Source organism: Gallinula chloropus, assembly GCF_964237585.1.
Source record: "Gallinula chloropus genome assembly, chromosome: 1".
NCBI classification, from domain to species: Eukaryota; Metazoa; Chordata; class Aves; order Gruiformes; family Rallidae; genus Gallinula; species Gallinula chloropus.
The window spans coordinates 16,107,817-16,170,920 of NC_140085.1; the positions used below are offsets into that span (position 1 = coordinate 16,107,817).

The following is a 63,104-nucleotide window of genomic DNA, read 5'->3' on the forward strand; positions in this document are numbered from 1 at the left end:
GCAGATCACTAGCAATAGGAACGGCTGCAAGTTGCGCCAGGGGAACTTCAGGTTAATGAGGAAAAATTCCTTCTTAGAAACAGAGTGGTTGGGCATTGGAGCGGGTTGCCCAGGGAGGTGGGTGGGGTCACCATCCCTCGGGGTGTTCAAGGAAAGATTGGATGAGGAACACGGTTTAGTCAGTAATGTAAGTGGTAGGGGGGCGGTTGGACTAGATGAAGTTGGAGGTCTGTTCCAGCCTTGATGGTTCTATGATTCTGAAAAAGAAAAAAAAATAATTTGCTTTCTCCCTGTGTTCCCAACAGCTGAATTTTCATTTTGTGTGTTTAATCTGTACTGTGTATTTCCATCCACTGGATGTGTTCCTGTGAGCTCCCCCTGACGGGAGCGCCGGCTCCAGCGCCAGGCAGGGCCCCGCCCCGCGGCGCAGATCCATCCGCCCGCCAGCGCCGCCGCCTCGAGTCTCATCTGCACGGCCCCGCCCCGAGCGCCGCGCTCCGTGCTGTACCTCCGCCAGGGGGCCCTGCTCGCTCCTCCCGCCGCCGCTCCCCCTCGCTCCGCGGCTCATTGCGCCTGCGCGAGTCCGCGGAGTCCTTGGAGCGGCGGTTGAGGGGCGCAGGCCGAGAGCAGCGGACATGCAGCGTTGGGGACGCGTTTCCTGCGCGCTCGCTCGGGTACGGCGCCGGCATGGCACGGCACCGCCGCAGGGTGGGCGGGCAGGCCTGGGTAGCTGAGCCGTGTCGCGCTTGGCAGCTCGGGCCTGGGCTTTCCTCACGCCCGCCGTGCCGTTGTCCCCCTTCCCCCCCGCAGCTCGCCGGGAGCGGGCGAGAGGGCGGGCGGAGCCGGAGCAGGCGCTTTGGGGCGGGCGCGGGGGCTGGCGGCTGCGGGGCTTGGCTGCTCTTTCCTCGCTTCTCTGCTTTCGCCTCCTCCGCGGGAGAAGGGCAGTCGCTTCTCGCCCAGCGCGGCCTCGGCTCGGCTGAGGTGACACGCTGCCCGCGAAGTCGCCTGGCCCCAGCGGGAGTCACGCCACTCCAGGAGGGGTGGGCTCGGTGTCTTGTACCTGCTGGCGTGTAATTTGTTGGCTGTCGGCCCTCCTGGGAGCGGAGGAGGGGTGTCCCGGCCCGCAGCAGGCTTCAGCCGGAGAGAGCGGCCGGGCGGAGTCGGGGAGGAGGGCGGACACCAGTGTGGCTGTGGAAACCGCCGGCTGTCAGGGCCGATTCCCGCCTTTTGGAAAGCACTGGGAGCTTCAGCAATGATTTCAGGAGCATCCTCCGCGCCAGTCACACGATGGTCTTCCCGTGAGATGCTTGAAGCAGCTGTGCTGTGCTGTACGACTAAAATTTTAAAAAAAAATGCCCTCCAGAACCGCCCCTTCACAGGAAGTGGCCAAAGGGGATGGTTGTGGAACAGGACTCCATAAACTCCTGTGGCCGTCTAATTTATGTCATTATGTGTTTTGATAGCCCCATGTAAAGGGTTGAAAGTGCATAGCTAGAGGCGTCCTTAGGCAAGGCTGATAGGAAAACAGTCAGCTGAAGTTGTTGAGCAGGTAAAATGATTGAGCGACTTCTACCACTTCTTCCAGTCAGTGCCCTCATGTTTGCTTCAGTAATGATTCTGTTTTGGTTAGCTGGTGACTGTAACTGTGTATTTGTGTGTGGTTGAATGCTTATTTTTCTTTAAGGGTAGCTTCAACTTTTAAAATGAAGCTTTTTTTCTTTTCTAGAGAAGCCATTTTGATCGAATTCATCATGGTCTCCAGGGAATTTGTGCAGTGTCACAAAGGACCTATGCTGATCAAGGTAATTAATTGTCAAGAAGTTCTTTGGTGGAAAAAGTCCAACCCAAAACTCAAAATACCCTCAAAAACCAAGCAATGCTTCAGACTCAGAAATCAGCCTTTTAGATGATGGGGCAGTCCATATTAGCATAGGTGCAAAAATAGTGGTTTGTTTGCCCTATTTAATATTTAGATAAAGCTATAAATAGAAGTTGAACTTTGTATAATGTAAGAACTGCAATGGCAATTAATATTCCAAAGGAGTTTATAGGTACAAGTTGTGAATTAGGTACAAAGTTCATAGCTTCTACTGCTTTCATAATCAATAGAGGTTGCATAGATACCTATTTCAGCTGCTTTTATGTCATTCAGAGAGCATTTATCTTTTGTACTGAACATCAATAGAAGCTTGAAATGTGGGAAAAATATTCAGATAAAGTATCTAGACATCTTGAGTTAAGTTCTTAAAGGATTTCTAGCAAGAGGGATGGGTCCTAGAGAATTAAGTTTCTTCACTTAATTTGACATTATTTTCCCTGTAAAACTTAAGACTGGCTGGTTTTTATTGCGTAGCAAATACCTTCAGGCAACTTTTACCTTTGTCCAGAAAATGACATTCAGATGTGAGGTGCAATTTACTTACCTAGACCTATTTTATTTTTGCATAATTTCAATAGCTATTTTGCATCTCTAAAAAATACACTTTCAAACAGGTATTTCTGCAATAAAACTTTAATTGCCAAAACAAAACCAACTCCAATGTTCTGTGTTTCAGTTGACGCTGATGTCACAGTTATTGGCTCTGGGCCTGGAGGGTATGTTGCTGCTATCAAAGCAGCTCAGCTGGGATTCAAGGTAAGATGAGACCTCCCTCCGATAGCAGAATATACATGCAGGTGAACTTGAAAGGTGTTTGTGTCATACTGTAAGCCTGAATTTTTGTCATATCTGGGGCTCCCAGGTGCTGTTGACATGTTAATCTTTCCTTAACTGTGCTTACCTAGATTATATAGAAGTTGATGTATAATGGAGACATTATAGCTGCTCTTGCTACTGACAAAGCTGCTCAGGGCAGCTTGCTTTTGATGGGAAGTAATAATTGAGGTGGGCCTGATTCTTGTGGAAGTAAAGGTGGGAAAAGAATGCTAAGAAGGAATTTTTCTTCCAACAAAGAGTTAAAAAAAACCCCAACAACCCCCCTGAAAAAAACAAACAAGATGGTGACAAAAAGGTCACTGAAAAACTGTCCTGAAGAACAGACTGAGGGAACTGAAAAGAGGACAAAGCAATATTCAGCTGAAGTGCTTTTTGAATGTGAGTAGAGGAATTCCATTGCCATGTGAGAATTTTAGAGGTGAAAAGATGTCCCAGTGCTTCTGCATTACGATGTCTGGATTTCATGACAAAAATGAGTTGATCAGATCACCTGGTAAGTGCAGGAACTCCTATTGATGAATGGAGTTCCAGTGAAACAGTGGAATGGGGGCCCAGATGGCATGCAGTCTTCACCCTTGGATATTTTCAGAATTTGTCTATTTTTTTGTGGCTATATACCTACTTCAATTGGAGGAGCACTGTCCTCAGATCCTGCATATCTGTGATTAACAATAGGATACTGTACCCAAGGAGGTTTAAAAGTGTCTGGGGTTCTGGTTTTTTATCATGGCAAAAAATAATTTTGTTATACTGCTTTACAGCTAGTTGAAGTGGGCAAAATATTCATACATGCTTGCATATGTCACCTGCAGTGCTAAATAAATGTGAAGAGTGTTTTTGCTGCCCTTGAGCAATGTAGGGAGATGTTTTTGTGAGACAGGCAAAAAGATTGATTCTGTCTTGACACCATTCATGGTAGAACCTGACTCCAATGAACTTTAACCTTCAATTTTAGTGCTGCATGTGCTAGCACAACTGTTGAGTTTAAAGCCCTAGAGTGGTGGGGGTTTGTGTGTGTGTGTGTGTGTGTGTGTGTGTTCCTGTGCTTAAATCAGGAGGAAGGGTAGATGGGGGTTCAACATTTGTCAGTGTGTTTGTGTGATTTGATACAAAGAATCCTGCTCTTCATGTTACCACCACCTCTACTTTAGCACAAACCCAGCAATTTACAAGAGGCAATGAAAGGCTTTCTCCTGGGTGGTCATTTCTATCAGCAGGTTGAACCTCTTAGAGTATAAAGCCAGGAACTATTATTCTGAACATGTGTGTACCTTCCAAAGGAGGAGATGACAATTCTGCTATAAAAAGGTTCTTCCCCTGCCCCCAAGTGATTCGCTTTTATTTGAAGTTTTGTCACTTTTTTTTTATCTCTTTGCACACTTTGATGCTGGAAAGTTGATGAGGAGATGAAATATTTTCCATCCTTGTTGGTATTAACTTAATTTTTTTTACTTTGCTTTGCTTGATTTTTATTCCTTCCTTCTTTATAGATTTTGACAGAACTTTGATGCAAAGGGTTTTGCAGGATAGTGTGTTTAGAGAGGGAAATGTTTGTGGTTTGGGGCTTTTCTTTCTGTTAAAGATTACTTCATATGCTTTTAACATGCATTGGTTCATTCTGTTGTTTGCTTCTGACTTTTTTAGGAATCTTTTCTATGATAGACGTTTCTTGCTTTTTGCAGGGTTTGGTTTATTTTTTTGTAGTTGCAAGGGGAACATCTTTCAGAGAACCGTGTGTTGTATTTAATTGGGACAAGGTTTTGTATTGTTGAAGAAGTACAACACAAACTTGTATGAAAGTGTAAATAGTGCAGTGGAGAATGTGGTTCTCTTCTGGTAGATAATTTTGTTGCAAAAAGCTATATTGTGGTTTTTAATGGAAAAAAAGAGGGAGGGGAAATCTGAGACACAAAATAAATCCAGGAATGAAATTAATGAGACACTTGTAGAGTTGATGGGTTTTTGTCATCAATCCTAACTTGTCAGATGCCTTGTAAAGAAATGGTGCATAGTATTGCTAAAAAGCTCCTTTTCCCCCCCCCTCTTTTTTTCTCAGACTGTCTGTGTAGAGAAGAATGAAACCTTAGGTGGAACCTGTTTGAATGTTGGATGCATTCCGTCCAAGGTAAGTGTATGTAGTTTGTCATAACTTCATTAAAACCAACAGATAATACATGTGGCACTTGAGAAACTCCTCCTTAGTCTTTATCCAATTGACATGCTTTCTTTAAAAAGGGAAGTTGCAATGCAAATAAGCCAAGGATCCAAATAATACAAAGGGTCAGACTTTTATTTGCTTGGTAGAGATGCATGGTTTGCAAACTGTTGTATGGACTTTCCCAAATGAGAGAGAATGAAAACCAGAGGTGCATACAGATGTATTTTCTCAGCTGACAAGCTGTTGAATCTGTGTTGTAACCAGTAACTCATTACAGTGTTAACTGTTTCAGATGGTTTCATCACTTGTAGTCTATCATGTGAAGTTCTTGATCCTCTCATATCAGGTTGTTCAAAATAAATCTGTAGTTTCTTTCAAGATGATGTTGTGTTAAGTGTGCTGAACTGAACCCTAACCCCCAAAGCCTCTAGGGGTAGAGGAAGTAAGTCTAAATTAGAAGGAAAGGGCCAGCCCTGAAAAATCTGGACTCTGGTTTTGGTTGCATGTCCTGTGCTCTGAGGAGAGCAGTCTCTCTTCATTCACTGTAGAAAGAGCCTAGTTGATGACCTCTTTAAATACCAGTCTAAGCTAAAATAGTGGTCTCTCTGCCCCAAGAGGTGACCTGGAGAGTGTGGTTGGTAGTGCTTGTGTGGCATGGTGCAGGTGGGGAGAGGAAAAGGAGAGTCCAAGGCACACACTCTGAAAGAAAGAAGTAAGAAGAAATTTAGAAGAAACTAAGATTTGATGTTGTTGGTCCATTTTTAAGTAATTCACAACCAGGGCTTTGTAACAGCAGTGGTATTGCTAAGACAGCCTTATTAGACTAGTCTATCTGCTAATGAGTCTGCCTCATTAGCACCAGGTAGGTGAAGGAAGACACTGCTAATGCCAAGTTTGTTACTGTTGTAGTGACCGATGTAATGTTCTTACCAAGATCCCTTCTGAACTATTCTAACTGGAGTACAGTTTCAGAGGTTCTGCTTTCCAAACTGCTGATCTATGAACATCACTATTCTAACTGTAATTTTGAATTCTAAATATCCACTGACCTGTCCCAGCTCTAAGCCATCTAGCTTCAGCTCAACTAGCTGTGTTGTAGTAACTAACCACAATTCCTCAGGTACAAAACTTTAATTCATGTGTGTCCACATGGGCTAAAACTTTAACGGGGATTTCTGTACGGATTTTCTTAATCCACTTTTTGTTTCCTCTTTGTTGATCAGCAGTCTCTTTGAAGTAATAAGGAAATTCTCTTTTGAGTCAGAATCATCTTTCTTTCATCTTAGTTTATTCCCCCACCTCTTTTTTTTTTTTTTTTTTTGTCCTCATGGAGTCATTCCCAGTTTCTGTGGTGAAATGAGCAAAAAGGATAGGTATGAATTGAATAGGTATTTTCTATTTTTTTGTCAAATTTGTAACTTCAGTAACAGCCACTGTGTATGACTTCTGTGTTTGAAATACACCTTTTTAAATATATGTCAGACTCTTAACAGTGAGAATATTTGGCAAATATAACATTAGATTAATTTTTTTTCTGCTAATGTAAGTAATTAAATTGTGAATGCATGTCCAATTCACATTTCTGTGTGTGTATTTCAGGCCTTGCTGAACAACTCACATCTGTATCACTTGGCACATGGAAAAGATTTTGCTAATAGAGGAATTGAAAGTAAGTGTGAAGGGCAACTTGTCAGTGCCTGTTAACATAAATGGTTTCCATCAACAAGCAAATTTAGTCATTCAAATCTGACTACTGTAGCTTTCTGTTCAGAAAACTCTTTAGATTTCTAAATAATGTCATTCATCTGTCAGTTGGGGGGGTTAGGGACATGTGTCTGCTCCTTGAACCCTGAATCATGGGTAGGTAAGCTATATTTGAGAAGTGTAATACTGCTTTTTAATGTAGCAATTGTTGACTGCGACCTTTAGCATTTAGTGGGGCCATTCAGCAGAGCTGTTAATGGTGCTCAGGTCCTTTAAATAAAAACACTGCAGTGCTTCACTTTTTGTTAACCTTAGTTACAGGAATCCGATTGAATCTAGAGAAGATGATGGAACAGAAGAGCGGTGCAGTGAAGGCCTTGACAGGTGGAATTGCTCATTTATTTAAACAAAACAAGGTTAGTTTGGATTATATGCTGAGTTATATGAATTTTTTTTTTATCTGAATTCCTTTTAGTATTTTCATATTCTTGCTACATAAATTAATTCAGGTGACTGACTCTGCAAGTGCAGAGTTTGAATGCTTTTCTTCTAGGAAATTTTTAAACGAACAGTTCATTCATTCTTAATCTACTTAGAAGAATAGTATGCAATTACTTTGTGATTTGTACCAGATAGTGATGTGAAGGTGTGTGTTAGTAGCTTCTCTAAAGCATTACTGAGATTCAAAGTGAATGTAGCATAACTTACATAAGTAATCTGAATTTACTGTGCTCTGATTGCTGAAGGTTGTACACGTATCTGGGTTTGGAAAAATAACTGGCAAAAACCAAGTCACTGCAACCAAAGAAGATGGCAGCACACAAGTTATCAACACAAAGAATATACTTATAGCCACAGGCTCAGAAGTTGCTCCTTTCCCTGGAATTACTGTACGTATTTGAAATCTCAGTGTACCATGTTTCAATGTGTACTATCCATGTAATTTAATGTGTAACAATTTTTATCTGAGTGCATATAATGCATAAAAGAGATTGTAAACCTACCTTTGTGGATTTTTTTTTGGTCATTAGATTGATGAAGATAATATTGTGTCATCCACTGGTGCACTGTCACTGAAAAAAGTTCCTGAAAAGATGGTTGTCATTGGTGCTGGAGTCATTGGTGTGGAACTGGTGAGAGGATATTTAAACTGCTTGGCCTTTAATTTATAAAGCAGTAGGGTGGTGTTATTTGTGTTATATTTGATTGTGTTGCTGTGATTTAACAGGTGTTTGGTTACATGAGTTCAGACTTCATAGCCTGCTAGCTGCCTCTTCTACTGGGAGAGCTGGGATAGGTGTTTGTAGGATCAGTATTCCTGCAGCTAGTTACCTAGGCAGAGAAATGAGTGAGGAATTGTTGTGACTTAACCTGGCAGGCAGCTACAAAACCCATGCAGCCATTCACTCACTCCTGTCCGCTCCAAGTGTGTTGGGGGAAGGAATTGAAAATGGGAAGAAAAAAAATGTAAACCTCTTGGGCTGAGCTCAAGACATTCAGTAGAACAGAAAATGAAGATAATGGTAAAAAAAGTACAATATAAGTGTTGAACAGCACAATTTATCACTAGCTGAAGCTGATGTGCAGCTAATTACTGAGCTGCCCTGCTTCCTGGCCACCCCCCAGTTATATCTGGAATGTGATGTCCAAAGGGATATCCCATACTGTATGACAGTTTGGACCAGCTGTTCTGGCCATGTTCCCTCGCAGGTTCTTGGGTGCCACCCGCCATCATGTTGTCAGAAGCTGAAAAGTCCTTGACTGCTTGGCAACAGTTGAAAACATCAGTGTGTTATCAGCACTGCTCTTGTCCTAAATTCAGAGCACAGCACTGCACCAGCTTCTAGGAGGAAAATTAGCTGCTGTCCCTGTTGAAGCCAGAACAGGAACGTATAGGACCTCACATAGAGGGGTTTTTGGGGGTTAACTTTTCTGAGCTTTGTACCTGCTCTATATACAGATGAGAGAACTTCCTTTGTAATGGCAGTTCATTTTAAGCCAGGATAAATTTTCATATGTAGCAGTTAATCCCAAGATTTTTTATTGTGATATGATTGCACACATTCTATCGAATAACCAAAGGAGCAGAGACCTTGTCATTCATCTTGGTCTGAGTCCTCTTGCCTTGTACATGTATGGTTCAAGAAGAATATATATTTCCTGGTCTTGCAACTGTTTTGAAACTTGTACATCTGCTTAGTGTTTGCTTAGCCTGCTGACCACTAAGTAGGGAAAGAGTAATCAAAGTGAAATACTGTGTTACATGGCTGTGGGTACCTTGAGGTAAATAGGGTGGGTGCATGTTGGTTTTGTTGGGGAAGCTGGTGATAGTGTTTATGGTTATAAATACATACATAAACAGCAGTGATTCCATTTTATTGCATAAAACTTCCATCATGTGGTATTGTTTTGATTTAATTTGCAGTCATATTAGAACACTACAACTTTATTTGAATTTTCTGAGTTACACTCAAGACTAGTTGATTTTGAGTTTTTCTGTACCTATAACGTAAAATATAACTAATTTATACTTAATTATTTTGTTAACTGTTTCTTTAAAAGATCAATTCTGCAGATTCAGTCACTGAAGTTCTGGGTATGCAAACAACCACTTACAAATCAATTTTTTTTGTGGGAAGGCTGGGACAGGGGGCAGGCATGTTTTATGCTACACTGTAATGTTTGTTTTAAAAAATAATCATTTTTCTCTTACCTGTTGTCCTGCTTTTGAAAAGTTTACAATCAAAGTGATGAATATTCCAGTAAAGAAATCTAAAGTTTTCCTTTCAAAAACTTAGGTGTGTTGTTGTGTCTGCAGGGTTCAGTTTGGCAGCGCCTGGGCGCAGATGTGACTGCGGTTGAGTTCATGGGCCATGTCGGTGGAATGGGAATTGACATGGAGATCTCGAAGAACTTCCAACGTATTCTTCAGAAACAGGGATTTAAGTTTAAGCTGAACACCAAAGTTACTGGTGCTACCAAGAAACCAGATGGAAAAATCGATGTAGCGTAAGTGTTTAACGTAAAACTAAAGGAATGCCATATGTATGCTTCCACCCAATCCTTCAACCCTATTTAAAATAGTTTGATACTGTTCTTTGAATAGGAAAAAAAAAATATTAGGATGAAACTTAATTTTTTAGTGAATTTTTTGCCTTGTGTAGTAACTTAGTTCATAATGTTTAGGTTTATCGAGTCCTAAGTTGCTTATACAGGAAAGGTACCATTGACTTGAGTTGAAAACCAGCGTTGTTGCAGTGAGATCAGTAATAAATCCAGAACTCTAAATCCTTCTTTTCATGGAAGATCTTTGCTCCTCACATAATTAATGTAAATGTCATGGCTGTTCATACAGTCATTTTCACACCATTAATTCTTGGCTGCTTACTGAGGGGGGGTTATTTTGTCCATACATCCCTTTGTCTCCAAATAACCGTGGCAGAGATGTGGTTGCATTTGAGTAGAAACAAATGAAGCTCCCCCAGTGTCTTTTAATGGTGGCTCTCAAGCCATTTGAAGACTTACAGATGAAGAGTGTATTGAAACCTGGAAAGCAAATTTGCTTTGCAAAAACGCGTAAGTATACACCACTAGTTCTTGTTCATGTATTCTCTATGCAGTCTGTACGTTGAGTTTTAAGAAAATGTTACTTAAGAAAAGTAAGCTTAAATGTTTGGGGCTTTTTCCTTGGAATCCCAGTAATATGGTGACTTGTATCTGCTGTTTTGCCAACCTCAGAATAGTCTGTCCTCCACCATTGTAAAGATCCCAGATTACACACTATGCTGATGGCATCTCTTCTGCTCCACAGTTGTTGTAAGGAGGGAGTGTGTGGTAAGCTGAATGCAAGTGTCCTGAGCCAGACCTATCCAAACTGTCCAAAAACTGTCCAAACTTGAATGCAAGTGTTTTGAGCCAGACCTATCCAAACTGTCAGACCCAGCCAGTAGGTCACCGTTTGAATTGATATTTACTAGTCAGAGAAATACAACACTGAAAGTTCACAGGTTAGGTATTTGCTAATTATTTTTTTCCGTAGTGTGGAAGCTGCTGCTGGTGGCAAGGCAGAAGTAATAACTTGTGATGTGCTGCTTGTGTGCATCGGTAGACGTCCTTTTACAAAGAATCTAGGTCTTGAAGATATTGGAATTGAACTTGATAAGAGGGGAAGAATCCCAGTCAATAACAGATTCCAAACCAAAATTCCAAAGTAAGTAATGCTAAATATATTTTTTTACTCTCTTTAAATCAGAACCCTTATTTTTAAAAGTTTAACCTACTAATTCACTTTTTTGTCTTTAATTACAGAATATAGCTTTGTTTTGAAAGGAAGACTCAAAATTTATGTTTATTTCAGAAACTAAAGATTTGTAGTCATCTTTTGAAGTTTTCTAATTTAGAACGTTCTGTGTGTATTTCATGTCAGTGGCACTTCCAGCAATGTGGTCATTCTGTGGAAAGTGTTCTTTAATACTTTGTTTCTTCTGAAACTTAATATTTTCACCTGTTTTGATTAGAGTTTTCAGTAATGTGTTTTAACCTGACTTTTATATAAGGTAAACCTAGGTGTGCTAGGATGTTTTTAAACAGTGTCTTATTCTGTTTCATTGATCTGATAGCATCTATGCTATTGGTGATGTAGTTGCTGGACCTATGTTGGCCCACAAAGCTGAGGACGAAGGCATCCTTTGTGTGGAAGGGATGGCTGGGGGAGCAGTTCACATTGACTATAACTGCGTACCCTCTGTGATATACACTCACCCTGAAGTGGCCTGGGTTGGCAAATCAGAAGAACAGCTGAAAGAAGAGGTACTCTTTATTTTCTTCTCAGACAAAACTCTTTTAGGTGTAGTTTCATTGTTTGGTAGTTTATCTAGCTACTTCTCCTGGGAGAATTTCTGCATCTGGATTTATTGTTTAGGGTGTATGATTGAACGATCCCCTGCTGTACACCCCTCTCCCAAGGATCACAGTTATCCTTGTAACTTCACAGAATAGAAGTCACTTATTGTTCATTTGCTAATTAATCTTTTTTTTTTTAATACCCCCTATATGCCTTTTGGTGGTCTCATGCATTGCTCTGTGGGTCTTGCGTATCTTTCATTTTTGTATTGCTTCTGGTTCTTGTACTTGTTAAATTGTCTGGTTACATTGTTCTTGTTGGTCATTACCTCAGTGACACAGGTCTGTTTTGTAGGGTGTAGAATACAAAATTGGGAAATTCCCATTTGCTGCGAACAGCAGAGCGAAGACAAACGCTGACACAGATGGCATGGTGAAGATTCTTAGTCACAAATCAACAGACAGGATGTTGGGTGCTCATATTTTAGGCGCAGTAAGTACTTGGCCTTGTAAAGGTCTTTTATTTAGTGTTGCACAGTTACATAGTAGCTGTGAAGTTAGGTGAGGTGGTGCTTGTAAAAAGAAGTAAGATTTGACTCTACCATGGTAATGTTTATTTACGTTTCTTTTCCACAGCCCTGCCTTTTTTTCTGCTTTTCGGTTACTTTGGTGTTAGACCTCGCTTTCTCCCCCCAGCCCCCGGAATTGCCAGGGTTAACTGGTGTCTCTGACAAAGTGGGGTTTTGCTGAATATTGCCAAATACTTGAGAGAACAGCAGAAATTGTTTTCTGGAGAGTTTTTTCACCCTCTCTCAGCTACAGACTTCACCAAAGCTGGTAATCTTACTCCATAGTCACCACATCTGTGACTTAGGGAACTTTGATTAAAAAGATGAGAAATCAGAAAATTCTGTTTAGGAAAAGTATCTTCCCCACATGCATTATGAAGTTACACCCTGATCTCTCTGTGTTTTGTTTCTTAGCTTTAGGGGGGGAAAAAAGAAGAGAGAAAATAATTTAAAGATGTATGTAGAAACCTTTCCATGCATCTTTGTGTACAACTCTCTCTAAGAGAAACACTGTTCTCTCTTTTCCTGGAAAAGAAACTTCATTCCTGTGAACAGAAATACTGTCAGCACAAGTGTCTGGGCTTTTTGTTTCTGAATCTGACTCTGATGATCTCTGATAGAAGTACAGTTATTTTCTGTCACGATGCCAGTTGTTTAAAAATGAATGTAAGCACAACTGAGGTTTATCAGTGTGAGACAGGCTAATTTTCTTCATTGGTAAAGGTCTGGGGAAAATTGTGGATCTTAAAGCAAAAAATATACCAGGAGATTTCACTGGTTTTGACTCAGAAGTGTTCTCCAAGTAAATACAATTGACCAATAAGAATGAGGGTACAGATGTGGTAACACACTTCGGTTTATCTAGTTACCTGTTTAACTTTGCAGAAGGGTGTTGGAAGTTTTGGGGAGGTTGCAGCAGTGATAATGTATGCTACAGCTTTGAGAATACGGGTGCTATCTGACCTCAGTACCTTGTGGTGGAAAAATGCCCAGATGGCCTGCATCTCTCAGTACTGAGGACAGATACTCTGATGATGTTTAGATTTACACTAGGCTTGAGCAGAGTCACTTAACAGATTACATACTTAGAATTTGTATTAGAACACAGCTGAAGTGCTAGCTGTAATACAACTTATTTACAAGCTGTTAGCGATTTAGGAGAACCTGGACAACTGCTAATTACAAATACCATTTAATTACAGGGTGCTGGCGAAATGGTTAATGAAGCTGCCCTTGCTATGGAATACGGAGCTTCATGTGAAGACGTAGCCAGAGTTTGCCATGCCCATCCAGTAAGTGTGGTCTAAAAGGACTGTTCAATACCAGGGTTACACATAATCACACCTAACTGTTAATGACTTGTATCTTTTTGTGTTTGTTCCCTACAGACAGTATCAGAAGCCTTCAGGGAAGCAAACCTAGCAGCATCTTTTGGCAAAGCTATCAACTTCTAAAATAAAAGAGCAGATCTCTGTATGTGTATAGTGCATCTCTGACAATGGACTGTGGGCCCTTATAGAAGGCTGGGTCTGAGGATTTTAGAATGGAATTAAGTGAATCTCCTTATTTTAAACATCATGTATTTAAACAAGTAGAGTTTGGAGCAAGTGGGATTATCCAGTCTCTGTAAATTAAATAATTATATTTGTTTACCTGATGAATGATGCAGAAAAACAGCCTGGTGGAACTCCGCTCTTATTCAAAACCAAACGTGTTGCTGCTGCATGGGATTATCAGGTGTGCTGGTCAAAACTCTGAGTAAGTGTCCAGCATACCTGGTGTTTTCTTATTTGAAGTAGTGATAGACTAAACCAGTTGAATGCTGGCAGTTACCGTGCCGCTGGCACTTAAAATGCCACTGTCACTTCCGCACAAAAACATGTTTCCTTCTGAAAGGCTTAACTTTAGTATTTAACCTACTTCTCACGTACAAGTACCAAAATTTGTTTTGACCTAGTAGTGTTAGTATGTTGGGAGAAGAGGGGCTTGTAGAGATCCATTAAAACTATATTGATTTTCTTAAAGAGAAAATTACTCTCTTGTGCATGATTCTCCACACATTGTGTTTTCATATTGAAAACTTGTCTGGGAAAAATCAAGTGCTGATGGAGAAATGAAAGATTGAAGAATAATTAATCTCACTACTTAATTGCTTCTGTTCCCAAAGCTTCTGTTGTCCAAGTCTCTTAACTTGAAACGCTAAAACTGGGTAGTGAAGCAGCGCTTGCTGTTAAGTGCTGACACAAGGGTTACTCTGCACCTTCCACACAAAACAAACAGCTGCAGTGTCAGCTCTCCACACAATTAAGATGTACTTTCTTCTCTTCTGTTTTCTATTTTGTGCTCTCTTTCACTCATGTAGCAAGAGAGCTTAATAAATATTTAACATGGCTGGAGAGAGAGTGGGGTGGTTTTTTTGAGTTTTGTTTGCTGATTGGCCTTGTTACTCCTTTTTGTGTCTAGGGTGTTGAAGATCTGCAAAAACTGACAAATAAATGGCATCTTTGGAATGTGCCCAATTCCAGTAGCTCAAAGTTCTGCTCTGCAGGATGCTGGGGTTTTTGGTGTGATTTTTGCTAAGCTCTTCTGCCTTGAAGAAAACCATAAAACCTATTGGTATTGTGTGTGTCCTTTTTCATTATGCCAGTGGCCTGAGAGATGAGAAACATGCGTTCATGGAATGGTGTAAAAGCTACTCAGTTCTGTGCATAGACAAAATGGTTATATCTTCCTGCCTTGCTTTAGAGCTTAAGTACTGATCCAGTATCCATACCAAGTGATGGAAATACATGCCAGTGTTACCATTTTATTAAGAAATCTGTTAATCAACAAACGGTGATACTGTTCTTCATTTTGGTTTGGGTTTTTAAATTCCTGTTTTAAGTGTAGGTGGAATTAACTTTAATGAGCTGTCATGGTTTATCACCAGGCTATAAGATCACCCAGTATATCTGTTAATTGTAGTAAGTGAATTAATGTGGACCTCCTTTCAGGTGTTGGTAGGAAGTTGCTGAAGAGAAACCAAAGGTGAGACAATAGTGAGAGAAGAAAAATGATTCTTCTGATAGATGTAGGTACTTTGGAATCATTTCTACCTGCTGCAGGTAAATTTTGCAAAGTGTTAATCTCATGCTTTGCAAGTTCTTCCTAAAAGCCCTGCTCTTTCAGAAGCAGTTGTGTGTCTACTCCTGCCACCTCCCTCAGTACTTATGGTGCTCTTGCTGCAGTTCAGCCTTAAGGTTCTTCAGTTACAAATTCTCATGTTGCTTTTTCATATTAAATGAAGTTTGGAAAGTCAGATCAACTCTAATCAAGAACACTAATAATAGTGGAGATTATAGCGTCCCAGACAATTGAAAATAAAACTCAAGGCCATAAGATTGTTACTGTCTTGTTATTTCTTTCACTGTCATTTCTGTTCTACCTGGGTGTACAAAGTGTTTGTAAAGGTAAAAGTAAGATGAGCTATGGAGCCACCTGTCACTGGTCTGATGGTTGCAGTTACAGGTTGTATTTTTAACAGCCACTAAGTATGCTGGCAGTGAAGTGGTGTATGATGCTGGTAGGGTAGTCAGTTCCTTTGATTTTTTTTTTTTTCCCCACTAGCATTTATAACCTATGTAGCTTAAGGGTAATTATTTAAACATATACTGCCCTTGAGTTTGCTTAGGTGGTGATAAATTCTACTGTAGTTGTCCTGACTGACTTTCAGTGATGTTAGTCAAGGTTAGGTAAGGTGCTGATCAAAGTGTATGTGCAGGTGCCCTCCTTGGGTCAGGTAGCAGTCAGGATGTGCAAAGTGTAAGTGCATGTTGCAGTCTTGGATGCTGAGTTGTGTAGCTGATAAATAATGTAAACTAGTGCAGTACAGTAGTCTGAAGGTGCACTGTTCTATGTAACTGAGCTGAGGTATGGTGAACTAGATGCTACTCTTGCACTAGACAAGTGCAGGCACCTCTCTGGGGGCGATGTCTGTACAGCTCCTGAACACATGAAGTGCACTGTGAAGTTTTGTAGTTCCTTTTCCAGGGAAGCTTTGTCCTCCAAGCTTGGTTGATCACCTAAGTGTTTGGTGCTTGAAATACAAACCACACTCACCTTTTCAGTGCTGACCTCTGTTTTTACTTCCCATCAAGTGTTTTGTAATAGTGATATGAAATCAGTGTTAAGCCCAAATGGATATAATGCAGAGGGTAAACAATCCGTTCTGAGTACTGTGGTGCAAATGCTGGTGAACCACACAAGGATGGTATTTCTTCATTCAGTTCTGAGTGACCATCCTGTATTTCATAGTAATTGGAGCCCTCATTTAGAATTACATACTTGGAATCAAGATTTTTATTAAGTCTCTAACCAGTTTAAAAACAAGACTTTCTAAAGGATTAATTGATTTACTATTTCAGCTACTGAAAATAGGAAGGAACTCAATGAGTCATACTAGATACATAGTGATACAAAGTACTGTTTATTTTCAACATCAAAAAGTTACTTGTCTTTGGTTCTGTGACTTGAAAGTCAATGTAAAACCTGTTTGCTTCATCAGGTCTTAGTGTAATGTCAAAAAGAACTAGTGTAATACTTGTAAAATCCATCCTGAACACGAGCAACTCCTGTTCCCATCTATAAGCAGGTGCTATAAACAGCAACCTTCTGGCTGATTGTCTGTAAGAGGGAGCGAACTGTCTCCTCCAGCTCCACCAGCTGCTTTGCTTTGTCTTCCAGAATTTTTTGATTGTTTTCATACGTATTTTCCAAGTCTGTCAGTAAAGGAGGAGGAAAACAGCTTAATTAGGTGTGTTTTAATGCAGTAAAATGTAAATCATTACTGATACAGATAAACTACTATTCAAATGTATTTTGATTATAGAAGAGAATCCAGCGGGGGGAGGTGAAAAAGGCTGGAATGGCACCTTTGTGTTTCTTTACTGTTGAGACCTAAACCCACAAGGCAGTAATTTTCCCTAAGTGGAAATCCAGAAGTCTAGTTTGATTCTTGCTGAAAATAACTGTCATTCTTTGCTCTGTGGTGGTTTTTACGGAACAGTGAAATGTTTTGGCTTTTTATGATTAAGACTATTCAGTGAGTCTTTGTAACTGTGCAGGAGCAGCTGAGGGGAGGAATGAGTTCCTGGCCTGGCAAAAACAAAAGGAAAACAGCTCCCGCCCTGGTAGTTACAGACAGATTGCCCCCCTCCTGTTTCAGTCAGTCATCAATAGTAAATGTTAAATTAATCTGTAAACTGGAACTGACACACCCTGATTACTTCTCTTAATTAATAGCTTTCTAGGGTGGAGGGATGCAGTACTGTTTGAAGATGGGGGCTTTGTTTCAGCGGGGTTATTCCTCACCCTGAGCATGGTAGTTACGTTCCTTCCCTGTGGTAGGTCTTGGAGCAGTGATAGATGCCATACTGTAAGAATGTGTCTCACTCTATATTTCAGCTCTTTTATAGAGCTCTTTGAATCAGAAGACTCTCTTGTGTCCATAAGAACAAGGAAAACAGATCAAACTTCAATAAGAAAGAGTTTACTTCCATTGCTTTCCCTGCTGCTGCTGAATGTCAGTTTCTAACAGCATGATGTTGCTTCATAGTCTGACAACTTACCGCATCAGAACTGCCTTACCTTTGAGCAGCTGGAGTTTGCTGTTTGCTTGAGCCAACAAGGCCCTAGCTTCATCTTGCAACATGCCAGCTTTCCTCCTGGCATCAGACGACTCTTCTGTCTTTTTGGCAATGAGATCTTCCACTGATTTATACTTGTCGTTCAGCTCCGTGTTGAGGACCTGTTGTTCCAGACGGAAGCACAAGGTGGAGCTCACTCAAAAGACAACGCAGTGGGAGTTTGCATTTCCCACACCTCTTAACCAATCCAGCTGCAGATGTTAGCTCAGCTATCCCCAAGCTGTCTCTGCTTTGCTTTTTTATTTCCTATGGAATATCGAAGACATTAAGATTTGGGGTGGAGGCTCATCAGCTGCCCTTTTGCAGCTCTGTGCCTGTTCTTAAACTGACACCTGGCAAGGATTTACCGTTCTGTCACTAACAGAGGCCAAGGGCAGCGGGAAAGCTGCGAGTGGCAAGGAGCCAGCACCACTTCTGGCTGCATGCTTGCGTCTGGGGAGGAATCCCCCCTGTTACCCTTTCAGGAAGGAGAACAGGTGCCTGGTTTGTGTAGGTGAAGGTGCTGGAGAAGTCACAAGGTTGGTTTCTCAGCTGTGCTTTTCTCTGCAAGGTTGAGATTAAGGAGTCCTGTGACCTAACTGAATTCGACCGATAAGCAAATTCACAAGCTGCAGCAGCACCGCAAGTCTCTTGTGTTTACTTGACGCCACCTGAAATACTACTTAGTGTTTGGAAACAACTGATTGGATGGATAATACATCTCCTCACAAAACATGCCTCTGGAGACTGATGGGCTAACTACAGACAACAGATGACAGCAACAGAACTTTCTTTGGCAGATTTGTCATTGTTTTGTTAATGAACATTCTTTTGCTGTTACGAAGGTGTATAGCAGACGTTGGGAGAAATGCCATGTGTTACACAGAGCAAACTTTGCATCTCTGATGCTTAAAAATTACTCTGGTTTTATACTGAGCTAAGGATTTTTCTTGTCACTGGACATTGTCATAGAATCATAAATACTCTGAGGGACAGAAATTAATCTTATGAAAGACTGACAGTGTGACAGCACGACATGGTTCCTGTAGCTGTTTCAGAACTGGAAAACTTCCCAACACTTCTTTGCATCTGGTACCAAAGTAAGTAAAAAGCAGCTATCCTGAGTAAGGGCAGTAAGTGCTTACTTTTTTTGGCACCCCGTAAGTGAAATGGATTGCATGTATTCACTAATCCTCCTTTACCCAAATGTGGAGTGACAGCTTTCTTGGCTTTCCCTTGGCATCTTTCCCTAGTTTCTCACCTTTTTAGCTGCTTCAGCGTTCTGTTTTGCAGTAACGATTTTTTCTTCTATATTGTCCACATTTTCAGAGTTTGTAGCCGCTTTTTGCTTAAGGTCTTCAACGCTCTTCTCCAGCTCAAACAGACGTAAGGTAGCATTGTTCAGTGTTTCTTCAGATGCTGCGTTTTCAGATTCAATCTAACAGAGGGACAACAGTTATGTTTTTCAAATGACACTGAATATAACAGTAAGCTTTCTGGATAAGCCCTGGATTCATGTCCATAGATCTGATGTAAAACTCAGTGTGTTAGTTTTGTTACAAATGGCAGTCAAGATGAAAGAGCCTGCTGTGTGAAGATGGGGTACACAGGAGGCTGCAAAAGCATTAAAGAATGTAGTTAAACATTACCTGATCGTATTACACGTGCAAGAGTTGCCTAATTGAGAGGCAAAACTTCAGACATTTGACTCAAAAGTTTATGTGAAGGCAGGAATGGTTTAGATTAATTTTAAGTAACAGTCTTTGATTTGCAGTACCCAAGAGCCTTCCCTAGATGAGCTTTACATCAGTTGCTGTTTCTGTATCTTAACAAATACTTGTAAAGAACTCACGGAAGTCAGCAGGTCTTGAGTTCCTTTAATATCTTCGTCAGCTTGTTTGATGGCTTTTTCAGCTGCATTTTGAGCTTTTTCAGCTTCTTCCAGTGCTGCTTTCACCATGTCTGCAGTGACTTTAACATCTGTTGCACCTTTGCTGTGGAGCAAAACTATGTTAGTGCTAAAAATGTTTTTACTCTGTAACTGGGAAAAGAACTAGCCATATGCTTGCCAAGGGCCGTTTTTGCCCCTTAGTGAAGGAACAAGAGTTTGCATCGGGGTAAGCTAAACTCTGACTCTTCTGAGACAATGGAATGAAGCTCTTGTTCATGCTACTGGTGATGGAAAACAGGGTTGCATACCTTGCTTTTTTAGCTTCCTCCAGTAGCATTTCTGCCCTGGCAATGTCTCCAGCACTCTGCTGCAGAATGACCTCGACGTCAGAAAGGCTTTCTACACGCTCGCGAATATCTTCTGTCAGGGCTTGCAGCTGCTGGGGAGTGCTGGGCATCTCCATGTTCAGCACTTCATTAGCCACCGCCTCGATGCTGTCCAGGTCAGCGCTGTCTTCTAGTAGACGGACAAAGATGTAAGTAAAAGCTGCTCCCCCAACCCCCTTCACATCTCAGTATGCAGATACCATGGGGAAACTTCCTCTCCCAGACTTAACAGAAAATCAAGGTGCTAAAACTGCTTCCTTAGGGTGAAACTTCCCCCTCGAGAGAGGCCCAGCAGGCGCGTAGGCCCTGCTGGCATAACTCTCTTGGAAGCCATTCACCAATCTCGGTGATTAGCTACACCATGCTGGGGCTGGGTGCAGGATGCAAGCCCGCAGGAAAGGAAGCCAACAGCTGCACCTAAGTGTATTTGTGCAAGCAGGGAAGGAATGGGTTGGCTGTGCTGCAGCTCATTAGGGAGGAAGGCCCTCATTTAACCTTTACCTGTCTTCTTACTCAGAGAGCAACTCACGGTTCCTCACGTTCCTTCCCTTTAATAGTATTTTCTCTTCTGAGCCAGCACTTATAAACACACTTGGCAGGCTGCAGCAGTACAACAGCCTCAGCTGAAATGAACACAGCAACATGTCTCGCTTTCCTATTGTCTTGGTTTTCTCTTGTTTCCAGATTTCATCATACACACAAAGTCTGGGTGAAATGGGGGAGGGGGACACAACTATTGCACTACCCCTTAAGAGGATGACTCAGGGCTAAAATTAGTCCTCACAAGCCTAGAATGAAAGTATAATTTAAATGTAAGGGGTTTACGCATTAGGAAGTCTCTAATCTGCTTAATAAGATTTCTCAGATCTTCGTTGCTTCTGTCCACTTGTTCTTTTGTAGCATTAGTTTTGAGCAAAACTGCTTGTGCGTTTTGTTTTGCTTCATCAGCTCTCTGTTTCGCCTCAGAAACCTAAGGAGAGGAAAATGGAAGGTTTGAGTGCGTATTTGCTTATGCTTTAAGGCCTGTTTTAAAACAAAAATTCAGTTGGAATCAGAGGTAATAGTAATGAGAAATGCTTTTCCTCCTAGAACTCACAGAACACTCTTAAAAGCTGGCCATGATTCATTGCACCAATCCTAGTTTAAACAACTCGGGCTAATGTTTACAGTTATCTGTGAAGCCTCACTTTAGCAAGCTGCCTCTCTGAGGAACTTCACAAGCACAAAAAGAAGTATTTTGAAGTAAGCCAGGAACATACTTTGTCAATTAGCATCTAAACTTGTGTTACAACCAAAAGAATATTCTATGGTTTTTAATATCTAACAATTGCTTTGGCACGTTACCATTCTGGAGAGTTGCTCAACTTCTGCTAATGCACTGAGGATGTCTCTGTCAAAATCCATGGCTTTCTGCCAGGCGTTGTGAGCTACGGTCACCAGCCCCTGGCAGCCAGGTCCTCCACACTTCTTCTTGCCTTCATCTGTCCGACAGTTCAACCCGCCGCACTGGGACTCACAGGAGGCTCCCGCAGGGGTGCCACACGTCTGCAGAGACACGTTAGGCAAGGGAAACAGCTTTATTTCCAGTGCACAGCTGGGAGGGGGGTGGAGTTGGCCGTTGCTTTGTTGTTTCTGCCCTTTGCAGTGGCATCCAAGTACCAGAGGGAAGGAAACTGAAGTAGAGCTGCAAACTGGAGGTGGTTCCTGCAGCAGGTCTGCACCAGCATGACTTTAATCCCTTTTGTGCCCTCTGTACCCTCCTGCCTTTGACTTGGTTATGACCACACAGCTCCCTGATGCTGAAGTAGCTGGAGGTCATGAGGGAAGCCTTCCCTCACTGCCATCATCCACTTCTGTATATCTTTCCCTGGAAAGCTGCCTCTAAGCTTTGGTTTCAAGCTGGAAGCTACTAGTGTCTGTATGCCTTTTGTTTGCAATCAGTCTTCACTGGTGTTGGCAGAAAGACGGGCCAGCCCAAGAAGCTGTTTTATAGGGAAGAAAGTTTGCAGGGTGGTATCTTTCCCTTGGCTCTAAAGCCCTAGAAATGTAACAGAACCTGAAATGCTCCAAGTTGAACAGGAACCTGTCCCGTTCCCTTCCACCAAATGTGTGCTCTGATTTCATCATTCCAGAACAGTTTCCAATCTGTGAATTGCTGTCAAGGATGTGTTCACATAGAAAATTTCAGGGCAGACTTCTTTTCTTTTAAAAATAAAACTATTTAAATCTGCAACATTGTTCTAAGACTTCTCCACTACTCAGTCAGTTGTTTGGATAGTGAACTGGAGTTGTTTTAGCCAGCGGGAAAAACTGGAAAATTCCCCATTCTTGTGTCTTTTCCCTTTTCACCCCACCCCTTTTGCCAAATGGGAGCCACTAACCAAAGTACTTAGCAGCCAAAAAACCTCTCTGGGAAAACCGAGGGGCTGTGCCAAGTTAGTGCAGCTGTCTCCTCTGAAGTGTAAATGAGTCCCTCTTACCTGCTTGGCATGCAACCCAGCAGTAGCTAGAAAGCAAAAAGAGGTATTTTTTTTGTGTCCTGTGATTACACCTCCAAGCAACTCAGTGTTTATGGCCTTGATAAACATCTACCTAGGATCTGCAGCCCTCAAAAACAGTTAGGCAGGAATGTAGGGGAAAGGAAGCTAAACAAAAAGATCTCTTCCCTCCTGAGGAAAAAAAAAGGAAAGCTGGGGGAGCCTGGAGGGGTGACTAGCTGCAAAGGATTCAGTTTTGAAGAACTCATCCTCTGCCACAGGCTGCCCAGGGGAGCCTGTGAGCAGACCCCTGCAGCCGCCTTCTTGTGGGATTGTTCTCTGAAGGCAGCTGGCCGACTTCAAAGGGCAACAGAGGGAACACCCAGCCCCTCCCAAGAAAAAGCCACCCCTGGCTGTATTTACAGATGAGCAGGCAGCTTCAACAGAGAAAAATGCCCTTTTGACGCCAGCTCCCTGCAAGTTCTGCTTTGTCCCGAGGATGAGAGCGTGATGATGCTGCGGAGGGCGGTGTGTTGGCGTGGTAAGAAGCGGTGCCTGGCCGGGCGCTGCGCAGGCGGGTGTGTACGCTGCAGAGGCACAAAAAGGAGGAGAGGAGCCTAGAAAAAGCAGGGACGTGAACTGATGGCAGGCCTAAGATCATGGCTTTCAGTCTGGCAGACTCACTGTGCTTTTCTGGATGTGGGAGCTCTCTCCACAGCAAAAGGCTTTGGGTTAGAGCTGGGGTGAGGCAAAGATTGGTGCTTTGCCAGGGCAGGAGGGAGAGCAACGTAACAGTAGGTCTTAGAGCCCACTAATTAAACAGCCCTGTTCTAGCCCACAAAATACCCTGTCATCCAAGAAATGTGCACTTTCCATGAACAAACGGTATCTCACACTGTCAAGCTCTAAACAGTTCCTCCCTGCCTGCCACTTCTTCAGAAACCCAACTTTACTTTTACTACAGGTCTTAGACCAGCAGTTCACAGCTGCATACCTTCTCAGCCACCTCGGAGAGATCCAGGCTCTGCAGCTTGCCTGCGAGTTCATCCAGAAGGCGGGACTGCTCCTCTTGTTTAGCCTTGAACTGGGCCTCCTTCTCCTCGATTAAGTCTTCCACTTCCTGCCGCGTTTGCGCTGACAGCTCCACGGCGCTATCGGGGTGAACAGTGGAGGCATTGACCCTCTCCTCTGCCTCCAGGGACATCTGGAAATACTTGGTGATACTATCCAAGGCCCCTGCAGAAATCAAATGGAGCTGCTCAGAAATGTGTTTGGTAACCCAGAGGAATTTATATTGTGGAGGTTGGCAGATGACACGTCAGGGTTAGCGATACAAATATCGAGTTAAACGAGACGTTAGCCTTTGCAGCTGTGTTCAGTGTCCCTGCAAGGATTTGACCTATTGAGGGGGGAAGTTCCTTTTCTTGTCACTTGGTTGACAGCGTGTCAAGTTTGCTGGGCAAGTTTGAAAGCTGAGCCTTTCTCTGCCCCTAGAGACTGAATTCTGCTTGCCCTGAGGGCAAGAGGAGAGTCAGCCTTTTAGGTTTATCAGGCAACAGTTTGTCTTCTAAGGATTCACTTAACCCATAATTCTGGGATTCACTTAAGGATTCACTTAACCCCTAAGCCCTGGGATGTCTGCCTATGGAGTCGCTGCTTGGAAACTGGTCAGACAACTACTTGATACTGATTATGGAACAGCTAGTTTTTGGAGAATTCCCAGAGGAGCCGCGAGTGGGTGTGAGGGAGCTGGCGGAGGTGGCTGTGCTCTGAGTCTCAGGGCAACTCTCCTCTGCAGAATGCCACTGGTCAGGGACTCCCCCATTTTACAGCCTCACCCGACAAAGTCCCACGTTCACTGGAAACAATTTCAGACTTCCTGCAAAGCAGGAACTATAAAAAAAGGGAAAAAAGGGGGGGAAAAAATCCCTTGTTTGAAGTTGGAATGAAGCCAGCTTTCAAAATTTCTAAAGAATTTGGTGACATTCCTCTTTCTCCAGCAAATTCTGATTCTTGGCCCACCTCAATGTGCCAGCAGGCGAAACAAGGCTTGGGTGGCTCCAACGAACCTAGCACCAAGTCCCAGGTAGTTTTTCCAACCACAAACAGCAATTTAACAGACTGGGGATGGTAAGGGAGATGCGTTCAGGTATATCTTGGAATTTGCTGCACTATCAGCTGTTGTGTCTCATCTAAAACTTATTAATCAAGAGCCTTTAAGACAATGCTGTACCTCAAGAACTGGAGCCAGCAGCTTTGCAATGTGCAGAGGGAGAGAGAGGGGGCAAACCAAAATCCTGCTGCATCAGCTACTCTGCTAATGCACAGAAAGAAGCCACCCTCCTGGGAAATGTGCTTTGTTACAAGTCAGAAGATCAACCTGGTCTTTAAAACCATGCACTAATTAAACCTTTGGCCACCCCTCTGCTTTCTCCCCCTCCCTGTGACACTCACCCCGAACATCAGAGATCTTGATGAACTCTAGCTGTTCGGCCAGCTCTTTCACCACACGGTCCAGGCTTTTGGCGTCTGTCTCCAGCGCGCTCAGGTCAGTGTCTGTGCTATTGCTCTTCACTGCTAGGGCTGACAGGTTTTCTTCTAGGTCAGCTATCTTAACTGTAACATCTGCTGTCAGCTTTCTGTAAAACAGAGACATGGGCCTCAGGGGGAAGGGCCGTAAGCCACAGTGCTTCACTTCACTGAATGAAGAGTGGTGGTTAGAGCTGTGCAGAGTTTCTCCCACAGCAGGACCTTGGTGGAGCTGTAAGTGATTTGTAACAACATGCCTACCTAGAATGCTGTTTTGTTTTCTTTAGCATACAAAACTACTTTTTAATCTACAGCACGTTTATAAACTCAAAGCACCAAATTGCTCAGAAAACAGCTGCTTTGTGTAAGATTAACTGGAGGCAGATTCCAGAGGACTGGTGTAATGCTCTTGTATCATGGCAACTGCATAGGTCAGAGTTGACTACTATGATCCATACATAATTTGCTTCTCATCCCACACAGCTACAAATGCAGTTTTGATTACTACGAGCTCATGGGACAGATTTGAGCTTCAGGAAGCGGTGGGAGAAGTCTTAGGTTTTAAAACAATGGATTCTTTTAACTCGTCTGTAAAGTTCCCTCCTCACCAGCTGTTTCTTGAGGGCTCTGAAGGAAACCCTCCCGCCCTCAGCACGGTCTCAGTGAGCCACCGAGCAGGCTTTAGCTAGCAGGATAACCCTAAAAGGAAAGACAAGTGTATGTTAAACACCAGTGCTGCTGCGGAGCAGAAGTGGGCATAGGAAGCTATTCCCGTCCATGGTTATCCCACCAATCCCAGTGTTTCCTCCCTCTGAAAGAATCACACCGTGTTTAAGCTCTGTGATCAGTTTACAGCTCTCTCAGCAGCGCAGCAGCCTGATGTTTTCCTGGAGTCCTTCAATCCCCAGTTTCTATACTGAGAGGAGCAAGAACAGATATGTATAGCCCTTTTCTCTAATGTATCTGTTAGGGAAAAGCAGCTCCTCAGCCTCCCCGACTTCCCTCAATACACACAGAGCCCAAATGCAGCAGCAATCTCCAGCTGGAGGGGTGGGGGGTTCTGCGGGGCACAAGAGTATCCCTGAGACTTTGATGCTTTAATCTTGGCCTCTTTGCTTTGTGCAGTCCCCTTACAATGTGCAGGCAAGCTGGAACAGTAGCACACAGGGCTAGAAAGCATCTTTTATCCTACTTGATGTTATACTGCCCCATCTCCAGATGTACAAACTACTGTCTTTTGTATCCTTAGCCATGAGACAAAATACAAGGCTCCTACCCTGAGAAAAATGGAAACAATCCTTGTTACAAAGCCGGAGCTCCCCACACACGCACACATGCTCTGAGTGCAGAAAGGCGACCGAGTTTCCAACTCATTGGCTACACGCGGAAATCCAGGAATTTAATCGCTCCCCTCTTCATTCTCTCACATAATAGCAGTGTTTGTCCTTTGCCCCGGGGGAGTGCAAGGCCAGCACGAGGGGCTCCACAGTAATTAGCTGCCTGATCGGCAGTGGGAGCAGGACAACCCCTGCCCACAGCAGGCTCGCTGGCGTTCCCGCTCCTTCCCACGCTACGCTTATCCGTGCAGCTGCGACTGTACTCACTCTGCTTCCTCGAAGAGATTCCCGATGTTCTTCAGGGGCTCAGCAGCTGGATTTTGAGCGATGATGGTTTTAATTTCACTGAGCTTCTCCTCCAGGGTGTTGAGTGTCTGCTGGTATGGGCCGGTGACGCCGGTGATTTTAAGGGCATTAGCCCTGTCGAGGAACTGCTGGGTCCTATTAGCCAGCTCGTTGATGATCACGTCCCAGAGGGCGAAGCACTGGTGGCACGGCACGCAGTCAGGGAAGAAGCCCGAGTAGCCCCGGGAACACTTGTCACAGCGTGGCCCTTCCACCCCTTCGTTGCAGATGCATTGCCCGGTGGCGCGGTCGCATTGCGGAGTCTGGATGCCACGAGGGTTGCAATCACAAGCTGGAAGGAGAAAAAGGCATGTGTGAGGGCTACGGTGAGGGAAATGGTGTTGACATGGGCAGGGGTTGAACAACATTTCAACCAGTTGTAATGGAAGTTGGGAAACGAGTATCCAAGTGGTCTGTGTCTAGATTACAGCCAGCCAATTATGGAGGTGTCTACTTGGGTATGGGAGAACCACAGTTGAGTGTGAAAGGGGAGAGAGACAAGGAAGGGGGAGACCAGGACTTGCACATCTCAGAAACTGGCACAATAACAGACACTTCTTGGAATGCTGGGATGTCAGCTGGACAGCAGTTGAAGACAAAGATTCTGGTCTCATTGCTACAGTGAAGAGTAAGTAGTCAGGCTTTCCAGATGGGAAATGAGACAACAGGCATGCACACAGCAGAGGGCTTTAAAAGCAAAACATGACTGAAATTGAAGGACAACCATTTACTGTCTCCACCAGCACAGGAGTAGTGGTCAACCAAAGAATCCAGCAGATCAGAAATGAACCACCCTCCCTGCACCTCTCACAAACAACACAATGACTGAAGATAGGTGATTACACAGCACTTAGTTAAGTGGCAGAACTCCCTACACCACAAGGCACTGTGGGTGCTAAAAGTTGAGGTGACTGCAGGGAAGAACATGACAAATTCATGGAGTAATAGCCTCTGTGAAGAGGTACAGGGCCCAGCTGAGGACATGCTCCTGCCATGGATGGTGGGAAAATATTCATGATGTGCGTCAAGTAGTCTGGCACTGGGCTCACGTTTTGGGTATACAGAAAAGGTCAGGCAGTGACAAATAAAATAGAAAGAAACATAGAATGTAGTCATGACCAGCCCTTTCTGAGGAGGCAGGGGGAAATTTTCTTCAGCACAGGTGCTAGCAACCAGGAGCCTATACACTGCTTGTACCCTGAAGTGGGAATGAGGACCATTAACAGTTATTATTATTGTTGTTGTTGTTATTATTTCACACTCTGAACACCAACTCAGGAGTTAGTATTCACACCTTCCTGAAATGGACTTCCATTCTTATTTTACTTTTGTAACAGTGAACACCTACTTATCTTTGTATGCTGGTCAGGTAAGATCCAGGGGCGCTTTGTGACTGACAAATTGGGGTGGCTGCCAAAGTGGAGTGATAAGGTTTGGGCCAAAGCCTTTTTTAACAAGCTGTTAGAAGAAAGATGCCCTCTTTTGGCACTAACCCACCATGAAGAGAGGTTACTCAATTAATGATGCACAGTCATTTCTAAAAGCGCTGACACTCTCTGTAGACAATACTGCTATCAGCTGGCAGGAGCCTTTCCATGCAGCGGGGCTGCCACTTGACCTCTCCTCCTCCTTAATTACACAGACAGCAGCAGGAGAAACTACCAACCTGCAAAACCTAAAGATATGGTAGCAGACAACAAAAGAGGGCCTTGAAAATACGTAGGTCAGCTACCTACCACCATCCTGGCAGAGTACACCCCAAGCAGATCAAACACAATTCTGAGACTGAGATACTTGATAAAAGCCTTCACTTACACATCCATTTACCAGGCATCCTTGAAGGAGGTTAATGGCTCAAAAAAGTCCATAAATCAATTTGACCCCCCCCAAGCATATGCCCCCTTGAATAAAGGGCAAAACACAAAGCTGTTTTCAAGACTGTGCATTGTTTGCTTCAATGCCAAAGCACAGTGGTGGTCTTCAGCTCAGAAACTACACAAAGCCCCTCAGCAGAACAAATCGCTCCTCAACAAAACGACTTTCTTGTACAATGTGAATATGATAGGCAAGAGACAAAAATAACTTCTGCTGCCTGCACAATTGAGCAAAATGGCCCTTTGTTCGTGGAATTATACCCTGACACAAGAGATTGTTTTTACTTTACATCAAAAGTGCTTAAGTAGTCAACTCACCATGGAATATGTTCCCTGCAGGCAAACTGTCAAGTTCCTGTTAGAAGGAGGTCAGTTAACCCTTCTGTCAACTAATAAGGTCCTTGTATAATGATGAATTGTCCAAATTCCTCTGCACAGAAAGGCTAAATGGCATGTGGTTTTTCTCAAAGATACTGAGATCTGATCAAGTTACAGGATTTGCTGCTGGCAAATCAGATCATTATATTTACTTGCGGATTTAAAAAGCTTAAAGTAAAAAAAAAAACCAAAAAACCAACCCACCAAAACACAAAGAACCTCGACCTGATCCATGTTGGTAATTCTACTCCTGAATACCTGCATGTTCAGGAAAGACAGATGACATGGCTTTAGTAGCATTTACATGGTAATGTGGATTCCAAAACCTCTGAAGGCAAAAAATACTCCGGGAAGGGGAGAGGAGAACTTAAGTACTAACTCATTTGCAAAGTGAAAACCCAAACTCAGTTGTTACCTGTTGAGATACGATAAAGACCAAACAAGTAATTTAATATAAGCCCAGCACAACACTGGGAAGAATCATCACATTTCTAGAATTCTACAAAACTTCCAGACTGAGCTCTGTGGGACACATGAGAAAATTGTATAAGGCAGCTAGAAACATTACCACAGGTTATGTATCTGGTTTAGGATTCTCTTTCAAGCCCAGAAGCAGGCAGTGCTGGCTCTGCATTACTTCAGTAGTGTGAATCCAACATACATAAAATGATTCTCAAAAGGGCTGGTTTCACACTTGCTTTTTCTTATCTTCATGATCTTCCAAAGCCATTAATTGTGCACAGGGCCACCCCAGCTTTCAAAACACAAGGTAAAACTGAAGATAATTTTATCTGTAGTTTGAAGTAAAAGTATATAGTCTAAAGGAAAACAAGTAAAACTCTCCTGTGGAACTGGAATAAGATTCCGGTAGATTTATTTTCTTCTAGTTTTGAAAATTTGCAAGGCATTTCTACATGTAGGTGCTACAGCCTCTCTAGCCCTTGGACAACTATTTACTGTGGCAGTGAGACATTTTTTAAATTCTCACAAAAGCATCACTGCTCCTCTTACAGCTCATATCCTGTGAGCAAACCTTTCATCTCACAAATGACACGTGCATGCCAGTGTTTGGTTACATGCAGCCTTCTTTTTTAGAGTCTACATGACCTTAGACAAGCACTTCAGCCACAGTTTAAATCATCTGTGTTCCTCACTAGTCAGTCTCAATGCTTCTACGAGATGCTGGGTCCCAATTTCCAGACACAGCATTAATAACTAAATTTGGCCAGCCAGAAAGCTACAGAAACAGCTCTCCTGCCCTACAAGACCATGTGTAACACGACCTACACCACCTCCAGTGCCTCTAGCAAAGGAGTCCTGTATCCCAGGCCACCAGCCTGGCTACTTCCCACCATAGCACTTAGCACATCCAAGGCCCCTGCAGAGAATATCATCCCTTTACAGCATGGTGGGGATCAAACCTGCAACTGGTTTCAGCTGTGGTAGCTTCTCAAGAGGAGGTAAGCAAACCTGGGACAAGATCATATAAAGCTGCCTAGGTATCAAGAAGTGCCTTGAACACCATGGGCCACCAGGCAAATAGCTCCAGGATCCATGTGAAAAGAAAGGAGGCCCTCCTAGCTGGTGCAGACCAGAAAAGGCTAGCTACAGGACTGGCAAATAGCTCATGGAAGAATAACCACATGCCAAGGTACACATCCATCATTCATGACAGTGGGTGCACATCCACCAAAAACCTTTGTGTGACATTTGATTATCACCACTAATGAACTAGGATGTGACACCTACACATGAACAGGAAACGCCTTGGTTTCCATCACCTGCTAGAAACAGTGAACACTGTGCAAGAATGATCCAGCATGCCATGCCCAGCATCATTTTTGGCCAAATCACCCCAGCAGCACATGTAACCACATCACATCTTGCTCCTCTACCATCTCCCTTCCTTAATGTCCAGTGATTCCTTTGGCCACCATTTGAGCCAACTCCTATGCAGTCCTGTGCTAATGATGCTGATGATTACAGGCCAATGCAAACATAATGTTCAAAGTATGAACCTTTGGTGATTTCAGCTCTAACCAGCACAGCTGTAAGTCTGATACAACACCTGAGTAGCTCTGCCACATCTAGTGTGAGCATATCCCTGGTTTATCTCATTTTCCCCAAGAAGAATAAGAAACACTCAGGCACATCTAGGGATGCAGAAGTGTTTCAGATACTATCCAGTAGCCAGTGATGGCTTTGTACTCCACCTAACATAACAGCTATGGAACAGGCAAAGATATAAAGCCCTGTGAGCTCTTTTTAAATGCCTTGCCCATGCTTACGTGACTAGAAACTGGCAACAGTGGTTCATTTTGCACTGAAAAACCCCACAGATGCCGAGTTTACAGTGAGACATTTAGATGCCTTAACCAGTTTGGGTTGGAAATGGCCTTCAATACAAATGGTTGATTATTCTCCCTTCATACAGAGGAGGGGAATGAAGGGCAGGGTGAAGGGCTGCAAGTTAACACAGACTGTGCTGCCTGCTTTGAAGATCAGTTAGAGATCGAATCTGTCCCTTGGTAAGCAGAGCAGGACACTGCAGCACTTCCCATGGAAAACACAGGAGAGAAGATGTATTCTGAAATCATCAATTAAAGATCTGAGGATTTTCAAAGGACCATTTACTAAGTTAAACAATAGATTTCTGTTTAGAAATGCCATTTTGGAACTGAGTGTATTGTTTTCTTTAATTGAGTGTTTGTCAGACATTTTTCTGAGGCACACTCTGTCTTAAGTGAAACCACATTTTTTGACAGGAAAATTTTCTAACCACATTCTTCAGTTTAGGACTATGTAAGATCCTGGCTGCATCTATTCACAAATGCATGTGCACACACATGCATACACACACCAAGTATCCATGAGTAATTTTTATACCACCTCGATCAATGCATTTCTCTTCCAGTAATGGGTTGTTTTTTTTCCAGATCTCAGATAAAAGTAAAGTAACAGACTTGTTTATTGAATGTAGTCTTGTAGAAATCTAAGGGGAGAAATCCCAAAGAAGAAAATGACTAGCTTGAGTGGTTTGCTTCAAGGTCATGAGGATCTATGAACCACTTTATCTTTCACTTAGGCTGACAGCTCTGCTGCCTTTCCCTCTGATTTTAAACATTTAGAACTTGTTTCCATTTGAGGCACTGTAATTTTACACGTGGCATATTTGCATATCAATTTAAACTAAGGTGTGTCAGAGTAGTGGATATTACAACTGAGGTCATTTAATGGATACTGAAAGGGCTGCATGAAGATCAGTCTGAGGAACACATCGACCTACACAGAACAGAAATGACTTTTGCAGAAGTATTTTCTTTACTGCTTGAGATCAGGGATGGAAAGCATCAACAGTTTAACTCCTCCACAGCAAAAAAACCCCACAAAGGGTTTGTTCAAACATGCTTTCCTGGCATCACTTCCCAGTGATAGTGAGGCACCATGATGATAAAACCATTCAGCAATTTGTAAGGTTGGAAGTTTTGCAGAGCTAGCAAATTTCTTCTGAATAATCAGCTATTGATTCAGATTCCCCTGTAACCATATTGCTAACTCCTCAGCAAGATCCCAGCTAGACTTGCTAGGGCTGTACTGCATTTTAGTGTGACAGCAGACCTTGCCAAAAGGGCAATTTTCTGGAAATAATATAGATCACAATATTTTAAGACCACAGGTCTCAAAGTGAAAATTGTATTTCCGTTAGCATAGAATTTGTCTGACTTCCTTTAGTCACTTAGCAGGGAAGAAGAAACATCTGCTAATCCTTCTCTCTGCACCATAAACACCTCCTCTAAAAGCAGCCTACGTGACTAACCCAGGCGTTAAATTACGATTACAAAGCCTGTTCTGAAATGGCAATGGAGTAATTTCCAGTGAAGAGATGCTTCAATGCTTTGGCACCAGGCACACAGCAAAGACTAAAATTGAGAAAAACAACTTTCTGCAAAAGTCTGCAATGAGTATTTGATAAAAAAAAAAACAAACTTATTTTCATCTTAGTTCAATTAGATTCTGGTTTTTACAACAGGGCTTGATAATTCAAGCCCAACACAGAAAACTGTTGACAAAGGTATGCTGCTTGTAAAGGGGAGATAGCAATACAACCTCTCAATCTTGTGCAGTGCCTTTTACTAATTGCACTCTGTTCTGTTTGTTCAATTAAAACACTAATGGTAGTAAAATTGTCATCTCCTTGATATCGTATGAAACACTTAAGCTACAAATATCTACTGTGCAAGGGCATTGTTTGAGCTGCCTCTGCAGCCACACCGTATCTCAGACTTCCCAGGAGCCTGGAGCCTCCTGCCAGAAATGTGCTCTGCACAGAGCTCAGCACGCCCAGTCCTGCACTGTGGTTGCCAGGCTTTGGAAAAGCTCCAGCAGAATGCCTGGGAGACTCAAGTTTGATGAAATTTGTAATCCTGTTATTTACTACCTTAGCAAGGCCTTTTACGTGCACGCACACATTCACATGCAGGCTCCTGCTGAGCTGTGTGTAGCTGGAGCAAGAGACCCAGAAGAGTCCTGCAAAGGGGCTGGCACTGGCCCCCGAGCAGACGATACTCACCCCACAGTTCCTCTCCACTGTAATCCTCACAGGGACCTGCACAAGGCTGAGAGAGACACTCTGGGCTTTTCCCTCTCCTCCATGCCTCTCCTGTGCTTGTTTCAGGTATTATGTTAAATTAAATGAGTAACTGTTGTGGTTTTTTTAGAAGCACAGAGTAAGCAGTCTCTGAAGACCCAATCCTACAGATTCTGTGTTGTGTGATGCCCAATGGACCTCTGTGGGTAGTGTGAACCAGCACTGAGGGGTCAAGATGCTGCCCAGATGTAGACACCTACCTTAGCTTGCCACAGCAGTGTGGTCCCATGGAACATGCAAAGAGAAGACATCAGATGATGCCTTCTGTCCACTGCAGGGAGCACAGACTGTAAAACAAAGCACCCAGACCAGGTGCAAAAACCTGCCTTCCCCAGCTTCTGCTTCACCATCTCAAATATTTCCAAGATTTCCACAAACCCAGTCACAGGCAGCAGCCTGCAATGGTCACAACCACCAGTGAGGACAGCAGGGAAGCATGCCCTTGAGTCCAGATTTCAGAGGAGTGGGCTTGGACCCTGGGGCCACATGCACAGCTCGATGCTGCTGCAAGTACCTGGAAAACCATGGCGAGGGGCTGCAGTCCCTGGTCTGTCCTAGATGGTCCATTTTGTACATCCCCACATAGCTCGGTCCAGAAGTTATTTGCAGGCACTTGCATTCACATGACCTCATTTTTTTTCTTAGTAATTAAAAAACCTGTAAAGGGTGTCAGGGTGTCACAGCAGCATGGGCAGAACAGTCCCTGTTTCTCAGCAGGAACTCATGTCTCTTGGTGCTGACAGTCTGAAGATCTCTTGTGAAGAAATCACGTTACCATCCCTTGAGTGATGCACCATGTGATTTCCAACCTTGAGCAGAAGCCACTTGCCCCAGCCAGTGCAGGATCCTACCCTGGAGCTGTTGGGACTGATATCCACACCTCTGCATCAGCTTGGTGCCCGCAATGAAGACTGTGTACATAGTTCAGAGCTCTTGCCATTGCCTGTCCAAGATCAGTTTGCATTTTCTTCCCAAATGCATCAGAGAGTGAGGCTATATTGGCTGCTTGGGCCAGGATGAGCATGCTGCTGAGGGCACGTGGCAAATGCCATGGCCAGGAGTCCATGCATCCCCCTGCAGCTGGTGCTGATGTTTGTGTGACGAGCCCTCATCTCAGTTCCAGCTCTGCCTTGGCTGCAGGCCATATTTAAGCTATTTTCCAGGGGCATTGCTCTGCAACTCCTTAAATGGCACAGTTTTCCAGTTTGCCTGCAAACTGCTTACCACTGAGAGCCGCTACCTGCCCACGTAGCAGCTGCACACCTGCCAGCCTGAACATCACCCCTCTGTTTGCCAGGACTCAAAGTCACTTCTCTCCCTGCCAAGGAAGGATGGGACACAGGGCAGGAGGCACTGACACCACCGTGCTGAGTAGACTCAGCAGTGTCACAGGGTTGGATGTGCTCCATAAGCAAGCACATGCTTGGAGCCTCCCCCAAGGACATCGCACCACAGGCTGCCATGGCCCAGTCCTGGGCAGCCTCCACACCTGCCACAGAGACCTCCTGTTGGATGCAATCCTGAAGGAAAAAATCTGCATTTCCACTAAGCGAGTCTCCCATGTTGCTTGGAGGCAGAAGTGGCAGCAGGTAGGAAGAAAAATATAGAGCTTGCATGGTAAAAAACAAACTCTGAAGAATATATCTTCCCTTGACTTTAGATATGATAAAAAGCAGGTTTTCACATGCTCAAAAAGCAAGAGAAACTCCATGAGAGACCAGCTGCAAAATCCTGCTGATAAGGTATGCAGATGGACTCCATCAATAAACCCTGATGGAGACAGCTGATACCAAGAGACAATCCCTGTCGTGGAGCTGGCAGGGTCAGCACCCTTCACCACATCAGAACACACACAGCCTCCCCAAAGGCTGCTGTGACCCTCCCACCCCCCCAGGAAACCTAATATGTACTCAGGGACTGGGACAATTCCCTAGTCCTTTCATCTGCTGCTTTAACCAAGTAGCTGTGACCTGTCTATCTGATTAGATAATGGGCTCTAAGGTATCTCTATTGTAAGGGATTTATTAAAGACCACAGCAAGCACATTCCTCCCTGCAGGAAAAAATACCTTAATCTACTGCAAACCCTCCTGGCAAAGGCTCCTATTTGAACAGATCAGAGATACAAGTTTGTTCTGGTCTGGACAGTGTTTGAAGTTTCTTTTCCAGCTAATGAACAGACTTGTTTATAACGAAAGGACAAAGAGCATCCAGTTTTCTAAACAAGCTGAACTAAACACGGCTCTCTGTTTTGTGGCATGTAGCTGTGGCTAACCCACTGCATGGTCTCTGCTCACTCCTTCACTTTCATCTGAAATGTAAGGAAAGTCTCCTACTAAAGCAAAAACCTTATTTCTTCAGGCCCAGTCTCCCTAATGACACAAAAGGAGACAGCGGCCTTCCACCAGGGATAACAAAGGCAAAGGAAAATGGTTTCCAGACTGATTCTCAAACCCAAGCACTTGTGATATATTTTCTTACTATACCAGCTTACCTGACCACACTGCAACCCAACAGTTAAAGAAGAGCTAGTTTCTAAACAGAGGTTTCTTTCTAAGTAAGGGTCCGACAAGAGATAAATTAAGCCAGGCAAGGGCTGTGATGGGCTCCTGCTACGCCGCCATCCCTGCCCCACCAAAAGCTCAAGGGATGAGCGGCATGCCTTCCTTTCTCACTTCCAAGGTTCGTGTGGGCACTGATCACCAGAGGGGCTGCTCCCAGCACAGATGTTTCAGCACATGGTGGGGGCATGGCACACCTGGCCACCACCTCATTTCCAAATGGAGCAGGTGGAACAGGCACTGGGAATGGACTCACCTCGGCACTCCACGCCTGGGTCACCCCAGAAGAGCTCCTGGCACTCCCGGCAGGTCCGGCCTCCGAAGCCCGGCATGCACTGGCACTGCCCCGTGAACTGCCAAGGAAAAGCCCAGAAGACGTCATGACCTCAGCAGCCCAGGCCCACGCTGGAGTAAAGACCAAACTGCCAGAGCACACCCCGCGCTCCCCTTACCTCGTTGCAGGCAGGCCCGAGGGAGCGCACGGGGTCGCAGCCACACTGCTCGCAGCCGGTGCCGCTGGCGAGCCTCCACGTGTGCGGGGCACAGCGGTCACAGTTCTGCCCCACCACGTTGGGAAGGCAGCGGCACTGCCCCGTGGCTGCCTCGCACTGGCAGCTCTCTGAGCCCTCACAGTCCTCCCGGACGGTGCCCAGGTTGTTGCAGACACATTCTGTGGGAGAACAGGAGTGGCACCTCCATGTCAGCTTGCCCACTTGTTACCAGACTGCCCAGAGTTCATGTTTAGTTTATTCTCCGAGTCCCCAGAGGTGTGGGCAGATCTGTCACGTCCCAATGCCTGTGGCCAGACCTGGCTCACCCAATGCTGAATGGCTGCCAGCACTGCGCAAGAGCCCTCCTCCTGTCCCAGGCTGGAAACCTCCATGCCTTCTTCACCAGCACACAGGAGGTGACAGGAAACTCCCATTCACGCAGCCCAGCTTTCTCCCTTTTCTCCTTTCCTCCCTCTGTACACAACCAAAGCCCTGATCCTCTCAGCTGGCTACAGCAGCCGATGCTGTGCAAAGCAGAGCAGGGCTCTGCTTGCCCACCCAGCGACCCATCTGCCCTGCTGTGCCTGGTGCTGAGGGGGAGGGCATTCTGCCTCCCCACCGCCCAGCTCTGCTCCTCCACAGCCTTTGCTCCCACTGTCCAGCCACATCTGCAGGGATGCTGGTGTAAACAAGAGCCAAACCCTCACCCCTCCCCTCCATCCTCATCTCTGAAGAAAAAGTAAACAAAGACCACAAACAAGAGGCCAAGAACCCCCTATCCCGCTAAAGACTCATCCTTTCAGCACATGTAAATGCTGCCCCTTGCTCTCCCTTCAATTGTAAATTAGAAAGAGTTTGAGCAGCCACTGCAGGCGGAGGGGTTGCAGCTGTGTCTCCCCACTCACTTCTGCAGTCCTGCTGCAGGGCGCTCCCGTAGTAGCCCTGTTTGCAGAGGTGGCAGTTTTCACCCTCCGTGTGATACAGGCACTTCATACACGTTCCTGTCTTCTTGTCGCAGGCCTCCGGGTCAGTGGCGTCGATGTTGTTGTTGCACTGGCACGGCTGGCAGGTGCCACCAACGTCGTCGGGGCTCCCAAAGAAGCCAGACGCACATTCATCACATCGGCTGCCTGTTTGAACAAACAGGCACAGTGGGAATTACCATCCCAGCTTGCTAGTGCACAGCCCCGTGAACAGCAAGACTGAGGCAAGACAATAAAGGCCATTAATTGGGGAGTGTTAATTGCCTCATGCTCAAAGCAACAGGGGCCTGCTTGGTGAGACTGGGGCAGCTTGGTGTGGCATGGACGGTATTGCCTGGGGTCCTGCCATCACGCTTGCCCCCTCAGTTCCACTGCTGTCCTGTCATCCCTTGCAGTGCTTCCAGGGATGAGGTTCAAGGTGGTGTCAGCATCACTCTGCCCTGGCACTTTTCAGATGCTGCCAACCTCTACCGGCAGCAGTGGTGCTACAGCCATATCCAACAACCCATATGAACACACACCCCTTCACACAGAGAGGTTCAACCCAACCAGGCCCCCTCCATGCACCCCCCAAGTACCTATGTATCCCACGCTACAGACACACACGACTTGCAGTGTGACCGGGTCCTGGTAACAGCTGCTGGCAAACTGGCGTCCGCTCTCGGGGCCATCAGGGCAAGGGCAGGGGCGGCAGTGGTCGCCTGATCCCAGGATGGGGTCTCCATAGTAGCCAGCCTCGCACCTGCACGATGGGGTACATGGCATGCTGGGGACTGCAGGCAAACAGACTGCAGCCTTGCTGTAACCACACTCAGGGTTTCAACTACTCTGAAGAACCAAAGGGCAAAAACATCCTTACGGCTCTCCCGTGCCACTCATGCTCCAAACACCTGTGCCCACAAAGGCAAGTTTCTTTGGCTTATGCCAGTTTAAGAGCAGGAGGCCCAAGGCAGATGCTCCTCAGGGAGGCTGCAATGGAGACAGCTTCTCTGAAGCCCAGGGGTCCTGCTACATGCTCTCAGTCATGAGGGTGGGTGCTGCTGGGAGACACAAGGCTGTGGGCAGGGAAAAGGGGGTCCCTGCTCCCACCCTCCTCCTGGACCACCAGTGCTGCTGTGCCTCTTGGGGTCCTGGGACTTTTCCTGTGACTTCACCCCCACCTGAGCACCAGCACTGGAGGGAAGCAGGTGCCCATGGTGCTGTGGGGAAGGAGAGAAGCTAGGGATGAGTCAGCGTACTGTACCTCTCACAGTTGTGTCCTGCTGTGTGGTCCCGGCAGCTCAGGCACTCCCCGGTGTAGGGGCTACAGTCATCGGCGTGGCCGTTGCAGTGGCAGGGCTGGCAGCTGGGGAAGCCCCAGAAGCCAGGCAGGCAGCGGTCGCACTGCCGCCCGTACACCCCAGGGAAGCAGTGGCACTGGCCTGTCTCCGCATCGCAGAGGGTGTTGTAAGAGCCTCGAAGGTGACACTCGCATGCTGCAAGGAGAGGGAGAGAGTCTTTCCAGGGCAAGCCCTAAATGCAGAGCCCCAGCCACAGCACAGCCCAGAGCCACAGGTTTAACGTACGTCGACATCCGCTCGGCCCGAACCCAAAGGTGCCAGGAGCGCATCTGTCGCACTGTCTTCCAACAACGTTGGGACGACACTGGCACTGTCCTCCGCTGGGGTCACACACTGAACTGAGGGAGCCTTGGGGGTCACACTGGCAAGCTAAGTGGAAAAAAGCATCCAGGGGAGTGAGGACCACAGTGCAGGACATCCCACACATATGCCTTCCCCACGCAAACTGCTCTGCCTGCAAGCACCATCCAGCTGCCAGGTGCAGTCTGCCCTACAAGTAGATGGATACGTACATAACGCAGTTTCATGTAGCAGCGCAGAAATGCTGAATATGATGTTCTTGCAGACGTCTGTCATGGGGGTTTTCACAACACTCCTGCTGTTTTCCAGACACCGGTATCTTTGGAAAGTTTCCCAAGCACTGTTTGTGACCACATCTTCGCCTGAACCTCCCACCGTGAATATGTCCAGCGATTTGCAGTATGGCATGAGAACAAGCTACAAAACAATTTTCAAATGACAAAGTGTCATCGTTTATGCATAGTCTCCACCAAAATTGTGAAAATTCAGTATTATCCCACTTTCTATAATCTGGTTTTGGCCAAAAAACAATCACCCAGACAGAATTTTGAAGGCAAATTATGTTGTTTCTCTAGTTCTTGGTGGAATAGTTCTGGTATCTACCAAATTCTTACCACATCTACCAAATTCTCAGTTCAAAAGAATAAGGTTGATGTCAACATTCATGACATACATGGCACCCATTAGCCTCCCCAAAGAAACTGCAGGCCTCTGGAACTAGCTGCTGTCCTGTAAAACACAGCAAAAGTCTCTTAGTAGGAAAACAACCCATGTACTTTTGAGACTGAAGAAACCCATGCTGCTTTACACTGTTCAGCTATAACCTGTGTTCAACCATAAGCAACAATGTTGTAAAATACTACTCTGGATTACAGAGACGTACACCTGAGGAGATGCAACGTTTGAGGCTTTTAAATATACTTTTAGCCCAGAGCATGCCCAAGACAATTTCTGCTCACAGAGTCAATGAGTGTGTACGGGTTCTCTGTCTCCGTATCCACCGAGGAGTACTGCGTCAGCTCCAGGCGGATGGTGTAATTCAGCCCTTTCTCGAAGCAGACAGGCCGCGGGAGAACAACGTATCTGGATTAAGAAAGGGAAAGAATTCTTACTTCAAACGTCCAGCCCCATAAAGCATTTCAGGTGGCCCTATAAAGCAATCGAGATAACAGAAAGCAGCCCAGACCTGGCAGAACAAAAGTTACAATGTGAAGGAGGCAGTCTGGGGGCTTGTGCAAGTCAGAACCGGAAAAGTTTATCGGCAAGGTAAAGAGTCACTCACGGGCTGTGCAAACACTTCCCCCCGCTTTAATCAGTGAACATAACACATCAGAAAACAAGGATAAACTTAGAAGCTTTGTCTACAGACAATGCTACATATGTTTTTATAATGGTTTTAATATGTTTTTGCCACGGCAAACTGAAAACTTGGTGTCACGCTGTTTCAAATTTAAAATGTATTTTCTCCTCTTGGTCCATCCAGTTATACCAACCTGGAGCCGGGTGACAGGGAGACGACCTGATTATCATCATCAGGAACTGTATTGCCACACCGGCTACCCGTGGGAATCTTGCCTGGGCGCGAGACGCTGATCACAGCTTTTTCCCACTGATCTGGCAGCTGGGGAGAAAAACAGGCAGATCAGCATGGAGAGGTCAGGCCAGGAAAAGCATGCGTGCAGACAGGGTGGTCACTGTGCTTTGGAGAGCACAAGGCTGCAGCTCCAGCATCAATGGGGCATCTACTGGCTGCAGGTGTGGGCTGAGACATGACCAGGCATGTGCCCCTGGGCATCCTCCAGCATGACAGCCTCCCTCCCAGAAAACCACAGCTAGGTGTAGGTGGTCAGCAGCCCCATATGCAGCACAGCATCAGCATGGTGTTTGGTGACCTCTGGGTACTGTGCCTGAGTATTTTACTGCAATCAATTCCTGCCAAATCCTGGGTAAGATGCTGGAAGATTTTTCTCCTTCCCTTCACCCTGTGAATTATCCACAGTCAAAACTGACTGCTTGCAGACTCTTGGCTGCAGGCATTCAATGTCCAGGACAGGCAATTTGTTTTCTAAGGTGCATAACAGCCACCTGGCTGATGCCAAATTTATATTCTAGTCTGTCCTGACAGGACTTGTAATTTTTTTATTTGCTCATTAAAAATGCAATAATGAACAAAACTGTAAAGCAAATAGTACTAGTAATACTCAACATCATCTTGGATTTTCTCACATCTCAGTTAACTGAGCATCCATCCTTGTCCTTGAGTCCTGAGGACTCCTGGAAGCGCCAGGCTCCTGTCACTCGTGCGTCACAACAGGCAGTGCCTGCCAGGAAGCAGCAATGCCCATACTCACAGACATACCTGCGGCTCATAGCGGATCAGAATATCATACTCCATGGAGTAAGGGATGTTGTCGATGTGGAATTCCAGGTATGCCCCCTCGGGGACCCTTACGAATCCTATGCCTGTCCACGACGGTGTGCGGTCTGGTGTGTACTGGCGCTCTACGATGTTTACACCCTACAAAAGCAGAGAAATTTTAATACCAATACATCAAATTTGTAAGCCCCATAGGAGTGCACAAAGTGATGAGTTCTGCTGATCAATCACTACTTCATCAGTTTGCATCCCAGAGAACACAAATTCTCTCTTAAACCCACACATGCTCACACCCTTCTGCTTAACAACATACAAAAAGCAAGAAATAAAGGAGCACTGCACAACTTTTCATCCATTTTTCTATACAGTGAGGAATTACCTTTAAAAACTTGCTGTAAGTAATCCATCAGCTATGACATCTTGTTCACCGTAAGGACTTTCACATTATACTTGCAGCAGTAGGATTTACTGCACTGACACATAACTGTTCCATTAACTGCTCAAGCTGAGAGCTAATTACTTCTGGACTACTCTGGGCTGCTCCAAACCAAACTGCTGCTCTGGATAACATTTGAATAGCAGATCATGGCCATCATAAGTTGTAACTAAATAAAATAGATCCTAATCCTCAATAGATACTAAACAGCCAAATCAATAAGTGGTCACTGTTTTCTGCCTGAGGTGCCAGGTTTTTACCTGCTACTCTTTACATAAAGCACAGAGGAGAAAAAGGACACAGAAAATGCTCAAGTCTTGTGTTCAAACTTCCCGTTTCCAATATATCTGCATCCACAAATAGTTCTCAACATAGAACAACATCCTGTGCATTCCTAAGGAAGCTGCTTTGGTAGAAAGGGATAAAATGTAAGGAAATGTCTATATATATATAAAATAATATCACTTCAGGATGTCCCTTCATGTATTCTCACACAAGAGGGCCTGGCGATAAATTATTACCCTTTGGCTTTGCAGAAAGGGTTGGAGCTCCTCAGAAAGGATCCAGGTGGGACATGAGCAGGGGTGTGCAGCTTTGGGAGCATGGGGGCTTGGCACTGCTTGAAAATCCCAGCAACTCAGTTACACTTCATTTTGTCTTGTACTAGGCCCCTATCTGGGAATTTGGAGATTTATTCTGCCACCGTATTTGTGTGAAAGCTTTTCAGTATCAGTGGGTTTTAAAATGGTTTCAGAAGGCAAACAGGCAGCACAACCCTGTGCTCAACTTGGCAAGGTGGGTTTCCATGCTGGGCTCCTCCACCCCCAAGCCTCAGTGAGGCCTCAGGTGCCACCTCTCCAGCTAGGCAGAAACAAATGCACCAAAAGCCCTGTGCCAGCCTCCATGCCATCCGCTACAGTCCAGCCTCTGCTCGGCTCTGTCTTCCCTCCCTGCACTCATCTGAGAGCAAAAATCCTCTGTCTTGGCTCAAATGGCGAAGTGGCTGCACTTTGCCTGAAATAAATATATCAGGTCCAAGAGCCCCAGTTGCAGGCAGACAAGGATCTGCTGGTTTAGAGAAACCATTATCTCCTCTGCCTGACTCCTTGCTGGAGGCAAAAATAATTGATGTAATCACCTAACTGCTGTTAATAAATTAAAAACAAGGCTGTGAGGTGAAAGAGCCAGAGACCCTGCTTTGCCATGCCAGCAGGCGAAACAAGCTAGAGGCGCAACCTCATTTAGAAGAACAATTCTTTGCACAATGAACTATGGTTTTAGTCATTAATAAAAGGAATGCTGCCGATATACAGGAGCTCTAAAAGCTGTGGAAATGTGCTTAAATGCCTACTTTGTTACCCCCAGGTTTCTGTGTCCCACTGCTCTTGAGAAAAGAGAGGAAGGAGAAGTGGGTGCGGTGGGCGCTTGCGTACAGAGAGATGCTTATGGGAACCTAACTGTACTGTCAGGATCAAAGAAATGGGTTTAAAAAGAAAAATGGCAGTTCCCCCCCCCCCAACCACTATATTGTTTATCGATACTAAGGTTGAAGAGAAGTTGATGGTTTTCTGACACAATTCAGTTTTGTGTTTTCCACATTTTAATTGCAAAACACTCATGTATAAAACAGATGCTTCCAACACCCAAATGTTGAAATGAGTTTCCCACAGCTGTCCAGATACATCACCCCACTAAAACTGCTACTCACGGGACCCAAGCTGGCTTCTTCCGCCTCATAGATGTAATGATCGAGTGAAATGAAGAAATAGCCAGGCTCCACCTGGCTGCACTGGCGTCCAAACATGTGGGGCCGACATTCGCATTGGCCAGATTGACTCGAGCAGCTAAAACGGAAGAGCAGTGAATTCACAGCACATCCTGGCTACACCATGCCAGAGCTACGCTTCGCTTTGACATTTCAAGTGACACAGGAGAGAGGCGCTTCTGGACACAGCTGTGGCTAGACACAAGATGTTCTCAGGCGCTGCAGCTGGACCATCTGCACTGCTAAAATGGCAGCACGGTTCTGGGCGCAGTCTTGGCTCAACCCAAATATTCTCCCAAATAATTCCTAGGCTCAGTCTGGGAGCGATCACGGTCCAGGGTCCATTTTCAGTAGGCAGTCTGCATGTGGTTTCCTCTGAATAGCGAGAGGGGCAGACAGCAGGCCTGGGAGAGCTTCACTTGCTACCATGGATGTAGCCAGGAGGCATGTCTGTCCCGCAAGCAGAGGGCAGCCTTCAGCTCTAGGCTTGCCAGCCATGCAAGCAGCGTATCTGTTTGTGTGGGCTCAGGCAAAGCAAGAACATGCACGACCCTGCATGCCCTGGGATGTCAGCAGCTCTGGTATGCTGCAAAGCACATCCTGAGAAGTTGCCCATCAACAGCTACACACAGGGGAAAACCATACCTAGCTGCTTTAAAGGAGGACAGACACAGCCAAAGGCACACCACAGACAGAGCCATTGCTGGGGAATGCAGAAGATCTATTCAGGGTGACATACAGTAGCTCTGCTTCCTTCATAACAAGGTATTTCCTTCTCTCAATACAGCTCTATTCCCAAGCTGCCTTGTGGTGGGTTCATTGTCCACTGAGTCCAGCGCACCCTATGAAGAGCCCTTGGACAGGCTGTATTTTTGCACGCACCCGGTCACACTTTTTCACTGGGAGGTTTTTTGGTCCACCAAAATACATCACTTTCTTTAGATCAGAGTGGAATTTAGAAACCTCTTCTAAAGCCAAACCCCTCTAGTTTCCATGAAAAATCTCCAGGCTTGTCAAACCCCCATTCTAAGAGTAAATTTCAATTGAAACCATTTTTTAAATTGCAGAGATTCACTTCAATGTTCACTTTGAGATGCCAGCATTGCTCTAGCTGCCCCAACAAGGGAGCTGGGACCCTTCCCCTCCAGGGACAGCAATGACTCCGCTGCCTGGGTTAAAACATGGGGAATGAATTTCAAGTGAGGTGCAGCTGCCCCAGGCACTGCATCCCACATGCTGAATGGGAGCCAGGAAGCTGCAATTCAGCAGCTGAGAGGAGCCCCAGGGAGCACAAAGCTCTCAGTTCCCACTGACTTAAGAGAGCAAAGCCAGGAGCTGAAGCTGGGCTTCGCTGCTGCTCCCTGCCAGCCCCAGGATGCCGCATGTCCTCTCTCCGCATGTCCTCTCTCCGCGTGGTTTTGCAATCGCTGGGCTCGGTCCATGGGAAACAGGCTGCAAAGCCTTGCTGGGCCAGGCTGAGCTGTACCCCAAACCCCTGGAAGCAGCTGCGCTGGGGGAGCCGTTATGAGCTGTGTGGCGTATCGGATCGGCGCACAGGGAGCAAGCACAGAGCAGTAAATCATCACTAACAACCACACTGCTGTCTGCCAAGGGGTAATAATTCACTCGGAAGCGGAAGGGGGAGATGGCCCCCAGGACATTCCCATGGCAATCCTTGCTGCAAATGGGGTGTCCACAGGCTGTGATGGCTTCCAGGAGTCACACCAGGACCAGTCCTCCCTCAGTGTGATCCCACGGGCTCCAATGGGAAACAGTTTGCCCACCCCCTGGGAAAGTTCTGTGGCTTTAGCCAAAATCAGGATATTTCTAAGAGTTTGTGGAGGGAAGAGGGGGGGGAAAGAATGTGAAGGAACATGCTGCTATTGAAAAGCGTGGGGTTGAACACACACCAAATGCACAGAAAACTGATCTGGTCAAAGGAGCAGCTTGGCCACCCAGCACCCCCCTGATCAGGCATTTAAGCCAGGACTTTCCATGCTCCTACTAATGGATGCATCTTCAAAACATACGCTTTTCTTTGAAAAGTCTCCACCTCCCCAACAACCGCTTCTGGGTCCACATCCTACCCCATGCAGCACCGCTGGGTAACACCATGCAGCTAGTGTGCTTCCCCCAGTACTGATGGACAGACATACTGGCCAAAGGGCCAATTCAGAAGCAAACCAAGAACCAGCCTGATAGTCCATGGCACCACCAGATTCCTGCTTTGATCCCCTGACAGCAAAGGTTCAACACAGACCATAGCCCGGGTTAAAGCCAAGGCAGAGCTCAACCTATGACTAGCTCCTACCCTGGCTGACCAAAGGCAGAGTTACACTAAAAACAGGTTTACATGTTCCACACTAAAAACAGGTTTACATGTTCTGCACCAGCAGAAGCAGCAGAGGCTGCTCAGCACAGAAAAAACACAGATGCCTCTGTCAGACATTGCTGCAATCAAGACCCAACACTTTCTGAAGCAGCAAGATGGTCCCCAAACCTCCCTCTCCAGAGCACATCAAGCCCAGGATGTTGTGGTTGCAAATGAAGTGAAACAAACTGGGGTGAATGATTACAGGAGAGTAACCAGGCTGAGACTCACTTGTTGTTCAGTGCTCCTCCCAGGTCACAGTCGCATGGCCGACATCCATCCATGTCATTGCTCAGACCCCAGTGCTCAGGCTGTGGGAGGAAACATCACCAGCACTTTCCATAACCCCATAACCTGGTGCCGAGTTAACCCCATATATCCCAAAGGCACATTTTTAAATACTCATCATAAGCTACCCCAACCCCTGGATCCTGCTCTCTTAGTTATGGGTCTATCCCCACAACCACCAACACAACCTCCCAAGCTGCTCTCCTCCACCTTGTTGATCATCTCAAGGGTGTGATAAACCCCCCCCCCCCCCCCCGCCCCCCCATCTTTCCATCTGTTTTTAAAAGCAAGATTCAAGAGGACTTAAGCTCAGACACCTGACTTCTACTGTACCATTTACACCAGTCTGGGCTCCTGACCCATGAAGGCCTTGAAAAATCACAGCCCAGTACATCACACCACAGCAGAGCCACATGTGAGGTGGTGGGGTTCTGTGTGGGGCACTGCCCTTGCAGGGCTGCTACTCTGCAACTTGCCTGTTGGACAGACAGACTTGTTTAGCTTTTCCATGTAGTTCACTGTTAGATAAAACAGCCTGTCAGTGTTTATGCAAACACATCCAGTTATCTGACAGCGTGTTTCTATAACACTCCAGCATGCATAAACACTATATGGAAATGTATGTGTATGAAATAATCCCTGCCTAAAATAACGGCCTCTATAGAAAGCATTTTTTTTTGGCAGCTCTGCTTCTCTGACTGTTTTGTCTTTCATCGCAGCAAGAGCTCCAGCAGAACTGGCTCAGCTCCCCCATTTTCACAGAGGACACTACAGCTATCCTAATGTCTCACTCCTCATGGCCAGCCTCCCTTGCACAGTGTCCCCTCATTCATTTTACGGTAAGCTACTCACCAGGCAGTGATCGCACTGCCTTCCTGTCACCAGCCGCTTACAATAGCAGTTTCCTGTCTCCGAATCACAAGGATTCCCCCCGGGATGGGTACCCAGAGGATTACATGCACAAGCTAGATTGGGAAATACAAATAGGCAGGTCAAAACCACAGGGTTGAAGTTTCATTTTAGATTTATCCAACTTACATACTTACATTAATGCTTCCCCTGAATTCCCCAGGACAGCGAGTAATTGCACACTTTGCCCATAACCCATCCCAGTAAAATTTCCCTGGCTTAGAGACTTATAGTTAAAAAAAAATAAGGAGGATTCTGCTATTTCCACTGAATATACCAGCAGGATCAGCTGGGGACCTGAGTTTTAAGGGCGGGTGGACTCCAAGCCGTGGCAAGTCTACAAGAATGTTTTTCTTTTAGCAAAAAACATGAAACAAAGGGAAAAAACCCACCCCACAAGCCAACTTCTCCCAGCTCTAACAGCTCCTCAAAGAGCTTTTGATCACACATAAAGGAATGTATGTTTTTACTCACACTGACAGCCCATTGGGTCATCGGCACTCAGGCCATAGAAACCTTCTTTGCAGAGGTCACAACGCTCCCCTTCGACAAATAATTTACAGCGGCATTGCCCAGCAATGAGGCCAGTGGAGAAATCAGTGTAGCGATCACAGATGCCACCATTTTCGGAGCCAGCTGGGTCACAGTCACAAGCTAAGAAGGAAACATTGCACGTTTTATTGACTGCTACAAAAGAAAAGGCCAAGTCTAACACTGCATTATTTAACTCAGCTGCTGTGTAGAGGGAGTTCATCATTCCTGCAAGGATTAGACATGACGTGGGTTGAACACGTAATGACAAGATCAATTTCCAGATTCTTGAAAACAAAATCCAGCCAGGCTCTCTCAGGTCCTCCAAGGCCTCCACCTTGCCTCAGGGCTCCTTGTTCAGGAGCACAGCACTGGCCAAAAGAAAGGCTGTAAATCCTAAATTCTCCAGGGAAAGCCTGAGGGTGGGGGCACAGTTGGGATGCCATGGCCACTCTCATGCTGAGGAACAGGACTGCACTTACGCTCACAGACATCGGGGTCCCGCAGATCCCTCTCCGGGTGCTGGAAGTAGAAGGGCTTGCACTGCTCGCAGTTGCGTCCCACGGTGTTGTGCTGGCAGTCGTCGCACACTCCCCCGCTGGTGTTCCCTGTCGTCATGTACACAGCCATGTCGAAGTGGCACTGGCTGGAGTGCCCATTGCAGTTGCACTCTGTGACAGAGACAGAAAGCACAGTAAGAATCCGGTCCCAGGGGAAACGCCAGTCTGCAGGAAAGACACGTGAAATCCAAGGAAGATCACGCAGGCCTTGATGTATTGCCACACGCTCCCCAGTCACAGCATGTAACGCTCACACCAGACGCCGGGTTCGCATCCGATTCACTCACTTTTGCATGCGTTGCTATTGCGGCCTTCAGCAGGTCGCCAGGGTAAGTCATGGTAGAAATCCAAGCACTGCTCACAGTTTAACCCTTTGGTGTTATGTCTGCACATGCAGTGCCCATGGACCTGCCATCAAAAGGGAAAAAGAAGAGAAAACAGGAACGCAAGTGGTTATAAAAGAGGAAAAGACAAACGTACTCCATGTAATGCAAAATATAGGTAGTACATGACAGACATACTTTTGGAGACTCTATTACCCGTAACTGCACATAGGAAGACATAAAGGTGCGTCTTTTACCTGCCAGGGTCCTCAAACAGATTTGTCCTTCTTCCCTTACCAGAACTAACAGCTGAATAAATGCTTCCAGACATGAACAAGGAGAGCACAGTTCCACCTCAGTAAACACAAAAGCCTCTTAAAACTACAAGTTAGCTGCTTATCAGCTATTAATTAGCTATTAACATGCATCTAGTTACAGTGCCTTCTTTCCAGCTCTACCTTGCTTCTCAAGATAACAGCTTGGATGGGTTTCATCATCAACCCCAGACTTTGCCTTCAACATGTACAGAACAAGTGCTGAGCAGACCAACAGTGACTGTGTGATGGTTGCTGCTGTAGAAGACAGGACTACCAGCACTGTAGCCATGATTTTAAAGGCAAAGCCAGTCTTGCTGCTGCTCAGACTCCCCGAAAGCGCAGGGCAGTGGAGCATTCCCGCTTGCTGGCATCCCATGGCCCCCAGGGCAATCCACACAACCTCCCCATAAACCTCCACATTTTCATCCAGTTAATAATTCACTCATTAACTGGGGTACTATTACTGCTTGTCAGGTGAAAATCATGGGGAAAAAACAGAACCCAGAAGGGATGTGGCAATCCTGCAGCAGCGTACAAGGCAGGCAGCAGGATTTTCCTTCCGAGTCTGCTGTTCACTGGGGCTACAACCTCCACTTCTCAGCTGATAACAAGTGATACTAATGCAGGTCATGTTTGATTAACAGAGGTGTTTCATCCTTTGATGCCTCTATTCACTTCAGTTTTAGGGCAACCAGAGTGACCCACACACCCATCTCTAGCTTCCATGTTACACTCCCTTTCTGCATTCCCGCCTTTTAATTTAATAATTTTAATTCATTTAACATAATTAGAAAAGGAATGCTAAAGTAATTTTCACCTAATCTGAGCTCTCTGTGCTTGATTAACACCAATAATGACATAAGTGTTTGCTGAGGAGCAATAATTTTAACAGTTTTCCAGTTCTAATTTGTAAATTAAGGGTGGGGAGTGGAGGGGCAGAGTGCCATCTCTAAATTTGTGTTTAAATTACTTTAAAAAGACAAGGACTTAAAAAGACACTGCTTTATGAAGAAGACTCTGAACACTTACCATTCCTTCCACTTCTTCAGTAAAGCCATCCACTGGTGCACACTCGCTGGCATGTCCATAGCAGAAACAGTTCCCACGAACCACCATGTCGTAGATGGCATAGTAGTACTTCTCTCTGATCTCCATCCTCGAGTCTAAGAGATTATCTCCCAGTGTGTGCAGCTTGATGAATTTGACTCTCAGATTTGTGATCTTTAATAAGTCTGCAGGGGAAAACAGACAAAAAAAAACCAACCCTCTATTTTGGAATTACTTACCAGATACTGTGTTGAATGGGAGGAAGCCAGGAGTGACTTCCCAAGTACACTTCCTACGGACATGTTAGGTCAGATTTCATTTCAGCACTTATATATTACACATCACATCACGCTTCCAAACTTAGAAAAAAAACAACCTCATTATTTTACCAGAGATTCATCACTGCATAAGGTAGTTCAAGCTAGTCTTTTTTACTGTAGATGTTCACAGGCACAAATGCAAATATTAAAGGCACATGCAACAGTACCAACAAGGAAATGCTGCTTCTTTGGGGCTTTGAAATGCAAGATGGGCAATGACCTGATAGTAAAGAACTGCTGACAAGTAAACCAGGAGCTTTAAGAGTTATGAGCCTTTTGAGGAAAAATAATCTTTGTTGAAAGCAATACAGGAATATATTCTTCTTTCTTATACATGCAACTTTCCTAGCAAATATAATTAGTCACATTTTGCTGAATGAAGCAACACTCCACCACTGACCAAATATAAAGCAGAAGTTTTCAAGGGATATAATCCACGGAGAACAACATTGCAGTAATTCAGTCTACACGTTCACTTTGATATTATGAATCCCATTTAATTTCTTATAGCCTTCAAGCTAGGCTTGAAAAAGCACTTCAAGCCCATGAAGGCAGAGTACTTCTCATAGTTCCCCATTAAAACTTTGGTTAAAAAACATTCAACTAGCAAAGACTTCTACTTCAGATATTTTCTTGTGCTCCAGTTAGCTTTACATTGAAGGCCACAGACTGAAACTGAGAATGAATACTAAATTGGATGACAAGTTTAAGGCAGTTGCCTACCCAGGCCAAATGCCCCACGAGGTTTCTCTGTGAGCCACATTACAGCACAGCCCTCTCTACCTTTGTGTTCCTGTTTTGTCATGGCTGTACACAAATGCAACAGTCATCTGTGCTTTACAATCACATCCATGTGGTCCAGTCACACAGCACTACCAAGACCAACTGTTATAAAGCAATCACTCAGGCCTTCTGAAAACAAATCCTTTTTAGAGAAGAAGGGGATTCTTCAATGAAAATGATTCCCTGATCAATTTGAGAAAAGGGCCAATTACAATGACACATGTAAGAGCAATCACCTGCGTTGACAACACTGATGGTGACTTCCCAGCACATCACCGCCTGTGTCAGGAAAAGAAGCCATTCCACCAATGTAGTCGTATGACTTCAAAACTGCAATTTGGGCTAGTGCATGGCTTATTGGGGTTTTTGATTAGCAAGTAAATAAGTACAGAAATGCTTTCAAAGGAGCCTGGAAGGTGACTGCATACATACTTTGAATCCGTGGACTGTATGGATCTTCAATTCGAAAAGCAGGATCCAAAACACGATATATTACCTGGAGGAAAAATGGTACAATGAAAGACTCAGCTTTAATAATAAAGAGAATCTGAATTTGTATGGAAAAAAATCTATACAATAAACATACTGGGGAAAAAAAAAATCCCTCTGACCTCTCCCTCCGTTGAAGGTTCAATATCAGAGTATCGGGAATCACAAATGATATCATCCACTTTCTTCATGGGTCCAGTTGAAATCCCAGGAAATGAGCTCTCACAGTCATATGCAAAATACCTATATACTTGCCAGGTTTTTCCAAAATCAGATGATCTTTCTATCAACATTGCAGCAGGACGGAATGTCTAATAGTAAGAAAACCAAGAGAGGTTTTTATTCACTTAGTTATTGCTTGTGTTTACATTGAATGCTTTTAAGTGTGAGCAATACACACGTCTGGATTTTAGTCTCTCCCTGCACTGTTTCCAACATTCAGAAACAGTTTTTCTGCTGATATCCCACTTTCTGCTCAGAGGCAGATCTCTGAAAAAACACACGTCAAACCACAGGCTACTCACCTTCAGAAAGACAGCAAGCACTCGGTGGCCAAGCACTTAAACACATTTCCAATAAATAGGCAAACTTGTAAGGTTTTCATATTCCAAATCCTTTCTCAAAACTAGGGATTAAAGCAGGACTTTAGGGAGAATAAAAGATTTTTCCCATTACTTATGGGAAGCAACGAGCATTCTACCTCACTGTACCTCCTAACCTAACATTCTGTGAAGGACCTAATGGGCCTCCTCTCCTACCTTGGGGATTTTCAGTGCTTCTCCTCCAGCCCTGATGCCCAGAAGTTCTTGCTGAGCAGTTATCTCTGATGCTCAGAAAAGCCCTGGGATTGTCCTCCTCTCTTTGTCTGACAATAGACAGCTTTGCAGAGCTGTGATTGGTGGCTCAATGTCCAAGTGGAGATCAGTGAGGTGTGGAGTTCCTCAGAGGTTGGTACTGGGACTGGCACTGTTCAACATCTTTGTCTGTTACATTAACAGTGGGATCAAGTGCACCCTCAGCAAGTTTGCCAACGACACCAAGCTGTGTGATGCGGATGACATGCTGGAGGGAAGGGATGCCATCCAGAGGGACCTTAACAGGCTGGAGAGGTGGGATCGTATGAACCACACAAAGTTCAACAAGGCCAAATGCAAGGGCCTGCACATGGGTTGGGGCAATCCCAAGCACAACTACAGGCTAGGCAGAGAATGGACTGAGAGCAGCCCTGAGGAGGAGGACTTGTGGGTGTTGATTGATGTAAAGCTCAACATGAGCCGGCAATGTGGGCTTGCAGTCCAGAGAGCCAGCCATATCCAGGGCAAAACCAGCATCACCAGCAGGTCAAGGAAGGTGATTCTGCCCCTCTACTCTGCTCTTGTGAGACCCCACCTGCAGTACTGCATCCAGCTCTGGGGCTCCCAGTACAACAGAGATATAGAGTGGTTGGAGTCAGTCCAGACAAGGCCATGAAGATGTTAAGATGGTTGGAGCACCTCTCCTGTGAAGAGAGGCTTTGAGAGTTGGGCTTGTTCAGCCTGGAGAACAGAAGGCTCCGGGGAGACCTCATAACAGCCTCCCAGTACCTAAAGGGCCTGCAGAAAAGCTAAAGAGGGACTGTTTGCAAGGACATGATGTGGTATGACACGGAGTAATTGCTTTAAAGTAAAAGAGGAGAGATTTAGATTTGACATAAGGAAAGAATTCTTCTCTGTGACAGTGGTGAGACACTGGAACGGGTTGCCGAGAGAAGCTGTGGCTGCCCCCACCCTGGGAGTGTTCAAGGCCAGGCTGGATGGGCAACCTGGTCTAGTGGAGGGTGTCCCTGCCCATGGCAAGTTGGAAACTAGATGGGCTTTGAGGTCCCTTCCAACTCAAACCATTCAGTGATTCTGTTATCTAAGGAGATTTAGAGGTTCAGCTTCATTCACTCTTGCTGCGTTTGGCTCTCCCAACCCCCAGTGGCCCTCCTCCAGCAGGCCTTGCCCAGACCTCCATCAGGCTGCACTCACTTCACACAAACCACCACCCTTCTTACCTGCAACATTAGAATCATAGTCACTTAGGTTAAAAGAGACCTTTAAGATCATCGAGTCAAACCACATCTTAATCCTGCCTACTCCACCTCTAGACCATGTCCTCAAGCACAACATCTACACACCTTTCCAATACCTCCAGGGATGTTGACTCCACCACTTCCTTGGGTAACCTGTTCCAATACTTGACTACCCTTTCAGTAAAGAAATTCTTCCTGATATCTAACCTAGATTTTTAAAATATTTTTAATTCCTCTGACCTAAAATCTCATGTTTCAATTTATGTGCTGCCTTTCAAAATTTGATCTTAATTTAACACTTGGCTTGCACCTACTGAGAAATGCCAATGGTCTCTTCCTTAGTTTTATGTATTCAGAGGAGGAACTCCCTGAAGCACAAAAGCATTCAGTCACAGATAGAAAGAAATTTTCTTTCTGCTTCCTGACTAAAAACATCACCCAACTTACAAACTAGTGTCTCTCCCAACAAAAAATGTAGCAATCTGGAGGTAAGACAGCTCAAGTGTCTACCACACAAAGTCAACAAATCACCATTAAAACTATTTTTCCCCCTGTAGTTTTTCTTCTGATGGCAGATCAAGCCTAGTGGCACTGAGATGTGATGACTGCAGGAGCCACATCAGATCAGGGGTTCCTCAGGGAGTCCTCACTGCTGGGGTCCAGTAGAGATGACCACCTTCTATCTCAACCACCACCATGAGGTGGGGGAGAAACCCAACTCATCACTACAGGAAAGAGGAATGAGGTCTCCTAGAAAGCTGACAGGTAAAAATTAAGAGATTAATTTGTCTACATGTGAAGAGCAGGGATTTAGCTCTGCAGGAACTACAGTCCCTGAAACCTCAGATGAAGGTTGCTGCTCACGCTTGCCTGCAATTTAGGATGTACAGGACATAATCTGCTATTCCAAGACATCTGTTTGTAAAAAACAAAGACACTTTGTGTACAGATGTTCCTTCTTCCTGAAGACCTTTCTATTTGCCAAATGAAAACTGATACCATGGCCAATTTTTTTTAAAGAAGAAAAATCCTTGCTACTATATGATTAGCTAATGATCTCCTGGAACACAACCTCCAAAAACAGGCACTAACACAAACCCCAGCTTCAGTCTGACTCCTTCAGCAGCCTCACCACAGTTCTAACACAACTCAAGCCACAAGTCACAACTCAGCCTTCCTACATGACTTCAACAGCTCTAAAAAAAAAAAATAAGGCAAAATAGCTCAGGCAAAGCCCAAATCTCAAATACTGAACAGATGTGAAGGACTACAAGACCTCTCATTTCTTCTTGTTTTAGGGTTTGGAGTAATGCTGTGGCTTCCTTACCTTGAAAGTCATGATGAGATGAGTGAAATGGAACTCGGCCTCCAGGTTCAGCTGGATAGTCACATTTTCTAAACCTGCAGGGGCAGAGAGAAGTAGTCATGCAGCAAACAAGGGCACCCACCAGCCTCTACATCTAAATTCTGCCAAAGCTTTTCACTCCAATGTCAGAGAGACTCTCTTCTTTGCCACTCAGCTCTGCTATAAAGAAGGTATAGGAGGGGTAGGTATACAGGGGAGACACCAAGGACCTGCTGAAGAGTATATCACACGGGATTCCTGTGCATCATCTGCACCAAACATGTTAGATCCAGAGCACAAGCCTGCACTGCTGTTATTTCAGGCTGTGTAGTGTGGCTAAGGTCACTGGTGTAGGGAAAGGATGGGGACTGCTATGGGCTGGATCCTGGCACCAGAGCATCCAGTGGCTGCTACAGCTGTTGATGCTGAGCCCAGACCTGCATGGTAACCCCAGGCTGTCCTAAAGTGCTGCAGCCTGTCTGGAAGCAACAGAGGTGTAGCTGTGGCAGCCCTAACACACCAAATCTCATGGATGGCCGGTGGGGGCTGTTTCCTACCATTCTTCACTCACTCTGGACTCTCATGTCCATCCAATCAATCACAGGAACAGTTCCTCTACAACCTGAAATGCCCCCAAAGGAACTCTCACAGCCCTGCTTTGCAATCCTGAGCACTAGGAAATGGGTGAGCAGCAGCAATAGGTTTTCCGAACTTTGCTGTGTGACTAATCTGTGCTCAAGAACTCTGCACAGAAAAGAAGAAAACCAGTTGTAAATATTATTTTTCCATGTGAAAATACCTCTCAAAACAGCTGGATACTAATTATGCTGTAGTTAGAAATTATACAACAAAATAAAAATGAAGATTTACAGAGAGGAGAAAGGGTAGAAATGGAACTAATAAACCAATAAAGCACTTAAATTTTCAACCAGCTGTAACATTATGTGGAACGTGCAGCAACGGTCCCTTCTGCTGTATGCCTGAATAGAAGAAAACATGAATTGGACAGAAAGAATCATTTGTTTTTTATTGTTGAAGGACATTTTCATGACCTTATGAGCTAAGAACTTTTCTGTGTGAATGCTGCCAAGACTGTTGCAAAAAACATGAATTATTTGGAACGCTGGAGCCACTGGAGACAAGCGGTTTGTGAGGCTGATCTAAATGGTTAAAAAGGATTTAGTCAAACCCCTTCTTTACCAGGCAGCAGAAATACTGCAAAAATTACTGCATTTTATATATGTGTATATATATATATATATACATTAACTCAGCCAATGCATTTGCAGAGATCCCATCCTGTCCAGCTGGCTTTAAGGCTTCAGGGTAGGGCTGATGTTTGAGAAGCCCCGATGCCTTGTTCTGTGTATGAAGGCTGGCCAAAGGCATAACCATAAAAGTAAAAAAAGGACAGAGGGAGGATTAAAAAAAAAAGCCACCAAAGCAACACGCAGTGCTCGTTTTTAACTAGCCGGCTTATTTCTGGTGTTCATTCGGCTTCTTAGCATATGGATACAAGAATTCAGGGAGCTCAGGAGGGAGGAGGCAGTTTGAGGGTAAGAGATATCCTCGGCTTTGCTCTCCCGGGGCAGAACAGGAGGTCTGCAGGCGGGACGGCAGCCCCTGCTCTGCGCCCAAAGCTCCTTCCCGCAGCCTCCCTCCAGCACATCCTCCCTCCAGCCCAGCGGCTGGGGAAGCCCTGCGGCGCTTCCTTGGCAGCGCCGTCCCGGGATATTTACTCCTGGAAGGCTGCTCGGCTCCTGCTGCCCAAACACGAGGGAGATCTGGAGCCAGTGTGGGAAACATTTTCTCTTTAGGAAATGATTCTTGTGAGTGGTGGGAGAGATCTTTCCGGCACTCCTGGAAGGCTGAGGCCGCTTCCTTATGGATTAAGGACTGCTTCAGGGCACACAAAAGCAGGCAGTTTTACTCAGCCTTCCTCCAACAGCAAGATCCTTCACACCCACAGTAATCACCAGGCCACAGATAACAGTAAACCCCCAGGCACCCCTAAACAAAAGGAGGGAAAGCAGCTCCCCGCCCTGGAAATGTCTCCCGGACAAATCCCCCCCACACACACCCCGTACCATTTTCTGACTGCCACCAGAGCTTCAGGCGATTTGGGTCGAACGTGGTGACAACGTTTTCAATGCGATGACTGTCAGGATTGAGAGTGTCGTGGAAGGCATCCTCGGAGTCACATATGAAACATTTCTTGTCCTCCTGAAACAACAAAAAAAATCAGTGTTACTGATTTCATCCGTGGGGCAATGGTTGTTTCCTGCAGATAAGACTGTTTTCCATACATATCACATTCCACTCATTTTGCCTGCAGGAGTCATCAAAGGTATTTTTTTGTTGAAATGATAAGTGTATTTACCTTTATGAATTAATGCAAATTGCCACATGGAAAATATGTCAGGAATTCCATAAACTTTATTTTTAGGAGAAGTATGTTTTCTATTGGAGTTGCAATTTCAAGAAATCTCTTCCAGCCCACGTATTCTCCAGCAGAAATCAGAACCAAAGGCATCATCTACAGAAAAAATTGCTGGACTGCTTCTGTAGAAACATACACGTGCAAATCTGCATCTTCAACAATGTGTGTGGAATAATGTTGGCTTTTGGGACCTAGCTTGGAGATGTAAGTTCTTTGCACTGGAGGTACCTCATGAGAGTCAGTACTCGTCAAGTGGTCATCAGTAATACAAAGACTGAACCCTTTCACCACAGGGTTAACTTAACCCTGAATCCAGCTTGTCAAGCTCCTACCTAAGCCTTTCATGTTCACCTTGCATTGCAGTCCCAAGTTCTGCTCTACAAGGTGTGCAAAACAGCCGAGAACAAGTCTGGCATGTGTTGCTTGGGAAAGCCGGACACTTCTTGACCAGGGCAACAAAGCCCCATCCTGACTATTATTACAAACAACACTATTTTCGCATTGTTCTGGTGCCTACAACCTCTGCTTTCCAATTTTGTGAGGCAGGATGTGAACCAAACCGAAAGGGAGGGTTTCTGCCCAAACCAGCTCAGTGTCTGGCAGACTGGAGGGAGCAGGCGAGGGAGAGGAGCTCATTGCGTCGCAGTGAGGGAGCCCCAGCACACCAGCAACTATCACTTGTCAGAAGCTACCCAGGCATCATTCCTTCAGTGGGTTTATGGAGACAAATGCAGTGTTTTATCAGCCAAGAATGTGAGAGCTGGCAGGTCTGCACCACGCAGGCTTTCTATTTCACCAGTTTCACCTTCAGCAGCTCCTCCCAGGAGCAGCAGTTTGCCCCCCACGAGTCCCTGGTGACTCCTCTGGGAGAGAGCACACAGGAAAAGCAGAGGTCCTAGGGAAGATGTCCCCTCCTGCTTGCTCCAGACTCCTCTTCCCCAGTACCACAGCCCCCACCTCATGCCAGGACTTGCTCCTTCTCCTACCAAAATCAAATCCTAGAAGGTCCAATCCTGCAAAGCACTCAACACAGCCCAGCCCGTGTTATTAAGAGGATACTCAGTACCCTCCCACAACTTCTTCACCTTTTGGTTCAGAAGTAACTGGGGGCATCCCAAATGCTGAACTGGGTCCATGAGATCAGGAATGAGAGCACCCACGTCCTTCTGAACTGATGCTTTTTACTATGGCACTTCAACATGTTTTTGAGACAAGAAAACATAACAAAGTGCCTTCCTTATTTTATCAGAGATGCTGATGTCATTAAAGCCAAGCCCGCCGTGTTCTGAAAAGGTTTCAGCAAAGCTAAACCCCATGTTAAATCAACTATTAACTCTAGTAGGCAGAGCAGTACAGTAAAACTAAAGGCGGGGACGGGGACGCATTTGGTAACTTCAGGGCACAAGCAGCCCGAGCACTACAGCCCCTCAGGCAGGGCTCCTCCTGCTTCCCGTGGTTTTCCTTCCAAGTGCCAGAATCCGGCCCTATTGTCTCGGCAGTAAATTGAGTAGAGATTATCCCCTTAGTTTCTGTTCATCAGAGTTCCACGTATAACCACTAATTTCTCCTCCACCACCATCCCTTCTGTCTCAGAGATTTAAGTTTGGTGAGCTGCTCCTGGCTTAAATAGTAACGAGCTTTGTGTTTTCCACCAGATGTGCGAGACAACCTTCTTTGCATCCTTTCGCTTGGAGGCCATACAAATGTAATTACATTACGGGAACGGTGGCCAAAACATTACCCGGGTCCTACAGACCACTCTTAATCAGGAAGCTGTCTAGACGGCTCCCAGTAAGTCGGAAAATAAAGTATTAATTGAACTTAGGGCGGCACATTCCTCCTTATTAGCCTCGATTAGGAAAGGAGGGTCGGCAGCCGAAAGCCGGGAGGGGTTCCCTGGACCCGGACTGCTTTGGCGGGCCGTGGGGTCCCCCACACGGGCACGATGTTGCCCCACGGGAGACTGCTGCCCGCACCTCCCACCGCACCAGTCCGGATGATACCCGCGGGCGTGCTCCCCTCGCTGCCTCCGCATCGGGACGCGATGCTCGGCGCCGCCGGCGAGGACCGAGCCCCGCGGTCGGGCGGGGTGCCCTGGGGTGCTGCCGCCGCCCCGTCGAGGCGCTCACCTGGAGGTGGCTGACGATGCAGTAGGGCTCAGGCTGGCGGAGGCCGCAGGTGGAGGAGGCGGAGAGGCGGGCGGCGCGGCCGATGAGCAGGTCGCCGGTGGCGGGGTAGCAGCTCCCTTCGGCGCAGCCGTAGCTGTACTCAGGTTCCTGCGCCGCCGCGGACCACAGCGCTGCGCGGCCGCGGAGGGAGAGAGGGATGAGAAAGAGAAGAGAGCACGGTCAGGCGGGGCGCCCTGAGCCGCCTCGGCGAGGCTTTCAGGGGCTCGCCCAGCCTGCCGTGCCCCGACGGCGGCCGGAGCGGGAGTTACCGAGGCAGCAGCAGAGGTACAGCGGGAGGCAGCCCATGGCGGACGGCGGGCACCGGCGGGACGGGACGGGACGGGACGCGGCGGGACGGGGCTCTTTCTCCACGCCGCCGCAAGCTGTTGCTCCGGCTGCTGCACGCAGGCGCCGCTGCTCCCCGCGGCTCCCGGGGAGCTACTCCGCGCCGCCGGGCGCCCCCCGGCCCTCCTCCTCCTCCGCCCCACCGCCCCCGCGGGGCCGGGTCGGGCCGCCCCCCGCGGCCCCTCCCGCCCCGGCCCCCCGCCCCGAGGCTGCCCGGCCCCGCCGCAGCGCCCGGCCCGGGGGAGGGAGTGGAGAAACGGCTGCCGTCGAGGAAGGCTAGCCCAGCCGGGGTGGGAAGCTGGGGGAGAGCGGCCCGGCGGCGGGACGGGGAGGGGCACGCCCGTCCCATTGAAACCGGGGAGCCCCGAGGGGGGAAGTGGGGGAACGCCGACCACCATAGGTTATGTCCTTCCCACTGCTCCCCAGCTTTGGGAACTGGCTCTAGGCAGACTACAGCAGTTGGGGAGGAGATTACCAATGGGGGGTGACCCCTCTCCCTGCCCCCTGCCTATGGGGAATGGAGCTTTTGACACAATCCTGTCTTCTGCCGGGGGTGCTGGTGGGGCTGGGTGCCATGGATGGATGGATGGATGGATGGATGGATGGATGGTGGATGGAGCATTCCCATGTGGCAAAGTCTGAAACCAGCAAAGGACCAGGGGCTTGGCAGCTGTTGCATGTGGTGCTCAATGACTCTGAATGGCCTGGTGCTGTGGTGCCTACACGTGTCTTGGGAGTGCTATTACTGGGCATAGTGGCCATGCTGCCCTGTGTGGCTGGATCTGGGTCTAGCATGGGCAGAGAGGCTGGTCGAGCCCAGGCCGGCCAGTGCCAGGCTGGTTTTCGTTAGCTGAGAGCATGCAGTGCTTCCCAAGGGCGCTGGGAGCACTGTGAGGGGTGAATGGCTGTGCTGGAGCTCCCCCTGAGTTCCTGCTTCAGTTCCCTGGGCTCTGTCAGGGGATATGAGGGGCTTTGTTAGCTGGCAGCAGAGTCCCCTCAGCACCCAGGGGAAAAGTTGAACACTAAGCAATGGGTATGAAGGATGGCTGCGTTTGAGGAGTGAAGCCTTGGCTGGGACAGCTGCCTGGGTTTATGTACCAGACTTTTGCTTGCAGATGTGTTACATGTAAACTTGTGTAAATCTTTACCAGGTACCAGTGTTCCTCAAGAACTCTTTGCTCTGGCTATTTGCAGTGCTGGAGTGGAAACACACCGTGGTCTGTCTGTTCCAGCAAACCCTGCCGAGGTAGGTAAATATGTTCGTTCTCATTTTACAGATGGATAAGCAGAAACAGAGAGATACCAAGTGACTTGCCCTAAAGGTTAAACACCAGGTCTGAAACATAACCCAGGACTCCAGATTGAAGAACTCAAGGGGGATGTTTCATTAAAGATATCCAGGAAATTAAACCATTTTAAGCCGACAGGGCAGGGATTGTAATTCTCAATCTCTTCGTCAATGCGGTCCTCTGAATTCACAAACCTTAATTCAGTTTCACAATCGTTACATAAATCACATCATGGCTTTGTTTTTAAGCTTCAGTACAACAAATATTTTTGTCCCACTAACAGAAAATGTCTTACTCTGCTGTGGTTAGAAACTCCTCTTGTCCAAGGCAGATGGGCAGCAGCATCACTCCATGTGTGACTGTCCAAGGATGGAGTGTTTCATTACCACTGGATTTTTTCTGTCCCATAATTTTTCAGTTTTGATTGAAGTTTTGTCCCTTTCCTATTTCACAGCCTTACAGAAGTCCCCTAAACCTAAAATGGGCTAAAGTCACCCTCCAGAGCTCTTTTTTGCTGTGGTTAGGCTCCTTCCTGCCTTGGAGCAGACAGCGTGACAATGCACTGCATTCCAGCCTGGGGGTTGACCCTGCTTGGTGGCATCGGGCATCAAGTGGGAATTGCAGCCACAGATGGGGGTGGCCACCATCAGCCCTAACTGTGGTCACCATTCAGAGGTAGTCAAAACCACCAGCATTGCCTGTGTGAGTAATTAGGTGCAGTGAACTTGTTCATATCCGCCCCTCTCTGCAGTGTTCCTGAGCAATAATGGTGGGAGTATTTTAATTTGATTCTTCAAATGATAAGAGTTCAGTCTTATGCCATGTCCTATCCTTGTGGTTGGAGAAGCAGCTTTACAGTCCTGGGGTGTCTGTGTTGGTGCTGGGTTGGAAGTCTTATCAAAGCACTGAATTTCAGAATTTGACCTCAGTGGGACCCACTTGACCACCTATTTTCTTGTACGACTGCACTGGCTGGATGCATAGCAAATAGGGCTGATGAGGTCACTTTTGATTAAATACATCTTTTCATTATATGTGTGTGTGGTTAAGTGTTGGCATTTTGATTAATGTCATTGCAGTCAAAATGCTCTACAGCAAGATATGGATTTCAGTAGTGTTTTTCAAGAAAATTTTCTGAAACTGATTCTGCCTACAAGAAGAGCAAAGGGAACTAAAATTGGGTATTTTTGATCTAGATACAGCATTTTCCCCACAAATTAACTTTGCAAAAACACTAAAAATTTTTGCACCACTCCCAATGGGGAATGGTGCTCCACTGTAACCCTCAGAAGCAGTCACAGGGTGGATTTGGTGTTCTGTAGGTGCTGGTCCCATCAGGTCTGCTTGCTTTGTGTGCATGAGCATGCTTGGAGAAAGGCTGGGTAGGTCAGATCCATGCTAACTTTCTTCTTCCTGTTTCCGTTTTCTTTTCCAGAGATTTCTAATCCCCTCCCCCCCCCCCCCCCCCCCCAATGTGTACACCCCCCTCCAGGACTGTTTAACTGTCTTGTGTTTACAGACTTCTCATCCTCTTGTTGAAAGCTGTATGGCAACTCTCACAGCCAACAGTGGATTTAAGGAGGAAGTTCTCTTTCAACTTTCTGCTGTGAATTCACATTTTTAAAGCCACAAATGAAATAATTTTGGTTTATATGTAGTTGGGAACTCCTAGCTAAGCATTTCAGTTTGCCTGTTTTGGGGGCGGTGCAGCAGGGTGACACTGAAACCTGCAGGAAATCCTTCCATTACCTGGAGCA

The 63,104-nt window shown here is 45.8% G+C and overlaps 2 protein-coding genes across 2 annotated transcripts; one reads left to right on the top strand and one right to left on the bottom strand.

Moving 5' to 3' along the window:
* The first annotated feature begins 596 nt into the window (after window positions 1-596).
* On the top strand, window positions 597-14,385 carry DLD (dihydrolipoamide dehydrogenase). The gene is made up of 14 exons (XM_084279291.1): window positions 597-674; window positions 1,727-1,802; window positions 2,556-2,635; window positions 4,773-4,841; window positions 6,474-6,543; window positions 6,894-6,994; window positions 7,325-7,468; window positions 7,610-7,711; window positions 9,397-9,587; window positions 10,618-10,788; window positions 11,198-11,387; window positions 11,776-11,913; window positions 13,192-13,281; window positions 13,378-14,385. Exons 1-14 carry the CDS (start codon window positions 636-638, stop codon window positions 13,441-13,443), a joined length of 1,527 nt encoding a protein of 508 aa, XP_084135417.1. The 5' UTR covers window positions 597-635; the 3' UTR covers window positions 13,444-14,385.
* A 2,063-nt stretch (window positions 14,386-16,448) lies between these two features.
* On the bottom strand, window positions 16,449-60,019 carry LAMB1 (laminin subunit beta 1; the record flags this gene model as incomplete). The annotated part of the gene is made up of 33 exons (XM_084279242.1): window positions 16,449-16,746; window positions 17,615-17,774; window positions 18,914-19,090; window positions 19,505-19,646; window positions 19,852-20,059; window positions 20,755-20,899; window positions 21,274-21,474; window positions 23,401-23,642; window positions 24,861-25,045; window positions 26,540-26,909; window positions 36,334-36,430; window positions 36,530-36,747; window positions 37,474-37,698; window positions 38,130-38,293; window positions 38,795-39,026; window positions 39,117-39,260; window positions 39,404-39,608; window positions 40,151-40,274; window positions 40,685-40,812; window positions 41,551-41,709; window positions 43,713-43,848; window positions 46,372-46,451; window positions 47,281-47,393; window positions 47,812-47,991; window positions 48,351-48,539; window positions 48,716-48,836; window positions 50,098-50,300; window positions 51,651-51,714; window positions 51,830-52,018; window positions 55,088-55,161; window positions 57,193-57,328; window positions 59,675-59,844; window positions 59,983-60,019. The coding sequence occupies 33 exons, from the start codon at window positions 60,017-60,019 to the stop codon at window positions 16,610-16,612; spliced, it is 5,355 nt and encodes a 1,784-aa protein (XP_084135368.1). The 3' UTR covers window positions 16,449-16,609.
* Between the last annotated feature and the right edge of the window lie 3,085 nt (window positions 60,020-63,104).

Bases quoted from the DNA above. Each gene is read 5' to 3' on its own strand.
- DLD (XM_084279291.1), top strand. From the start codon at position 636: ATGCAGCGTTGGGGACGCGTTTCCTGCGCGCTCGCTCGG. The intron at 4,842-6,473 runs GTAAGTGTATGT...TGTGTATTTCAG, and splicing joins TTGGATGCATTCCGTCCAAG to GCCTTGCTGAACAACTCACA. The intron at 9,588-10,617 runs GTAAGTGTTTAA...TTTTTTCCGTAG, and splicing joins GATGGAAAAATCGATGTAGC to TGTGGAAGCTGCTGCTGGTG.